Here is a 67,724-nt window from a genome sequence, read left to right on the forward strand (position 1 = left end):
ATTGCTGAACTACTACAAGATCGAGCTAGTACACTTGAACCCTGACTCCATTCTTGATATCTTGGTTTTTATCCATCTCTGTGAGGCATACTTGGGCATTCCCCCCATCTGTGGAAGTATTTGTATCAATTGAAGTCTGTGTTGACCAATGGGAAGCCATGAATGACTGGAGGATGTGGATTTTCACTGCGGCCGAAGAGGGTGCAGGTGTACTTCGATCTCGAGTTGAAGGAATCCAACAAGGGCTGGCACAAGGAGTGGTTTACGGTCGCCAATCAGAAGCCCGAGCTCCCACCGCGTACCAGACATGCCCTAGTTACTATACCTAAGTGGTCGAACCAGCCGACTACCACAGAGATGGTGCAGGTGAAGAAGCTGCTGGAGAAGATCGCCGACCTAAAGGCGCGTGGACTCACAGCCGGGGTTGTAAGTACCAATTTCTGTCGGAGATTGACGCAGCCGATCAAGAACAGGGTCCATCTGGTATATGAGTACATGGGACCACTAGATCCAACCTGAGAGGCGCAACGAAAGGTGACCAAAGAAGAAGTCACCAACCGAGTATGCGAGTTTTTTGGTGGTCTCATCAAGAACAAGACCTACCCCAAGGCATATTCCCTCAAGAGGCCGGCGGACCCGATATGATCTTAACCACATGGATTTGGCTTTCCCATTTTGCTTTTGTGTTGTCTTTGAGTAACCTTGTTGGTTGACCAGACCCAAGAGTTTGAATTATTTTGCCTGGCTCCATTTCCTGAATGAGCCGAGCAACAATGACCCAAGGTCCACCCGACCACCGAATCTGACCAGCCGCCTGCCGCCCATGATTGGGAGTCAGACTCCTACATTCGGTCAGACGAGGATCTACCAGATGAAGTCGGTTGGGCCAAGGACTCCACACTAGTTGGACGCCGAACACGGCAAGCCATGAAGAAACTTTCGACCTCCAAATCTTAGAAGCCGAGTAGCAAGCAGAAGAAGGCGGCTGGCAAAAAAGAGAAGGCTGCCCCCGAGCACAACCTCCGCGGGCAGGTCGGCTAGCAAAGCGGACGAGGAGTCAGACACGCCGAGCCTGGCTGCCAAGAAGAAGAAAGCAGAGCTCCTTGAGACGACCGTGGCCGACACGGAGCGGATCAAGGAGACGCTGCAGGTAGAAATCCATGGTGGGCCGAGCGGAGATGTGTTGTCACCATCACCGCCCTTGCGTTCCAAGTTCCTGGTGAAGCAGAGCACCATGTAAGTGCAATCTGGTTATATTATCTGTCTTGTGGTTCGTTTGCTGCTTATCTTGCTTAAGTTGCCTCTCGCACTTACGATAAAAGAAGGCCGTGCTAGATGATGAATCTGGTATGCAACTGATTGTTGGCTCTTTCCATGCCGAAAGGGCGAGCGGCCGCGTCCCTAAATAGTTGCCGCCTCCAAAGGTCGAGAGGGATCAAGATGGTCGCGCCGAAGCAGAAGCTGTGCCAAATCCGGTGCCGCAGCAAGGCGTAGCCGGGGATGTTGCTTCTTCTAGTGCGGTTGTTGCGGAAGCTGCTATGGTCAGCTCCGGGGCCGAGCAGGTATCTAGTGAAAGAGCTGGAGCCAAGTCTCACCTGGAAGAGATGCCCAGGGATGATCCATTGCCGGAGACGTCCACCAGAGATGCTGGCATGGACATGCGAGGAGGAGATAATCCCAATACTCTGGACTTTGCAAGAACTAGCCTTGCTAGGGATGTGGCCAAGGACAAGAAAGATCTTGCCGAGCTGCGCCAGTCATCCTCCAGGATTTCCAAGTTGTTATTTCTAAGTATGCCGACCAATCCGGAGAACCTATATCTTAAATTCCGTTTCTTTGCAATGCTCTGATTGTTAGAGTGTAAACAGAATCTCGCCGCGCGTGCTCAAGCGTGCTCATAAGAGGTCACACACAATTCAACAAGCCGAGGAGTATCGCGTTAAGGCACATCAACTTGAGGCCGACCTCAAGAAGGCCAAAGAGGATGCCACAGAGCAGCTTAAGCAGAAAGACTTGGAGCATGCTGAGTAAAAACAAACTTTCACTGCACAGTTGAAAGGTACATTGTGCCAGCCTGTCGACTCGGTATTGTCCTTGAAGTCCTGGTGCTAATTTGTGCTAGTTCGAATGGGTAGATGCCGAAGCGAGGGAGCAAAGGCTCAAGCGACACCTCAGAGAATGCAAGACCCCAAATGCTCATCTCCAGCGAGATCACGATGTGGCAGTTCACTCTGAGTACGCTGTGTCGCAGAAGTTGGCTTACGAGGCCAGCTTGCGTAAAGATACTGATTGCTGCTTAGAAGCTGCACTACAAAGTCTTCAGCGTGACTAATTGGTGATTGCAGGGCTGGAGGTGGAGCTTGAAGATCTGTGTAGGGCGGCCAGCTATGTGATGGACATGGTCCAACCAGAAACTGACCCGACCGCGCCAACGCCACTTCTCGATCATCTTAAGAGTGTGCCTGGTTGGCTAAAAGAGCTGCTGAAGGACACCGTGGTGGAATGCGTCAAGAATTTCTTGGTAGTGTTGAAGACACACTTCCCATGGATTCCTTTGGAGCATACTGGCGCATGGGTCGCGTCGGACTTTGATGTAGAGAAGCTTCCGGAACTGGCCGAGGAGTTTAATGGTGTAGCAGAAAATGTCGTTAGAGAGCTGGACCTATAAAATAGAACTTGTGATGTATCAAACTGTGTGATAAGACAAGTAATTGTTTTAATTGATTTAACATATGCAGGAAGAAAGGACTCCATCCCTCCCTTGGTGTATACGACGGGACAACTGTAGTTGAGGCGTGTAGCCGCTAAGCGCCTAGCCTTGCGTGACCAGCATTCTGCTGAGAGCGGATCTCGAGCTTGTAGAATGGGTGAACGCAAGGTTGTCTAGGTTTCATGAGCTAGAACGCTGACCACATGAGTTAGTCGTATTGCCTTGAGAAGGGGAGGAGGAGGATGCAAGACCCGAAGGTCAGCACCTAAGGGAAGCCCCCGAGCTTGAAAGCGAGTAGATTGTGGAACAAGTCGGATAACCCCTGAGTGTGAGGAACAACTCAGGCAAGGGAACAAGAAGGGACTAGGTATGCAAAGAACCTCGAAGGTTTTATTCATTCAATAAAAAGGAAAAAAGAATACATAGCTTTTAAGTCCTAAGGGCGGAAGCGCCGCAGGTGCTCGATGTTCCACAGATTGGGGACGCCTAAGCTGTCCAGCCATTGGAGTCAATAGGTGTCTGACTGGATGACTTCTTTGATGATGAAGGGGCCCTCCTAGGGAGCTGCCAACTTGTGCATGTCCTTGGTGGACTGGATCAGGCGAAGCACCAAATCGCCGACGTTGAAGGAGCGTTCTTTAACATTTTGATCGTGGTAGCATCGTATCTATTGCTTGTAGCGTGCATGCTGGATGAGAGTCGCCACTCGGTGCTCCTCAAGGCTGTAGATGTCGACCCCCTGGCTTTTTTTCGCTTCGCCTTCCTCGTAATACTGTATGTGTGGGGCGGCAAAGCCTACGTTGGATGGCAAGACGGCCTCCGAGCCGTACACCATGAAGAAAGGAGTGTAGTCGGTAGCCCAGCTTTTCTGGGTCTGTAGCCACTTGGTGTAGCTCACGTAGCCACTTGGTGGCGTACTTGGACGCATCATCGAAGATGCGAGACTTGAGGTACTGGAGGACCATCCCATTGGCACATTTGACCTGTCCGTTGCAACGCGAGTGCGCTACTGAGGAATAGTACACATCGATGAGGTTTTCCTGGTAAAAGTCCTAGAACTCGGAGCCTCTGAACTGCTTGCCAAGGTCGGTGATGATCCTGTTTAGAACTCCAAATCAGTGTGGGACCTCCTCCATGAACTACGCGGCTTTAGCCGACTCAATGCTATGACAGCCTTGACCTCAATCCATTTGGTGAATTTGTCAACAGCCATAATGATATGAGTGTAACTGCCCAGGGCGGTCTTGAAGGGTCCAACCATATCCAGCCCCCAGCATGCGAAGGGCTAGGATGGTAGGATGGTACTCAGGGTTTGGGCTGGTAGGTGTTATTACTAGGAGAAGAATTGACGCCCTTTGCACCTTTGGACGAGCTCTTTTGCGTCGGCTACTGCTGTTGGCCAATAGAAGCCAGGGCGAAATGACTTGCCGACCAAAGTTTTTGAAGCGGCGTGGTTCCCGCATGTGCCCGAGTAGATCTCATCAAGGAGGTCAATGCCCTCACTATGCGTAATGCACTTCATCAAGATGCATGTGGATGCGTCCTTTATGTAGAGCTCTTTCCCGATGACAACGTAGTTTGCACTGCGTCATGCTAGTTTCTCATATTCTATCTTGTCTTCTGGCGCCAGCTGATCAATGATCAAGGCTATGAATAGAGCGCACCAGTCTTCTTCTACCTCGATCATCATGATGTCAGTGGGAGTTGGGTCGGCTAGAGCCTCAGTACTGTTGTTGACCTGGTTTGGGTCTAGAATCTTGATGGAAGGTTTCTGGAGATCTGGTATGAAGACGTCAACCGGGACTTGTGCATTCTTGGAGCCAAGATTGGATAGGACGTTGGCAGCAATGTTGTGTTCCTTGGGGACATGGTGGAACTCAAGACCATTGAAGTGGACCTCAAGTTTGCAGATTTCTGCGTAGTAAGCATCCATGGTTTCCTTGGTGCAGTCCCAATTCTTGTTGACCTACTCGATGACAACCTTGGAGTCGTCGTACGCAAGGATGCACTTGATCCCAAGGGAGACGGCAATGTGGAGGCCGTGGATGAGAGCCTCGTACTCGGTGCCGTTGTTGGTGGCCTTGTAGTGGATTTGGAGAACGCACTTGACTTGCTCACCTTTCGGAGATATGAAGAGGACTCTCGCGCCAGCTCCTTCGAGGTTGAGGGCACCGTCAAAGTACATTGTCCAGTGTTCCGACCTCTCCGGGGAGGACGGCTTCTAGATCTCTGTCCACTCGGCTACGAAGTTGGTTAGGATCTACGACTTGATCACATGACGTGTGCAGAAGTCGAGGTCGAACTCACCGAGCTCTACAGACCACTTGACAACTCGACCGTTGACATCCCTATTGTGGAGGATTTCGTCAAGTGGGTATGAGGATACTACCTAGATCTTGTGCGCCTAGAAGTAGTGGTGCAGCTTGTGGGACGAGATCAGGATTGCGTAGAGCAATTTCTGAACCTGTGTGTAGCGAACTTTGGAGTCGCTTAAGACCTCGCTGATGTAATAGATCGGTCTCTGCACCATGTGTGCACGGCCAGGCTCTTCACGTTCCGCAACTAGCACAGTGCTGACAACGTGCATTGTTGCAAAGATATAGAGTTGAAGCATTTCTTAGTTGGCCGGGTCCGTCATGACGAGGGGAGTGGTAAGGAAGGCTTTTAGTTCTTCGAGTGCTTTGCTGGTTTCGTCATCCCACTCAAAGTTGTCTACCTTTTTGAGTAACTTGAAGAAGGGCAGTCCCTTTTCACCAAGTTTGCTGATGAAGCGATTGAGGGCCGCCATCATGCCGGTAAGCTTCATGACGTCTTTCTTGCTAGCTGGCTTCACCATGTTTCTGATTGCATCAACCTTGATGGGATTGGCTTCGATGCCGTGCTGGTTAACCATCAAGACCAAGAGATTTCCAGATGGGACACCGAAGACACATTTGCTTGGATTGAGTTTCCAGTGATAGGCTTGGAGGCTGTCGAAGGTTTCTGCGAGGTCAGCTATAAAGTTCTCCTTATCCTTAGTCTTGACAACCACATCGTCGACGTAGGCCTCGACGTTCTTGTGCATCTTCTTAGCGAGGCAACCTTGGATTGCCTTCTAGTAGGTGGCACCAGTGTTTTTTAACCCAAAGGTCATGGTGTTGTAGCAATAGATGCCAAAGGTCGTTATGAACACTGTTCTATCTTGGTCGGTAGGATTGAGGGCGATCTAGTGATATCCCAAGTAATAGTTGAGGAAGCACAGCAGGGTGCTTCCAGCGGTAGAGTCCATGACCTGGTCGATGCGTGGAAGAGGAAAGGGGTCCTTAGGGTAGTGCCTGTTGAGGTCAGTGTAATCGATACACATTCTCCATTCACCAACTTTATTTTTTACAAGGACTGGATTTGCTAACCAGTCGGGCTGCTTACATTCACAGATGAAACCGACAGCCAAGAGCTTATTGAGTTCTACCCTAATGGCCTCCTTGCGATCTTGCGTGAAACGGTGAAGCTTTTGCTTGACCGGTCTTGATGTCTTGCTCAAGTCCAAGGAGTGCTCAGCCAGCTCCCGCGGGACACCGGGCATGTCGGATGGCTTCCACTCGAATATGTCCAAGTTGTCCTAGAGGAAACTAGTCAGTGCGAGTTCCTATTTGGGGGAGAGGTTGGACCCAATGAGGGTTGTCTTAGAGGGGTCTTTCAGACCGAGGCAGATCTTCTTGACCTTTAGATCGGGTTGTAGCGCTGTGGGCATCGGCTCCGTCTCTAGGATCGTGAGTTGTTTCTGGTCCACCTTCTGGGACTCAGCGAGCACAACAGTGGCTTTGGCCAAGTACTCCAGGGCTTCCGCGAGCTGCACCACCTCCATGTTGCACTTGTATGACATCTCAGTGTCACCGTAGATGGAGAGGACACCGTTTGGAGCTAGCATCTTGAGGATGAGGAATAGGTGTGATACGAAATTGCCATGAACCTTGCAAGTATGGGTCTGCCAAAGATAATTGGCGAAACAACTCGGCCGATTGGATAGGATCCTTTGTCGGTCACGATGCTGTAGAAGGGGTCTTCACAAGGCTGGAAGGTGGTCGAAATTGAACTCCATGTGCTTCAGAGTTTTGGTGTAGATGATGTTGAGCCCGCTACCACTGTCAATTAGCACTTTGGTGAGAAGACCTCAATCTATGGTCAGGCAGACCACCAATGGGTAGGACTCGAGATCTAGAATGTGTACCTAGTGATCTTCCCTGGAGAAGGTTATGGGCATCTCTGACCAGCGCGGATACTGGACTAGCCATATGGAGACAAAATGCACATCTTGCTGGTGAAGCTTGTGTTTACGGTTGATGCAGAATGTGTTGGGGCCGTCCATGATGACGTTGACTTGACAGTTTGGTCATTGGAACTCCCTCTTCTAGTCGGCATCGGCCCGGTGGGCGTCTAGGTTTGGCTGGTCACGACGCTCCTCTCTGTGCTGATCATTGCGGTCGTCACATCAGCGGTTGTCACGATCATCACAGCGGCGGTCACGATCATCACTGCGGTGGTCGCGGTTGTCGCGGAGATGGTCAGCGGTCATCGTGGTGGTGGTTGTCGCAATGATTGTCGTCCCTACGGTAGTCGTTGTAGCAAGGTCACTTATACTCCACCGGGGCAGCCAGGTGACGTGCATCCTTATGGAAGGGGCAGGGAGCGTTCAGGGTGTCATCAAACTCATCTCGGAGGAAGGTGGTTGGTCTGGCAGGCTCAGCTTCGATAGTGAGGACCTTGGGGGCCCTTTTTCCAAGTCGGGAGGACTCCGATCGTGCTTGATATTACTCATGGGTCGGCGGATCGTGGTCGTCGTTCTGGCGATGCTTGCCGCCCTGGAACTGTACTTGCGCTACCTCCTCTTTGTCAACTTGAACATTGACGAGCTTCATCATCTGGCCGACCGTCTTAGGGGCAGCCTCATACAGCTTGCAGAACCTGTTGCGGTTCATCAAGCCGGAGCGGAAGTACCAGATGACGTCATGGTCCTCAACGCCGGCTAGCCTGTTGCGGTTCTTGAAGAACCGGTTTACGTACTCTCAGAGAGTTTCATTCTTCCGCTAGCGGACTTGCCCAAGATTCTTCGTGTTTCCAGGTCGGCTGTAGGTAGCTGGTAGTTCTGGGTGAAAGCCCTAGTGAGCTGACCCTAGTTGTTGCTCGGCGGGAGGTTCTCAAGCCACAAGAGAGGGGCGGGACCCATCACCACTGGGAAATAGGCGGCCATCTGGTCCTAGGTGCCGTTGGCGGCTTTCACTGTGGTGCTGTACATTTTGAGCCATATAGTATGGTCGGAGCGGCCGTCGTCCTTTTTATTGATAGCTGGCTTGAACAAGGCAGGCTACTCAACGGCCCTGAGGTGGGGAGTAAAGGCGGTGAAACCATCGATCGCCATGTGGTCATTGTCCTCAAGATTGTATTCAACGGGTGGTGCCCTGGGGCGTCCACCGTTGTTGCACCTAGGTGGGATGTAGGAGTCTTCAGGGGTGTCGTACATGCGGTCGTAGTCAGCACGGCGACGCAACACATCTTCTTAGCGTGGGTGGTCCTCCCATTCCGTGTCGCAGTCTAGCCTGCCAGGAGCATCGTAGTCGCGGTCGTACTCAGCACGGCGGTGGAGCTTGGCTTCTTCCCGCTCTTGGTGGGGGTTGTTGAGGTTGACGCAGGAGGTCGCGGCGGTCGCGTAACTGTTCGCGGAGGTCATGTTGGTGACCTTGTCTGCCGCGGTTCTCGCCATCGCCTCTCCTACCATCGTGGCAGTTGTCGTGGTTGTTGAGTTGATGGGCGTTGTTGGTGGGTGGGTTCGCAGATTGCTCTAGCTTCTCTTCACGGACGAGCTCCAGCCAACCTCCCACACGATTACCGTAGTCGCCTCAGTGGTGACCGAATCTGCTATGAGTGGATCAGCTTTGAGAGTGCCAGGTAGATGTGGATCAGGAGTATGCTGACCGGCTATGGACCCGCTCTTTGATCTAGGCGTTGGCGACGCGGATACGTGCCCGGATCCGTCGGAATGACTCCGAATCTGTAAGGTTTTCTAGGTCGGCGAAGGCAGCCCCCAGGTTAGCCTGGGGTGTGGTGAAGACGTTGTGGCCGGCCTCCTCAAGGTCAGCTTGTAGATTGCGGGTGTGCATAGGGCGCCTGCGTCTGCCCCGAGCACCGTCCTGGTCAACATTATCACCATCATTGGTGTGTGGTGGGTCGGCGTTGGCGGCAGGCGGTGGTCACCGCTGGTCACCGGCTACCTCGGCTCCCGCATTAGCAGCAGGTTGCTGGCATTGCTGGGCGTCAGCTTGCTCCAATTGGCGCCGTACTGCACGGTCCTGGTTCTTGCCGTTACGACTTTCTTCCTGAGAAGAGGTTTCGCCATCCCTATGTGGGTCATCGATGGAGACCACGAAGGCTTCACGATCTCGCGTGCTAGAGTTGCTCTTGATGTCATCTCCATAAGGGTTCGAAGTCAGGACGATACGGGGGATCTGGAACTCACCATAGTCCAAAAACTGGGTAGGTGGCTAGGTCTTCATATTGGATTTGAAAATACTGCACGAGTTTCGCAGAAAACATGGCAGCCTAGTTCCTCAGACCAAATGGGATGTGGAAAGGACCCTGTGCCGACCTTGTTGGGCGTGCCGCTATCTTGGAGAGGTTAATGCACTCAACAATGGTGTTGCTGATGCGATCAAGCCCCGCGATTAGATCAGAGGGTGTGGGTGGGTTGCCGCGAGGATGTGTGGGACCCTCTCAGAGAGAGAGAGAGAGAGAATTCGTCGACCTGCTGGGCAAGTGGTGTGATGATCCTCGAATGAAGACCATGCTCCATCAAAGTTGAGCCGACGGATGCTGAGCTAGCAGCGGATGCCGAGTCGGCGATGAAGGCGGTGGAGTTAGAGTCCATCGTCATGCTCCCAAAGCGGAGCTGGATCGGGTTGGTGAGGAAGTCCTTCATGTCTTAGGGAAGATGACACCAGGGCGAGATGCCACTGAGCTCGCCGGGGAGGATCTCACAATCACCCCTACCTAGCGCGCCAACTGTCGCATTTGGTAGCCCAGCAGTCCACCAGGGGGTTACCCAAGTAGTTGATTTGTAGGCAGGGAGGATTGCAAGATTAAGAGCTCGAAGGTAATCATGAGAACACGAAGGTTTAGACAGTTTTGGGTCTTCGAAGAGTAATACCCTACGTCCTATGTTTTGCTGGGTTGTATTGCTTTGCGTTGGTGCGAGGAATAATTCCTATGGGATGCCCTTGGGAGGCGCCCTTGACCGCCTTATATAGGCTGACGACCTAGGGTTACAAGTCGGTTTGAATCTAATCCTAGTCGGTTGTTGCATGGAAAGCAATCTAAGTCGGATTAGAACAAGTATCCTGCAATATTCGGGCTGATTTGAATCACCCGACCTCCTTAACTTGCGTTCCAAGTATCTTCCCATCCTTGACCCGCATGTTCTAGCCAGGCGGGCCCACCTATCATGACCGGCCAGTATCCTAGTCGGTGGGGACCTATGAGGTATCCATATCCCTCAAGTTTTATGGTAGCATGGTGAGGTTAAGAACATTGCTACTAACTATTTGCTAAGGAACTGTATGGTAAGTAAGTTTTGTATTATGATAGATCTAGTACTGCTATATGCCTATGATGCTTGTGATGTGATGCCATGTATGCATGTTTAGATGATATCCTATTTACTCTACCTAATTTGTTGCCATGTTGACATGTTTCTGCTCTGCTTTAACTTGCTATTTCATATGCTAGAATGTTCCTGTTTCTTTAAGATGTTGTTTAATTTGCTACCATGTGTAATTTTGTTGTTCTTTAATATGTTGTTTAATTTGCTACAATGTTTAATTTGTTGTTCTTTAACTTGCTGTTTATTTTGATGTTCTTTAAGATGTTGTTTAATTTGCTACCATGTTTAATTTATTGTTCTTTAACTTGCTATTTAATTTGTTGTTCTTTAAGATGTGTTTAATTTGCTACCATGTTTAATTTGTATGAAGTTGTTGACATGTTTCAGTTACTTTTTTCCCGTTATTGTTTTCCTATTCTTTAGCTTGTGATGATTAGTAATGGGTAGGACAATGATAAATTGACACTTCTATTTTGGTTGTTCTTCATGCTGTTCTTTATTTGATGTCTGTAAGTTTTATTGCCTCTGTTATACTCTTTCTTTCTGCTCTTTTTGTGCCACTTTTGAGTCCACCTGTTTGTATGACATTAGGTGGAGATTTAGTTTCTAATATGAGGCCAAACATACTTCTTTCCATGCCTGTGATGCACTTGAACTGAGGCAATCTCATGTTGGCTGCTTTTTTGTTATGTCTCCTTGTTTAGGGATGATGAGCCTAAATTATTTCTTTGACCTTGTCACTTTTTTTTGATCAAACTGCAGTTGTTTGAATGCAAGTGTTTGAGGCAGGATATCAAATTGGTGAAGCAAATACTTTCATTATGGTGAGGCTTCTATTTTTTTTTGTATTTGCTCTTAAGGTTCTACTGTAATGTCTGCGGATGATGACAGGCTTGCGAGTGCGCTTGGTATGCTGTATTCCCCAAGCTCAATGTGGACCTTGATCAAGTTGCCTTATGGTGACTTGAGCAACATCCACTCGAGTTTGGCAAGTAGTACCTCTCAATATGGCACAAGCAACCCTCTCTAACGCCTCCATGTAATTCTTGACAATGATGTAAAGGTGGTAGCATACATACCGCAAGATGCTGCATACATACTGAGGCAAACAAGGTATACCTTGCCTTGATTGCCTCACTATTAGGCATCTCCTTGGCACATGCATCTGCACTGAGATGAGCCTAAATAAGAACCCACTTGTCTCTTATGCTACCGCCTTGTTGATTTGATTTACAGTAGTGTTGTTTCTATGGATGGCGATGATGACGATGATGCTCACACCTACCAAACGCACCCCTTAGGACCCTAGCAGGTATTAGCTCCAAGTGATGCAGTTAGGAGTTTCTCTGACTGCCTCACTATCTGTCCTATTTGTTAGGCAAGTACTACACTTGATCTGAGCCATGTATCATTTTGTAGCCAATGATGACTGACCAAATGGGTTATGTCTAAGGATTTTGTTCACTCTTATCTAATTTCACTAACTTTGGTTATGTTGCCCATATTGATGCTTTTCGTTTGGCAATGAGGCTTGGAGATGTTGCCTGCTGCTGTCGTTGTCGAGATTAGCGGATCAAGACTACGGCTAGTAAATTTCTTTTATGTGCGTAAGGCTTCGGATGGTGGCGTGAGAGGACACGGGGTTAGACTGGTTCGGGCAAGGAAAGCCCTACGTCCAGTATGAGGAGCTGCTCGTGTTGCCCACGCGTGATCTGTAGTAGGGGTTACAAACTGGCAAGAGAGAGAGCTGGTCCCAAGTCTCTTGGGTGTGCACTGATGCTCGTGAGGTGAGTGTGTGGGTTCTATTCGCTTGAGAGTCCTCCTGGTCTCAGGCCCCTGATTCTCCTTTTATAGTGCAAGGAGGGTACCGGGGTCCCAGATGAGTCAGGCGTGTGGAGAAGTAAAAGAGATAAGCAAGGTAAAGTAAAATACAAGGAAAAGGACCGAGTCCCGGGGTCGCCGCCTTCCACTCCGGCCTTCGTCCCCTATCAGCGCGGCCACTGGAGGAGGGCGGCTATCTTCGGATCCTGTCGACGATCCTCCGAGCGACCATTGCCGGCAAGCATGATGATGATGCTCGGCCATGGCAACTGTGCTTGTCGTGGGGATGTGCGTCTTCTGTAGCCCTGCATGTTGACTGGGAGGCCCAGCCGATACATCTCTGTCGACAGACCGTCCGTGAAACTGGGCGGCCCTCCCTCCTGTGCTAGGGGCGCGGGGTATGAGTGACCCACGACGGACGAGAGAGACGGCGAACTGGGGCGATGCCGCAGTAGACTGTGCGGTTGTGGCTACAGTGTACCACACGGGTACTTGTGGCGGGTCGCGTCGAGGAGCGCGGGCGCCTTTCTGCGCACCAGAGCTGTGGGGCATTTATGGCAAGATCGGTGGGGGCCCACGAGATCCGCACCCTCGTCTGCTGGTCTGCACCCGAGGCGGATCCTTGTCTCGTGGGCCCGGATGAGTCCCCCCTACGCTAGGGGTCGGGCGAGGCGGAGCCTTGTGGCGAGGGGTCGGGCGCATCCGACCCTGGGACCATGGGTCGGGCGAGGCGGAACTCTGCCAGCAAGAGGTCGGGAGTGTCTGACCACGGGACCCTAGGTCGGGCAAGGCGGAGTGGAATGTTCCTTGCCCATGCCGGGTCGGCGGGGATCGCTATTACCGAATGTGGGCCCGGGCCTTTAAGATTGCTGTTTTAAGGAGCATAAGGAGGTCGTTAATATTTTCCCCCAACAGTAGCCCCCGAGCCTTTGGTGGAGCAAAGATGCTCCTCCGGAGGCTGCTTTCATCGTTCATCAGGGATCCCTGTGCGTCTTGCGAGCTGCAGTTGATCAGCGATAGGAAATGTCGTTTGTTCGGCTTGGCCTAGGAGTTTGGTCAGGCGAGGTGTCCTGTGGATGACTTGGCGCGTGAGGATTCCCTATTGTTTCATAGGGCAGGCCTGCCTTGAGACCCCAAATCGCAACCACACGGGTGTCATTGGTTACGATGCTAGCTCCCGAGCCCCCGCGCGTTGCAAGAGACCAGTCGGGAGGCTAGATCAGCTTTAGATCGTTACCCCTCAAGCGCCCGTTCGCTGGGACGGAGGGGGTAAGTCGTGCCACGTTATCCTCGTCGGACGAACCATGGTGCTCGTTGAGCTGCGAACGGGTCGATTCGAGTGGGGTCCCAGTCCCCGTTCGGCGGGGTCCGGCTCGGGCCAAGCTGGTGGCGTACCCCAGATTCTAGCCGGCCAGTTCATATAGTTCCCGAGTTCGTTTGATCGGATCCGGGGGCTCGTTGCCTTTCTTCGGGGAAAAACCATGAACTTTGATGCCGATTCGGACTCGAACGTGAGGTCGGGACACCCTAGGATGTTGTTTGCCCGGGTGATGGCCGCTAGCGGGCCCGTCCCTTCTCACCCCTCGCTCGGGGATGTCCTCGGGCGGCTGTCGAACCTATAGTGGGCCAGCCTTCGAACCCCTGGACCGTAATGGGTCGTAGGGGCATTTTCAGGCCTGTATCCCTTTTTTACCTGTTGGTGGGCCTTGGGCCGGACGTGGAGGAGGTTGCGCGCGTGCGTTCCCCAGGAGGCGAAATGACGGGAGACGCCGGCCCGCGAAACTAGGGAGGTGGAGATGTTTTCCTGCAGCAGATCGTGCGCACAGATTCCCAAAAAGGCGGGTATGACGGGGCGTACTTGGCGCTGCATTACTGCGACGAGACCGCCCCCTCCGCCTCCCACACGCCCTCCTATAAGATGGGGGGTCTGCCTCGCCGGTTCCGCCCGCACCTGCTCTTGAATCTTTTCGCCTTCCTGCGCGCCCTTTGCCTTCTTGCGCGCCGTCCGCCTTCCTCCGCCTAGCGCAGCAGCTTCCCTCGCCCTCCGCCATTGAGCCTTCCACCTCTTAGCAATGGATTCCTGGACGCGCTCGAGCTTCGGTACCTCCCGCGCCGACCACCTCATGAGGAAGGGCCTCCTCTGCAAGAGGACCGTGAGGGACGAGTGGCGGTTTCCCGGGAGGGAAGATGTGCTGAGTCCGGACGGCGGCTACGTCGTCTCGTTCGCGCACTTCCACGAGAGAGGGTTCGCGACCCCGCCGAGCCGCTTCTTCCGCGGGTTGCTGCACTACTACGGGCTCGACCTGCAGCATCTCAATCCCAACGGGATCCAACACATTGCGGCGTTCATCACGCTGTGCAAGGGATTCCTGGGAATCGAGCCCAACTTCTCGCTCTGGAAGTACTTCTTCTCGGTCAGCCTGTACCAGAGGACCATGTCGGCAATTGCAAGTGACTATTGTCCTCTGTTATGTTCCTGCTCCAATTTGCTTGCAACTGTCATACAAGAAAGGCCCTACTTATGTTATGTCGGATACTAATTACCTTCTGAGTTGATGTAAATACGTTCCTCTATAAATCTGTTTCACATTTGTACTGTTGACCTCTTGTGAATTAATTCAGTTTAAGTGTACATCATTTTTTAGTGTGTTTCTGGGTGCCTGAGGAGGTAACCTTCACCAATGCCTGCACATGGCAAGGGAACCTCTCCCCTGTGCAGGCTACCAAACACCATCTTTAGATGGTAGTTTGGGTTACTGACAGCCTTCCCTAACAAATACCCTCCCAGCCCAGCTAGCACCATGGGGTGCAGATTTGCCAATCAACATCTCTGCACCCCATGGACCTGGCCCGTCTGGCTGGAGCCTAGCTCATAGGCCCGGTTGAGGTAGCTCAGGCTACCAAACGCGCCCTATGGGCGTGTTTGGTTGGGTGTCTATCCCCCAACTAAGGCAGCCCAATGCAAGATGCATTAGTTTGGTTGCCTGGCTAAGCCAGCCAGCCAAAACCAACCACACATACATAGCCAGGCCCAGCTAGTACGCCCGAATCGGCCGTTTCCAGCCGGCCAGGCCATGGCTATGCAGGGTCCACGACAGCTGCTTCACGTCGCTGCCCCGAGTTGTGCAGCCATGACCTCCCCAACCCCCGCTAGGGTTACCGCTTGCCCTCATTTAAGCCGCAACCTCTCCTGCTCTCGTCCCCCTCATCTCACCGTCGCCTCTTCCTCCTCCCATAGCAAGATTGAAAGCTTCTTCAATCCGGTAAGCTCGCTTGCCTAGCAGCTCCTTGGATGAGTTTGCGAGCGAGTTCAGCTCGAGATTTCTCACATTCCCTCATGATTTCTCTTTTGCTTGTGATGCTTTCCTCTAAGATGCGTTTGATTTGCTTATTCTTATCGCCATGTTCTTGTTGTTTACTGGTGTGTCTTGATTTGTTAATTTGTGTGCTCATCTTCTTCAGTTATCTGTAAAAGTTGATTGCACCTTAGATCTACTTGATGAAATGGTAGAATACTAGACGGATGTTGTAGATCTGGCACTAATGCTTAAATTGTTAGCTTGTTACCTCACATATGAGTGGTGCAGCAAGGTCAATGATGAGAAATTTTTAATATTTTTCATGTCTAGCCGATTGTTTTAGTAAAACATGGAGTAGCAGTGCACGGTTCATGATGCTTGTCACTGGGAGGCACATTTTTCTAGGTGTCGCAATCGTGACTTGGATCCATTTCTTTTCAAATGTTATAACACAACTGATGAAATAGTAGTACATGATTCTAATATATCTTATGCTTTGTTCTAGAGGATGGATGCTGCTGATAGACGTCGATGGCTGATTCTGAGGGGTGCATCACTTGTTGTTGTAGTTGTAGCTTGGATGTTTGTTAGGTTTAGGCATCGTTGTCTCACCAGACCACCCATCACATATGCCCCCATGAGTGCTAGAGAGGAATAGAGGCAGAACAATCTCAGTTACATTTATCATGTTGATAACACTAGGTGTGTTGACCTCCTTAGAATGAAAAGAGCACCCTTTTTCCAATTGTGTGACCTTCTACGCACAAGAGAGTTGCTTAAGGACATAGTGCACTGTGATGTGGAAGAGCAGGTGGCAATGTTCTTGCATGTAGTTGGTCACAACCAAAGGTTTAGGGTAATCAATTTATCGATTAGAAGGTCCTTTGAAACCATTAGCAGGCACTCTTAGGAGGTCCTTTATGCAGTTGGTAAGCTTAGACAGGAGATGATCCAACCTCCCTCAACTGGTGTTCATCCCAATATTGGGGGTAGCCGTTGGTGGAACCCATATTTTAAGGTTAGCATATAGAAATTAGTGTATAGGTGCAATTGATGGAAAGTAGTAACCAGCTGTTTTCTTCACATTATAGGATTTCATAGGTGCAATTGATAGGACTCATGTTCTTGCAAGAGTTTCAAGGGAAATCGGAGCTGCCTTTCTAGGAAGGAAGCACACAACCGCCCAAAATGTGCTTGCTGCTGTAGACTTTGACCTAAGGTTCACATATGTTCTGGCTGGTTGGGAGGGCTCAGGTCATGATGCACTAATCTTGAATGATGCTCTTCAAAGGGAAGATGGTTTAAGGGTGCCACTAGGTAACTAAAATACAATAGGATGCTCCTATTTATACCACACACAATTAGAAACACCACCTCATTATCTTTGTTTGTCATATGGTAGGTAAATTTTACTTGGTACATGCTGGATATGCAGTGAGGCCAGGCTTCCTGCCTCCATACAGAGCCACAAAATATCACTTGAGAGAGTTTGGTGCAAGGGTACCATGGACTCCTAAAGAGCTCTTCAACCTCAGGCATTCCTCCCTTAGGATCACAGTGAAGAGGGCTTTCGGTGCTCTCAAGAATAGGTTCAGGATCTTGGACAACAAGCCTTTCCACCCATACAAGACACAATTCAAATTGGTACTAGCTTGTTGCATCTTGCACAATTGGATCCTTAGGTTTGGAGTAGATGAGCATGTCCCTAATGAGTCCACATGGAATGGGAATGTGAATGATGAGGCTGTCCACAATGATGTCATTATGGATAAGGGCACATGGGCCTCCATGAGAGACAACTGTGCTGAGCAAATGTGGAATAACTAGAGCAACCTTAGAAACTAGGATGTTGGTTTCAGTCTACTTTCAGTTAACTATTGTTAGTTCTACGTACTGGTTGTTATCAGTTGTTGTCGTAACAATTGTTAAGACCATGTATTGCTGCAATGATGCAGTTAATTTATTTTGAGACCTTTATTGCACTGCAATGATGAGACATTTGTTGCCAAATATGTTTTCTAGTTGTTGTTGTTACATTTGTTTTATCTTAATGTTACATTATATAGTTGTTCTGTCTACATTTGTCTTCCATAATTTCATTTGTGCAATTTGTTTAATGGTTAGTTAGGGATGGATGACATTGACCCGGTCTTTGAGGGTATCTTTGAGGGATTCGGGGGCAATGGTGAGCGGGTAAATGCAGGTTAGGGAAATGCACGCAATGGGAATGGTGGTCAGGGAAATGGTGGGCTGGGACCTGCAAGGCTGGTCTAGACAAAAGTAATGTCTGCATTTGTCCTCAGGAGGTTCACTAAGCTTGTTCGGAAGGGACTGAAAACTGACAAAGGTTTTAAAGAGGTATGTGGCTAGTGATCTACGTGAGTTCACAGGGTTGGAGGTCAGCGGAACTTAGGTGTACAATCACCTGCGCAAATGGTGGGCCAAATGGGTGAAAATCAGCAAACTGAAGGAGCTTAGTGGGTCAAATTGGGATGAAGAGAACTACATGATCACACTAGCACCAGAGCACTACAAAGGTCACATCAAGGTGAGTTGTGTTATCCGCTGTTGGATCTCATTCCATTACCTGTGCAAAATATCATTTGCTGAATATACCTTCTTCTATACATTTGCAGGACCACCCTAAGGATGCGGAGTACCTCAACGTTTCAATCAAGAACTTTGTTCAGATGCAGATGATCTTTGGAAATGGTTTTGCTACTGGAAGGTATGCAATGGGATCAAATGAAGCCCTTGGACAACCATTTGTTGAGCCTAAGACAATGGATGTAGAGGCAGATGCTCCAGCAATAGCGACAGCAACTGAAGCTACAAATGATGTTGAAAGTTCTAGAGCCAAGGTTGGCTTGGGGAAGAGGAAGAGGATGGTAAGCAAAGAAGATGCTTCACTGATGCATGGAATGACTTGACTGATGCTATCTAGGGGTTTGCAGCTGCTGTGCATGATGCTGCTCATGCTGAAGGGTACCCTGGGACATATGAAGCATGCGTGAACACTCCAGGATTCCCAAAACCTCTGCTGATGAAAGCTCTGAACCACATGACCACAAACAAGGCAAGTGCCATTCAGTTTGTCAAGATGTCACCAGAAGATAGAGACCTGTGGATGACAAGCTTCCTGCAAGACAACAACCTTCTATGAATTTCATATGGACATGAAAAAAAAGCTATTTTTTGCAATTGACCACTATCTAACACCATCCTTTTGCATGCTTAAGTAGGAATTACATAGACTATCCTAACTTAAGTAGGAAAATTGTAGGAGATAAACTCCTGTGACGATAGTGTAACTTAACATAGGTTATGCAGCATACAAACCTTCGAATCCCTGAGTGGTAGAACATCTGACATTGTTGATGCATGCAAACTTTGGTGTGTTGTTGATGTTGGCTGAATTAATTTCGAATGCTTTGAACATCTATTTGAATCTTGCTAGTTATCCTATGAGAATGTTACTTCTGTGAACGTTGTTTGTTTGCATTTGTTATACTTGTGATCGGAATCCTGCTGTGGAAATTGTATCACTGAAGTAGTTCAGCTTGTTAAAATATTGGATGAACTCTAACTTACGTTTGAACTCTAACTATTGTACGAATTGAACTATTGTTGTATGACCTTATCTTGGATGAAAGAGAGGGTGAACATGAGAGGTGAGCGAGAAAGCCGAGAGAAAGGTGATGAGGGGAGAGTGAGATGGACTACTTTAATACGGTAGCCACCGGTCACTTGACCAGGCATGGCCAGCCCAACCAAGAGCCCAAGATTACGCAGGCCAGATTGTTGGCCAATCAACCAAATACGAATTTATCTTGGCCTGACCCAAGTTACACGTGCAACCAAATAATGGGCTCTAGCTACACCAACACAAGTTACATTAGGCCATGCATAACTATTAGCCAGGCTACAACTAACCCAAGCAACCAAACAAACCATGTACGGCACCAGGCTGTGGAGGGGAGAAAACCAATCTCTCGCTCCATGTAGGATGATAGATGTGTCCACTTTAATATTTATAAATAAATGTTTTTATTAGCACTTTACCATTTTTGACAAAAACCTGATTATTTGTAAATTTTGTTATTTTAAAATTTTAAAATCTCGAAAAAGATTGCCGGAAACAATAATAACAAAAAAAAGAGGGATAAGAAATGATTTCCCAAAAAGATTGTCAGCCTATGGTCAAGCCTCGAGTGCCAGCCCGACTCCCGACGGCAATGCTTCTCCTGCGTAAATCCGTTCCCCTCCGCCTACTTTCACGCCGTGCTCTCAATCCTTTCTTCCTGCCGCCGCCATCTCGCCCCCGCCGCCTCTCGCTCCTCCCACGCGCCGCCATGGGCTCTGTAGCTGGCGACGCCGCCCGCCTAGCGTACCCGCCGGCCCGCCGCGACGATTCCGTCGTCGACGAGTACCACGGGGTTAAGATTCCCGATCCCTATCGCTGGTAAGCAACCGCGCACGTCCTTCGTAAAGTCAAGTTTCGCTCGCTTGTGGTTATGCCTTGCGCCGCGCAGGCTGGAGGACCCGGACTCCGAGGAGACGAAGGAGTTCGTGGCAAAGCAGGCAGAGCTGGCTGAGACGGTGCTTGCCGGGTGCCCCGACAGGGAGAACCTGCGCCGCGAGGTCACGCGGCTGTTCGACCACCCGCGCCACGCCGCGCCGTTCCGCCGCGGGAACAAGTACTTCCACTTCCACAACTCCGGCCTCCAGGCTCAGAGCGTACTCTACATGCAGGTATGCCACGAACTTTCCTTCACCTGAACTGAAGCACCTGCACGGTAGATCTGATGTTTAGAGCTATAGGGGACAAATAAGGTTGGAATAAGGGAAAACAATTTGTTACACGTTATTTACATGGATCTCATAAGAAAAATCACACCACATGTCTTAACGTCTCTTTGGGATTGACAATTTGATATATTGTGATGAGTTTGTTTGGTGGAAGAAATTTAACTGTTTGGTTTTCTGCTTTTCCTTTATTCTAGTTAAGCGCTCGTATGAGCAAACAAAAATTAAGAAGATGCTAATTATCAAGCGCATGATATTTTTCAGGTGATCAATCTTGTTTGCCCATTAGCCATCCCGTGATCAACATCTTAGCCACTTTTTATCATCTTCCTTCCGCTGTTTCACCTCTGTTACTCTCTTGCGTCTTCACCCCCACCTCCTAGCTGCTGCCGGACCAGCATCCACCACTCTCACAGTGCTAAACTCTCCGTTTTTTAAGAGCGTGCTATACTGAATATGCCAGTGAATCTGAATTTTGAAGAAAGTATTCATTCAGATTAGAAGCAATGCAAATAATCAGAGAAACACATGTATTCAACATTGGTTTGAATTAATAAATGTAAGGAACCGTACCATGAGAATAAAAATAAGTAGGGAAATATGTCAGATTCAATGACCCTTCCAGTGATGGCTTTCGCTACCTAATTTGCCATTTATAACTGAATAGTAAGTTTTGATTGTACTTTGAAGTCAATGGACAGATCAATGGGCTCCTTACCGTGGCAGATTACCACACCTGATCCTCTGCAATTCACAGATATGATAGCATACAATCTCTAAAACAGCAGTTGACCTGCTTTCTTAAGCCCTAAACCTGACCATCTACAGCCTGAAAAATAGCAGGAATTTTTTCTCCAAGTGTTCGTCTCTGTTCAGCTCCCCGAACTGCCATAAGCCCCTTGCCGCGTTGCTCAACACATCAGCCTTGTCGAACCAATATGAATGAAGCATTGTGAGGAAAACGAAATATGCTAGATGGTTTGGCATTTTGGCTGCACAAACCAGACATTATCTACACCGCTTAGGCACTTAGTTAGCTCCATGCGTGGATTCCACTTTTATGCAGTTTAGTAAGGAATGCGCACAGGAGGATTGTCTAATAACGAAACTTTGTATAGAAAAGTGACCGGATGATTTACTTGAAGATACATCACAAATATAGACACTAGCACTTTCGTAACATACCTTAACAATTTGATGCCAGTGCTGCCTGTCCCGTGGCTCTGAGGTGGGTGGGTGGGTTTTGGCAACAACATACCTCAACATTTAATGGAGTTTTAATGTGCCATATGCTATGTTGACATTGCAGGATGATTTGGATGGAAAGGCAGAGGTTCTTTTGGATCCAAATACTCTAAGCAATGATGGGACGGTTGCTCTTTCAACATATTCGATTAGTGAGGATGGAAACTACATTGCTTACGGATTAAGTGAAAGTGGTAGTGATTGGGTCTCTATTCATGTGATGAGTGTTTCTAACAAGCAGTCTATGCCTGACAAGTTGTCCTGGGTAAGCAGTTGCAACTTCCACTAGATTGCCAGAGGCTTAGTTTTCCTTTGGGTAAATAGCAGTACAATAGTGCCTACTTGTTGGTTCTTTTAATCAAGCCTTCACTATTCTGGATGCAGGTGAAGTTCTCTTCTATCAGCTGGACTCATGATGGGAAAGGGTTTTTCTATGGTCGGTATCCAGCACCTAGGTAGGCGTACCGATCCCCCCCCCCCTCCCCCTCCCTCTTAACTTAGCAACTGCCTTTTTCAGCACCTATTTGGTCCTACAGATTGTTATGGATTTTTCTTATAGACAAAGCCCAAATATCTTGGCACAAAAAGGCTTGTTAAACGTTGTAACAATATGAAAAAGATTGATAAAAGACAACTGCAAGTCAATTCAAGCACTAGAATTAATGTATACACTTAGATCTAGTCCTCTCTGTTATTCGTGATGTTTGCCTCACATTGATCTGAATACCGGTTTCTGCAATAACCAAAGTAAAGCACAAGAGTATTCTTGGAAGAGAGTTCTCTGTTACTTTATTGTCACTTGGTTCAGCAAACCTTACCAATTCAGGCCCTGTTTGCAAGCAAAACTGATATTCCCTGTTGCTTGGACATATGCTTGGCACGGGTGATTTCTGGTTCTGTCGCAACTCCCATGTGAATTTCTGGTTATGATATGCATCTGACGGGCTTACCAAGCTCTCAGATTGGTTGAAAAAACTCCAAATCATTTTAATATACTGTTCTGCATGAATTACTTGATTTCTTCAGTTCTATTGGCAATTCAACACCTCTTGATGTAGCCAGCAGCCAGCCCTTTTCACCTCTTGGCCCATGTGACAGCGGTACATAAAACAGTAACTCTGTGTGAATAAGTCTTGATCCTTTTATTAATCTTTTCTTGTCTAATTTATCACCTTGAGAATAGTCAAGCAAAGTCAAAAGAGCAACAAATAGACAATTAGGAGTATGAATGTTAAAATTAGCAAGAAGCAAGCTCGTCTGTGGTCAATGTCCCCATGACTTCTCACCATCATCTGTAAATAATACCTCTTATTCCTTTTTTGAATTGGTCTGATCTGTTTGCTTTGAAGCACTTGAGCAGAATCATATGTTGTGTTTGGAATGTCCCTCATCACTTGTCTTTTCCCATCGTTTGTTTCTGCAGAGAAGGAGGGGAACTGGATGCTGGAACTGAGACAAACATCAACCTTAATCATCAGATATATTACCATGTTTTGGGATCCAATCAGTCAGAGGATATATTGTGCTGGAAAGATCCTGAACACCCTAAGTATAGCTTTGGTGCCTCAGTCACTGAAGATGGAAAGGTAACTTGCTCTTACCCATGTCATCTGTACAAGGATGTTGTAACCAGTAAAATTAGATGGTGTATTTTGCATATTAATTTTTTAGAACAGAGGAACTATAAACTTATGTCTTCATCTTTAAGGATTGAACCTTTTCAAAGTCTTTTCTGTTCATTAAAAAAATTCTGAAGATTGTATTTTTGACAGTTCATCATATTGGGCACCTATGACGGTTGCGACCCTGTCAATAAGTTATATTATTGCAAAATTTCTTCTCTTCCTCGAGGAATTGAGGGCTTCAGAGAGAGTCAGGAAATGCTTCCGTTTGTCAAGCTTATTGACAACTTTGATGCTCAATATCAAGTTGTGGCCAACGATGGTGATGAATTTACATTTTTGACCAATAAAAATGCCCCTAAGAACAAGCTGGTCAGGGTAAATATCAACAACCCAGAATTGTGGACCGATGTTCTTCCTGAGCATGAAAAAGATGTGCTTGAGTCAGCCGATGCTGTTAACAATAACCAACTGTTGGTGTGCTATATGTCAGATGTTAAGCATATTCTGCAGATAAGAGATCTTAGTACTGGAAATTTAATTCATCAGTTGCCTCTAGAGATTGGTTCTGTCTCAGAGATCTCCTGCAGAAGGGAAGATAAGGAAGTATTTATTGGCTTCACAAGCTTTCTTTCTCCAGGTATCATTTACAGGTGTAACTTAGCACCTACAATCCCTGAAATGAAGATGTTTCGGGAAATTTCAGTTCCTGGATTTGATCGCACAAGTTTTCAGGTTAAGCAGGTAGATATCTTACCTGTACAAATTTGTTCTGCATTCTACTATGACAATATCTGTAACTTTCAGCCTTTGAATTTTCAGCTATGGTTCCAGACATTAATAACTTGAACTTTCATCAGAAGAATCATACGTAGTTTTGCTCTTAAGTTCATGTGCTCTTTCTTTTTGCTGGTCTGAATAATATTGTTTCTATATGTAATGTTTTTTATTTACCACAATATTCTTTTTGCCAATTACTCAGGTTTTTGTCTCTAGTAAGGATGGGACCAAAATTCCCATGTTCATAATGTCTAAGAAAGATGTCAATCTTGATGGATCATACCCAACTTTGCTATATGGCTATGGAGGATTCAACATAAGCATAACTCCTTCATTCAGTGTCAGTCGTGTTGTGCTATGCAAGAACATGGGTTTTGTTGTCTGTGTAGCAAACATTCGGGGCGGCGGAGAATATGGGGAGGAGTGGCACAAAGCTGGAGCACTTGCAATGAAACAAAATTGTTTTGATGACTTTGCTGCTTGTGCTGAATTCCTCATTTCTAGTGGTTACACCAGTTCCAGACGACTATGTATTGAAGGCGGAAGCAATGGTGGTCTTCTGGTTGCTGCTTCCATTAATCAAGTAATATAGTACACTCTCATTTTACATACAATGCTTCATGAACTTGTATTTTTTTGTCTCATCATAATGCAATATTTGTACTTTCATGCATAAATTTAACTCATACACTGTATTGCAGCGGCCTGATCTCTTTGGGTGTGCTCTTGCTCATGTTGGTGTCATGGACATGCTCCGTTTCCACAAGTTCACAATTGGTATGTGTCTAAATAAAGTCATATAACCCCTCTAAAATTCATCTCCCACCTACCCACCACACGCGCGTGTGCACAGATCTGGAGCCCTGACTGCCATTGGTCTTCAACCACTATGGACCACTGTGCACCAACAAGATAGTAATTAACTTTAGCTCTCAGTGATGCTGATGGCCATGGGGGAAGCCATCTTCACTGCAGCTGCTGTAGTGTTAACCTTCAGCTATTGCTCCCATCTTTATATTTCTATTGTTTCTATAACCTCACGGTACACATATCTCAAGCTTCTCATCCTGTGTTATTATTAAGTCTAGCTTTGGCTCCTGTGTTGGTTGAAGGAATTCACCAGTGCTCCTCTTGCACACTGCCCATTCCGAGTCCCAACATATCCAACAGTATACATGTGCTGTTAAGAAGTGACAGATATCATCCTAAGAACCGATGGTTGGGGCCTTTTGTGTTTCGACCTCACAAATTTCTTGGTGGTTGCTCAAAAATGAGAGATGGGGGAATGCGAACTCAGTCTATTTCCAGTTTTCCCTTACTTTCAGTTATGCTGTTGATTAGCTATCCCTTTACCTTTATATTGTTAAGAATTAACAGTTGATGCTTATTGTTTTGTATAGGTCATGCATGGACTACAGACTATGGTTGTTCAGATAAGGAAGAAGAGTTCCAATGGCTCATTAAGTATGTCTGTTTCTGACTTTCTGTAGTTTCCAGTATCATTGTATACTATAATTTCTGTTTGAGTCGCTTGCATTACTTTTCTGCTGACATTGGACTGATTACTGGGCTGTTCAGAGAATCATCAGGCCACATTATTGATTTTTTCTTCTTCAAAATTTACAATTTTAGACATCAGGGGTAGTTATGCAGGTCTGCACTCTCTGCAGGGATACTAGAAAATTGACCGTGTTTTGCGCGCCCCTACCTGGGGATGCCTGATTGTGGATGTTGGATTAGTTACTAATTATTAACCTGTAAACACCCTCCCAGCAGTACTAAAAGCATAAAACCAATAATCATGGGAAGAGCAGCAGAGAAAAAGAGGAACTGAGACTTTATTTTAAGAAAGCAAAACTGAGATTAAAACAAGGGAGTAAAATATTTATTCATCACCAGCTCAAATAGTAGCACTGAATTAATTAAAAATAAGTATCAATCAATTGTACTGAGTCTTCTGCCCATGAGCGTTTAGCAAGAGTTGCACAGCCACATCTGCTGGGCTACAGAAATGCTCTAGCCTCTGCCTCATCTAGGACCACACCTATATAATCTCTCACCTGAAGAAAATAATTACCTTATTTGTACATATTAGTAATTGAAATAAATCCCCCATGCACCTCTACAGGACGTATGTATGTAATAAGACTGATGTGCGGCATTATATTCTTGGTGAAACTATTTTTCTCTGACAGGGGACATGCCACAGTCCAAAACATGTATAAGATGGACAACCTGCTATTGTTTTTCGTGCTTCACCTGACTGTTCTTTTCTTTTTTCTTTACTAAGGAATAATTATGTTTGACTTTTGTTCTTAGATTTAGTCTACTGAGTTTATCCTGATCTTTTTGCTGTTTTGCTGCCCTGATGAACATAAACAAGATATTCTCCCCTTCATAATGTGCGGAGACCTTGGGAACAAAGCTCTGGTGACCATTGCGAGTATCCAGCAACCATGTTGTTGACAGCGGATCATGATGATCGTGTTGTGCCATTGCATTCACTGAAGTTATTAGCAGTAAGTTCATTTTTGTATTCTGTCTCTCTGAATTCTCATTTGAAGCAAAAAAGGTCACTATATTCATAGCCGTAGATTGAAGAAATAATTATCTTATATATGCTAGTGATGCAGCAAAGTATTAATTTTTTTCTTGTGGAAAATCTTCTACTAATCTTTCCAATATTGTCAGAATTTAGGAGTGCTTCTATGCTTATTGGTACTCCCTCTATACCAAAATGCAGACCGATTTAGTTTTTTTCCTTAAGCCAAACTTCTCTAACTTTGACCAAGTTTATAGGAAAAATATATTGACATCTAAAATACCAAATAAATGCACTAGGGAACCCACTTGTCACAGCGGCATGATATCAATCTCAGAGACAAGCTAATTGCCCTTAGTTTTTTCCATGTTACGGCAGGGTAGATGGTGAGATTGTTTATATGATAGATAGCCACAGATAAGATTTATTTGCAGTTAGATTCAATGGTGAACTAAAACGCTTTGTAAATCTCATAAAAGAGATGTGCCAAATTGTTGGGTTTACTATCAAATATAGGCAGTCCAGGGCAGCAAGTGTTGTGCACAGGCTGCAGCAGGCTTGGCTGCCATGCTTACAGCTGAACCATCCCTCAGTTTGGGCTTTTTGACGTTCCTCCTCTGTTCGAGCATAGTTTTTGGCATTGCCTGCTGTTGGCTTTCTTTTCATGATTTTATCAGCAACAGCTAATATTCAATGAAAATTTAACGTTATATGAATCTTCTTATGTTGTGTCTGAATCACTTTTATTTTATTACAGTTGCATTGGTCATAAATTTTGTTCCAAGTGCTATCTTATACAAGAGCTGTTAGATATTCTGTAATTTGTTCATCTATTTGTTTTTATGTTCTAAGCTTCCATTGCTATTCATAGACGTTGCAGCATGTCCTGTGTACCGACGCAGAGGACTCCCCACAGACAAATCCAATAATTGGTCGCATTGACCGCAAGTCAGGGCATGGAGCTGGCAGGCCAACTCAAAAACTGGTTTGTGCAACTGCTGCTCTGAATACTGCTTTGGCTTCAAGTTCAATTATTTATGTGATACCATGTCTTTAATTTCAGATTGACGAAGCTGCAGATAGATATAGCTTTATGGCGAAGATGCTAGGCGCTCAGTGGACCGAATAATTTTTTTATTGAGCTTAATTAATGTGGAGATGGTGAGCAAAAATCACCCCATGCACTAGACAATCCCCTCGAGCAAAGTGGCAGGAAATGTTACATTGTTTATGTTTTGCTGTTGGCTTGGATGATCATCTGCCCAATAGTTGCAGAGTTTGGTTGGGCGAATTTGGCCCATAATCGGTTCATAGCGCGATTTGTTACCTACTCTATTAGTGTGCCATTTTTTAATATATCTTTTAGCAGTTGATGGTAGTGTTAGAATGTTTCTTTCCTTGGGCCTTGTTTGGCAGACGGAGTGTGCAACACGTGAGCTAATCCACCCGTGGATTGGGTTAATCCCTCTCTTATCGTCTTATCGACACTAACCAAGACAATTCGAAGGTCTGCTTGCCACCGTCGCTCACACGGGACAGGGCTCCTCTGCGGTAGCGGGCTCTGGGACTCTGGGTCCTGATACGTGGACCTGGACCTCTGGCACTCTGATACGTGGACCTCGACCTATGTGTTAGTGGTCCAACTGCTCGGCTTTGAGACTGGACCCATGGTTTAGTGGTCCAACTGCAGAGAGCAGAGCCTCCTCCACCCAACTCAAGATAATTCATAACGCTTATTTTCTTTTTAGATATAGGATTAGGGCACGCTTGGTTCATCTGCCTGCTTGCCTCGCCTCTCCTTACCAAAGCAAGGTTAGCCTTGCCAGAACAGGACTGGGGATTTGGCTTGGTGAGGAAAAAGCTTGAAAGCATGAGCACCATGGCTTGGTGAAGAAAAAGCTTAGAAGCACAAGCACCGCGACATACAGTAAGAAAACCAAGCACATAGAACCTTGCCCAGCCAGACAAAGCAAAGACTAGAAAAGGATCCAAGCGCACCCTATACTTGCCCAAGCCTAGAAAAGGATCCAAGCGCACCCGCGCACCCTTACTTGCCATTATGGTAACTAGTTTTGGCTGGTAGATTAAACGTAGGCGGGGACGTCAAGTTTATTACCTTGCGCACTAGTGTGCTGCTGGTTGAGTGATTTGGGTTTTAATTCGCACTCCTTTCATAATTTAACACCCCTATTATAATGGCATGTGGCGTCACTCTGAGTCATTGACATGTGTCAGGGTGTCAAATTCTGAATGACTTGTGAATTGGGACCCGAATCTTGAAATTTATCATCCAAATAAGATTTTTCGCAGCAGCTTATGTGAAACAGCCCACGTGGTGCGAACTAAAATATGTTCTTCATGTGGATTTGGCCAAATAATATTAGTTTAATCCATGTAAATGAATAAGAATATTATCAAATTTATTATTTTGTGTCACGCTAAATTAAGAACACAAAATAATTCGGATTACATACTAGGGAAAAGAATTATAGTCTGGTTGCAAAATCTAAATCTTCGTGAGCAAACCTAGTAGAAAGTTGGCATTCAGGTCTTCTAGAAAATCAACTGCACGACTGGAAGTTTCTGCCCAAAAAAAGAAAACATACTCGGGTCAACTATCGGGTCAACTCTAAAGTCTGCTGAGTTCAGCGGAACAATAAACAAATAATTTATCAAAAAGGAAAAAAAAACTTGAGTTGAAAACAAAAAAATGATGGGGTGTTGCGAGAATCGAACTCACGACCTCTCGCACCCGAAGCGAGAATCATACCACTAGACCAAACACCCAGTTCTTGAGATGCGTGAGCGTGGTCGCATTATTAATTTATTTAGATTAAAAAGGGAGAAAAACCAAATAGAGCTTCAGTTGAGGAATAAAAAAAATTAATACGGGGTGTTGCGAGAATCGAACTCGCGACCTCTCGCACCCGAAGCGAGAATCATACCACTAGACCAAACACCCACTTCTTGGGATGCGTGCGCGCTGCCGGATTATTAATTTAAAATTTTTCCATTATGAGTAGTAGTTTTGGCAGACAGAGCGGTTAAAGTCGCTGGCATGCCTACGTGTTCACACGACTGCGCTGCACCCCCATGCAGGCGCACACGTCTCCTCTCCTCCATCGCGATCGACCCTGCCGTGTCAACCCCATGCGGCCCAAGCCGACCGTCTATATCGGTCTCACAAGCTCAAGCAGAGCTAGCCGGGCCAGGACCGTGGCGAAGGGGACCACCCGCGCCGCCGTGCACGGCTCGCGCTCGCCGACGAACACGACCGTCGAGGTGTGCGTACGTACGGTACCATCATGCTCCTAATCTATAGCCGCCGGCGCCGAGCGGTCGTGGCCTGACCGCCTGACGTCGAGCGGTCGTGCAGGGCAGGGAGGAAGCGGAGGAGGCGAAGAAAAGGAAGGAGGAGAAGCGGAAGGTGAGGGAGCAGGTGGAGGCCAAGGTCGACGACGCGCAGATCGGCTCTTCCTCCCCTGCTCCTCCTCGCCGCAAGTGACCGGCCAGGCGGGCGGCAGAGGCCTTGTGCTGTGCCTGTTGCCACATCCCACATGTTTCTTTCATCCCTTCTGTTTGTGTTCGCTTAGTTTTTGTTCGGGTGTAGTACAGTACTGATACAGTCGCTCTGAGTAATCGACAGTTCGACACCTCGATTACGGAATAAATCTTCCTCGTGTAACTGACTCAAATCCATGCATGGTCTTGTGGACACGCATCGGCTTGCCGACGCGCAAAACCAAAGCGCGTTATAACCAGAAGAAATGGATCAGCTGCAAGCAGTCAGAATGATGGGCTTGCTAGCAGCTCTATTGTGTCATTTTGTGTGCTTGACTCTTATCATTTGTTGGCTACAGCCATCACCACACATGAAGCTTTTTGCACCCTAGAATGATGGCTATATCGATTCCAGGGTACCGTACAACGAAAGGCCGGCTTCCTTTCAAAAAATAAGAAGAAAAGGAAAGAGCATCCATTTGTTGGTGATGAGTTCTTAATGTCTAGACATTTGCCCCCACTCGTGTTTTGAGTAGTAGACTGGTGAGGGGCCATCCTATCTAGCTTTGAACATAAACGGCCTGTTCTGCTCGAGGAGCGAAATGGGTTGGTTTTAGAATCACCTCCCTAGCGAACATGGTTTAATAATAAGGAATGGTCTCATCCTCCCAAAAACTCGTATGACCCCATGGACTGTAGATGAATTCATGGTTTAGCGTTCATAAACCAAACACCTCCATACAAAAACGACCGTCGCAGCAAACATCGCTATCATTTAGCTTCGGGATGCTTCAGATTGAACCTGGGACTCCACACACTCGCTTGAGGTTGACACCCCTAATATAGATGCCGGCATCAGCATGCCCTGATGCTTCAGATTGGACCTGGGACTCGTTTGAGGCTGAGATCCCCAAATTCCGGCGTCAGCATGGCCCAGCAAGGCTTCAAATGAAACCACACACCGTACCCTGAAAGAAGGCATGAACTGAACTAACATGGAGCGAGCTGGCTATCTGAAATGCTCACTTATAGTCAGCACTTGCCCTTCTTCAATTATTATCAACATAGCACATGTTTGGGCAATCCCTCCTCCAGTTCACATACAATTCATAGTACCAGAGAATCTGGCCTAGCCAGTTCTCTCATTTGCAAAGGCCAAACAGGGACGGAGTGATTACCTCGGATGACTTGGAGCAACCAAATTGGGGTTCCACCCTCAGTTTGGGATAAGACGTCCACGCACCACTTAAACCATGTAAAACGATATCAGGTGAACATAACCGTTTCCGAACGTCACACCAACATCATGGCATCAGTAGACATTGCTCCAAGGAAATCATAAAACGTCAATTGATCCAAAGTATAACTTGTCAGATACACTCAAGCAGATCATCTATTAGTATTGCATATTTAGAATACACCATATCTACCATAATAGCACACCCATTAGAGGCTCCACAACCGTAGGAAGTTATCTCATATTTTGCAGTAGAAATAGAACCTTCTTTGAACTAGACTTGGAGCCAATAACCAGAGTCAAGAACTCTGCGGTCCCAGTGGTTCTTAGCAGGGTACAGTTATGTACAACCAAAACCTGATCTCTTGAAGAGTTATTACAATGGTTCCACAAAACAAATATGTTGGTGACTAGAACTGTTCCTGGATCATTTTGCCTGATTGTTCTTCCCGAAGACATTACCTCATAACAATTACAGCTACAAAAGTCACAATTATACATAATTTTTGACAGTAATAGAGACCTGGCCTGAGTGGTGTAAAATCTAAGGCAAAGAGCGACCAATCACAACACAGCAAAACCAAAAGGCTTTCTAGCAAAGTTATGAAGGGAAACAAAAAGTGTGTAACATGAAACATTAATGTTCAAGGTTTACCTGCCATAGGCTGTAAATATCAGCATCCATACATGAAGTCCAGTACTGGTCTCATTGTACTATTTTTCAGCTTTTAGAATTTCGATTCCAATATCGAAACAAAGCTTCAGCATACATATAGAATATCAAAGTCACAAAAATTGTGGGAAGGACAATCAATACCTACCTGAGATTTTTTTCCCATGTAAAAAGGAAGACTGTAGGGTTCCAACAGAGCTGTTACAGCAGAGCAGAGACTTAAAACAAGTGCGACACTTCAATAAAACCCATTGTACAGTAATAAATAGCAAAAGGGAACGGTCTACCTCATGAGTCCCAACTGTGAATAAAACTATCTAAATGTTCAGCTAATGATCTGGACTTCTAGATCTTCCATAGCCATGCCTGCTTGGAGAACGTGACCTGCTCCTCATTCTCCCTCGGTCATTTGTCATATCACCACTCCTGTATCTGTGGCCTCCTCTTTCAGAATCCCTCCCATTTCTGTAGGAATTGCTCCGATACTCTGATCCTCTATCTCTGTAATCATAGGACCTATCTCTTCCACGGCTTCGCTCATACTGACGATCACGATCATAGTCACGCTCCCCAGACCTCTCCCTTCTGGTACCACTGTCCCTGCCCCCACTGTCGTACTCTTTACCCCTCTGTTTCCGACGTTCCTCTGCTTTCTGCTCCCTTGCAAGCCTCTCTTCCTCTTTAGCCTTCTCTTTTGCAGCCTGGACAGTTAGAAACAACCATAAGTACTTGATAAATTAAATCTGTACTCATACTTCTAATGCAGTGATACTTCACCTTGTACTCTGCTAGAAAATCTCTAACCATGCCATAACCTATGTGCTGTTTCCCAGTCACATGGGACTGCGTCCTCTCAAGAGCATCATCAGCAACTAAGAATGATCCGCATGTTTCGCAAAGTTCCATCTTCTTCTCAAGCATGGCCACTTTGTTGTCCGCTTGGTTAGCTAAAGCTGTCTTCTCAGCATTTAGAATGTCAACCTGCAAACCAGAAATTAAACGACAATTACACAAACTGATGAAGTAGTGTTCAAACATAATAAAGAACCCAGATAGATCTTCCGTGTCAGTACCCTCCTCATAAGTGCCTCAGCCTCATCCACTTTACCAGCCTCACCAAGCTCCTCGATTTGCTCCAGCAGCTTCTTGACCTGTTCTTCTCGTGCTGAGAGCTGCTCAGCTATTTTTCCAGGGATTGGCATTGGCACAGCAGAATCATGAGCCAATCTTTCTCGACCACGCCTTATTTTTCTATCCAAATCCACTACCTGCAACAGAATAAACAAAGGTAAATGTACTGGCCAAAAAGCTTTGAGAGAGCAAGCGATAAACTCACCAATTTCTCACATTGTTGTGCAAGCTCTGCCTCAAACCTTCGCATATAACTATCATGCCGAGGAGACTTCTCAAAGCTGCACTTACCAAAACACCCATGTGAGATATACACGACACTCTATATAGCCAATCATATAATCATACAAGGGTGAATTATTGATTAAACACAATCTCTACAAATGAAACTGAAGTGGCAATAGTGTCTTTATTAACTTCTTGTACCAAGAATCTAACTGAACCAATAACGATTACATTTGTGTCTTTGTTGTGAGCTATCATTGATTCAAATTATTTAACATTAGTAACTTGGTTTACTTGTTCTATGGCAAAATTGCTCAATGCTGGCAACTTGGCTTACTTGTTTAGAACTGCTTGCTTGATAGAACAGTTAAAACTTTGTATAAGCATAACTCACATAACTTGTAAGAAAATCTACATCCACAAACTTAGTACTATGAGCATTATACCCGAATATACTTGTCAGAACTCCTAAAAACATCTCAAACTGTCAAACAATAGCACGGAATTCAGCATAGCAAAACTAACTGCACATATGAAATGTCCATTTATATTCATCTGGATGATAGAGAAATCCTACTCCCTCAAGCCAAAAGTCAGTATCGTTTCGCAAGATGGGCTAGGTGTCAACTATGAATGAGGGTGCCAATTAGATCCTATTTGCCACCTGTAAAGGCTAAGCAGGCCTTCTTAAATACCAGCCTGATGCAACTTTCACTTATTTCATCCACAACTTTAATTTGCACACAGTAATCTTTAGAACACGTGTATGTTTTGCAAGCCTTTGACAATACACATTCAACCTTGGTTTTTCACCAAATACGCTCAAATTTCTCTCCAGTTTGTGGAGAGCAATTTTTTAATGTCTTCTATAAAAATGTTATCATATAAAAGGAATATGAAAGAATGTTGCTGCTGTAACATGTGCATTCATCCTAGAGCAGCTATTTCTTTTTGGGACTGAGTAGGATGTCATGGCATGATCATTTCACATAATGGATCTGGTGTGTCATCTAATTTTGCACAAAAGATGCACAAGTCGAACTAAAATTTATAGCCTGACGGTGAAGACAGCTTAATCCTCAGTCCTCACAACTAAAAACTAGTTCAACTATAAAGATCTAGAAATTCGTATAACGCAAACATCAATTACATTCTGGTATCGTGTCCTATGATTCCCAATAACAAAGCCTCTCTTTTCCCACTTGCAACCAACCCAAATACCTTTATTCAAAAAAAAAACAACCCAAATACCCTACTTTGTCCCTAAAAATAACGCATTACTAAGATAGTACCTCACCACAAATCCTTCTGGGTTTTTCTTAGAAGAAGCCTGTTGATTTTTTTTCTTAAAAGAAATGCCTACTAAATTTCAATCAAATCAGCATCACAATCAGTCTTACCTCTCCTTGAGCTTCGGATCATGGATCCTCGAGCACGTCCCTGCAAACACGCCAGCCGAACTTATCATCAGTAAAACAAAATCCACCGCAAAACGCAAGGAAAAAAAACGGGGAGCGGCCGTACCGAGGTTGCTCTTGGTGTTGACGAAGAGGTCGTGAGGGCAGAACCGGACCATGTAGGGACCGCACACGTCGGGATCGTCCCACTTCAGCTCCTTGTGCCCCTTCTTCTCCTCCTCCGTCAAGTTGCGAGCTGCAAACGACGGCACCCACGGCGAGGTTAGGGGTAGGGTTAGGGCGTGGGGCGGCGGCTTTCGCGAGACGGGGAATCTGGTGGCACTCACCTGTGCCCATGAGCTCGTCGAGGAGGGCTCGCTGCGCGTCCATGGCGGCGAGGGCGGTGAAGCCGTCGAGAAACCCTAGCCTGCGGCTCCGACTTTGCTTTCCCCTTTCTGGGTGGGTTTGGGATTTGGGGTTGTCTTCCAAATAGGAACAGACAGGGAAACAGAACCCTAGCGCTTCTCCTATTTTTCGAATCCAAACAGGCAAATACAAATGTCAATGTGAGAGTGAAATCCTATTACCGGATGGGAATTTACGAAATGCACCTTATAATTGGGATAAAACATATTCACCTTACGCACACAAACTCAACGAAGCTATGAGCTGCTCTCTACAAAAACAATAATAAATAAGAAAAATCACACTATTGTACGATGTTTGCTACCTATGTTTAAGCAAAACACTAATTTCCAGGCATCGGTGGAAAAATATTTATATTTAGGTGTAGCAAAAAAATTTTATGTTTATTACTTGAAGATCATTGGGCAACTCAATGTCCTTAGTAGATAATGTCTCTTAGGGTATGTTTTGTTTTTGTTTTTTATTTTATAGTTTCACAATATATATATATATATATATATATATATATATATAAAACTAGACTACTTAGTGCTAACGAATAAAGAAAGGGGCTGATGAAGTCCTTCTAGTGATAAGTCTCGCTAAAACCAGACACCATAATACCACGAAAAGAGACACCATATAGCTATCAAATTTGAAGGGACTAAGAATACATCTTATCGGGAGAGGGAAAGACTACATTACAGAAGGGAGGCAGCTCACCGGTAAGGAAAACGATAAGGAAAAAACTAGTGACTTGTTATATTTTGTATAATGGCATGGTTGCATGCCACAATCTAATAGAACGAGTTTAAGGCTACTTTTCTGCATTGTGAATCGTGGTTGCTTAATTGGAAATTATATTATGGCCATCCGAGAGAGTCGAGCTCTATAGATTATGACCTATATTTTGGAAGGCTAGGTGAAAACAAAACATGATCTTAGTGTATTGATGAAGATACAAGACTACAAGAGTACGACTCTATCAGAATGCGGAGTCTTCTGTGCTTTATTTAAACATGTGATTGTCACAAGTCTTAGCAGGGTAATAATAAAATAAGATGATGTCTCCTCGAATAAAAGTAAATGCGCACATATTTCTTTGCTTTTTATATTTACAAATGTAATTCTCAAAATATTCATGCATTACATCATGATAAAAAAAATTAAGCAAATATATTCAAATATTTATAGTAGAAGTATGCTCATATGTGCAATGTAGAAAACGAACACAAGTTGAGGTTTTACCTTCTTGTTCATTTTTACATTGAACATTTAACATAATTTGCAAAAAAATATTTACCCCGTATGTATAATATACCTATATTTATATTTGTGGGTCTTGTAATTTTTTTCTTTTGAAAGTGTGTAAGCACAAGAATCATCTTCACACATGTGTTATGGCGGTAGAAGGAAGAACACGAGTTAAAAATTGAAGGTGGTTTTTGATAAATATATTTTTATATTTTGAGAATTGGAAAAATTGCAAATGAAGCATCAAAGTGGCTTGGGTGATTTGAAGATCTTTGTGGTAAGAACCTACTTGGTTGGGCTCCAAAATTTGCCTAGTCAAAATGAATGGCACTTATTTGCTTGGCACCCGATCAAGTAATATCCTAAAGATCTTGCCCAAGTTTTGGCAGAAAAATTGTGTCATGACCACGTTTTGGCATAGATCTGGCATGGCATAGAGACAAACCAATCAACTCTAAATCCAGTTTAGTCCAGTTTAGTCTTCGGTCCACGATTGGTGGACAAAACTCGGCCATAACATGATGTGCCAATACAGACCCTTCGATCGCCATCCTTATAGTGGTTTGGGAGATTGGGAAAGAAAGAATAAAGCCAAAACCGGTTGGTTAAAAGAATAAAGACAGTTTTACTCATAAAATGTGGTACAACACTTATGAGAGGATGCAGTACAGCCATAGTCCACAGACAGCATTGTCAAGACTCAAGATCATCATGTATGGAACTCACAACTTAAGGGTTAAAAGTCATCACTGAAAAATATCTAAGGTGCCTATTTCTTCTCTATAATGATACAACGATGGCTTCTTCTTTTTCTTTTGCCCTTTTTGCTTTTCTCCTCCTTTGGAAAGTACTAATTTCATTTCTTATCTGCCATCCCTGTATTGGAAAAGAATGAAAAATAGATGAACAATCAGAGATACTAACTCCTTAGTTTAGTCGGAGAGACTGTATGCTCATGCTATGCAAGACTGCAACTCAAGGAATTAAGGAATTAGGTGGAGCGGCAATTCTCACCGAAGGATTTTCCTCAGCTGTTCGATGTGGCTCGTGAGTTCTTGCTGCTTACATATTAGTGTCTGCAGGGTCTGAACGTATAAGAAAATTATCATTCAGTTGCTAGATGTCTCGGGCTGCAATTTCCTAATCGGGGCGGGTTCTGTTGCTCACCTCCTTAGTCTGAGCAGCGCAGTCTTCAAGTTCTTGGATCTTCACTGAGATCTGTTCACCGACTTGTTTCTGTAGAATATTTCCGCTTGTATCAGTGCCATCCTGTCCCATAGAGAAATCAATATTGATGTGATATTTTGTGCACAGAGAGTTGGACTATCTGGTTGAACCAACATAGATATATTTTCTTTACTTGCTGCCTTAAAACTTAATATTATCTAATGTTATATGCTTTTTTTCCTGTTATGAATTGAAAGTCCATGGGTATAGAAACGAAATTTTAGAAATAAAAAAATGACACGAACAAAGACCTGGTCATCCTTTAACAACATGCCAAGAGTTCTTTTCCTACGAGAAGTGGAATCTACTTGTTTCGCAGAAGGCTCCTGCAATTAAAAATACGAAGAATGAAGAGTCCATGATGGTTTTTTTTTTTATCTTTTGCAAGGGATGAGAGATAACAAGATGGAAGACAGGAGAGCCAAATTCATTTTGGCATAGCACTAAGTAATGGCAAGGAAGAGCATGGACCAAAAAACAACAAGATGAAACAGGTAGGTGCAAGAAACATGCAACACTTATATTCTCTCAGACTATTCTGGACTATTCTGTTCTGAAGGGGCAAGGTGTGCATGCACGAGTTGCGTGATGATTATCTCTCTCTCTCGAAAAGAAAACCAACTGGCTGAAAGGATAAGGGGGCTAAAAAGAGGTAAGCTTTGAGCAAGGGCAGTAGGAAAACTAGGATCAGTTCTATGAAACATAGATTGAAGATCTTCATTTCTCCAGTCGGCAGCTGCAGTCAGTAATAGCAAAAGCTACAGGATGTCCCATACTACTTTTCCTTTGAATGTTCATTCTGGAATTGAATGTCACAAATAAGACTCATACTTCAGAGTTCAGACTTTGAACTGCTTGAATCAGGAGCTGTAATCCGCAGTGTCAGTCAAAGCATTGGCAGCAGTGAGCAGAGGTCAAGAACAAGCGGTAAGAGCACTCAGAGAGCAAACAGCAGCTCATCAAACCTTTCAGTTTCGTTTACAGCTCAAGTGGTTTGTTTTAAGTAACGTAGTCAAGCAAGGTTTTCATCCTGAAGACAGGATTTGGGTGAGCCAGCAAAGAAAGTCAGAAATGAACTGGAAATTAGAGGAAACGAAGGTCATAGATGTGACAGTGAAGCCTTGAAGGCACAACTATCTAGGTCAATGGATACACAATCAACATTATAAACTGAAAAATCATGATTGACAAGTTACTGAGTCTGTAACACTTCAAAACTCTTAATACCGTCATATCAATTGTTGATGACCATACAACAATACTACAGGCACCCTAGAGGTCAGTGCTGATAAGGGCTTAACTGTTGAAGCTAAAGTGCAAAGAACAATAAGAGTACATATATAAATTACCTGACAACCTGTGAAGCTTTCACAGGCAATTGTAGCAGTCAGTTCATTGAAAGACTTCTGACCTTTACCAAATGCTGCCTAAAAATCACAAATAGACTCCATCACTCCAACATTTTTTTTTCAAATTTTATTTCAGCTTCCCAGAAAATTTCCAAATGAATTCTAAAAGAAACATCATACCTTACCTTAGAAGCACGAACCATTTGTGGGTCAGTCCAGGGTCCTTTATCTTGGAGCAAGCATCCTCCTGTTGCAGGACAAGTGCATGTTCCACCTAAAAAGTCTGGTAAATTGCTGCAGAAAGGAGCAATCATTCAAGCCGCTAAAGATGCAAAAGTTGCACATGACTTGATGCACTTTTACCTTGGGTCAACAGCTTCTAATAATGTGTTAAGGTAATTGGTCCCCAGAACCTTACAAGCAACATAGGCATAAGCATTCATATATTTTGTCAAACAATAATTAGTACAAAAGAAAAGATGTGGTACCTGAATCTTTGCTAAAGTTCTTGCTTCCATGAATGCTTTCAATACTTTCCACAGTGCTCTAAATCCAGTTCCAGCATTAATTATATAAAGTTGATTTAATGTCTGTAGCAGGAAGCAAGATGTGTATGAGCAGATTGTGGTTAGTGTAAGAGCCACAATAGATGTTCCAGCATAGACATAACCAAGACAAACCTCTGGATAGTAATTGCTATCAATCTTTTGGATCTCTACAAACATCTCTCTTGCAGATTTTGAAAAATTATTCATCCCCTGAACAACATCAGCCAAGGGAAAACATATGATTGTGCACAGATTGTCAATAACTTCATTATATGCCCGACAGAGCATTAAAAACTAACAAATAAAACGTCTGACAATACCCTGTAAACAGTTTTTTTTTTGTTTCATATCTGTGGAATGTCTGTCTAGCCATAAAATGAAATGTAAATAACTCTTAATATTTTACAGAAAGGCCTTGTTGGGAAACCAAATTACAATACAATAATAATTCAAAGCATCCTTAATACTACCTGCTCTTTTTAACATGATACTTGGGTCTTAAGTATTAAACAATGAAGAATGGCTGAACATTTAGGCAACTATTTTCTTATAAACTGGAGTATATAAAACATTAAAGGGAAGTGCTTCATTTAGCTGTCACGCACCAATCCTTTCACATCCAATATGGCTGTTGTAGAGGCTATGTGCTTTTTAGCCGCAAGTGAGCAAGAAGGATATCTCAAAGACATAGTTTTCTCTTGTTCTGATATATGATATTTTACATATCGATCAATACTAGTCACTTGCATGAGCTTGCTGAGATCCACCAACCCAATCCGCTCGATATATAGAGGCCTGCCAAATTTATCAACTCCATGAAATCCATGAGGATAGCATCTTTTCACAGCATCATACTCCTCAAATTTAAAATCCTGTAGCATATAAACAACCATTTAAGCTTGATATTTCAACAAGACTATTATTTTGACACTGAATGAGTACTTTTCAACGCTTAAAGGAAGGATTCAGCAAAATTCCAAGATAATTCTGAGCATAAAGTCGTGTAACAAACCAGAGATAAAAGAAATATAACACAGAATAACCACACCACATACATTTGCAATGGCATCAACAGAACAATCTTCACGCCATTTTAGCATATTTAAGAACATTTCTTTTGCCTTTAAGATATTGAAGCCTCTCATTCTCAGAAAGCTGCATGATGAAAGAGAGTAATGAGGTCAAGACCATCTTCAGTGCCAAATTGAAAGGAAACAGGCATCCTACAACTATGGAAGAATAAAACACCTCCTATCCGCTCCAACAACAATAAAATAGTTTTCCACAAAATAAACAAAATGGGCTTACCGTAGAAGGAGGTAGTAGTCATCAAACTTCTCCGGGAGCTGGTTGCTTGCAAGAAGTAACTCTCTTAAGGATTGCACACACTGCTCTTCTTTCTGGTCATGGACACCGTCAACAATATTGCGAGAAATTTTGGTCTTGCTGTTCCTCCTAAGTAGCTGTTCGATAGATCTGAAGCTCATCTTTGATATGGAGGAGGTTTTGCTCTGTACTTGAAACAGGTGTCAATACTCTTCAAATAGGAACTCAATAAATTAGTTCTGAAGCTATGATATTTAATAATAACTATCAGAGCCCTAAATAAAGGAATGGAACACATTGTCCGTATTGCCAGAAGCAGATCTAGAGTTTATTATGGCCTTTTAGCATTCCAGTTTCTATTATTTGGTTTAGATATGTACAAATAGTTAGGATGGAAATCTCAATACAGAATACAGAAGTAGGATAAAGAAGCACCCTTAGGTACCCAAATTAAATTTCAAGCTGAAATTTTTAAAGTTAAAAAAATCTCTATTTCAGATCATTTATTATATAGCTCAATATTGGGCCACACATTTCTGGCAGCAATGATAAAATACATACCAACAGAATAAGGTATTCAGTTAGACTATAGCATATAGCTACTATAAACTAGAAAGTAACGGTCCAAATGGTTGTTCTACCTTGCATCAACATAAAAGATCAGGCTCCTACATGAAGGAGGAAGTAGGAAACCAACAGTTATCACTCAATGATTTATAATCTATTAGACCATCAAGGACACGTATTCTATTGGTAAAGAGAAGGTTGTAACAGTTCATGATAGCAGATCAACCAATAGACAAGTAGCATTATAATTAACATAGTTAGTAGCGAAAAATGTGTGTCGAAACAACAAAGGCAACAAAAGGAAAAAAGCTAGCAACTGATGCCCTCATTTTTATTCTTACAATGATTCTTCTGATTTTTTAACTTCCTCTCTGGGTCACAGATAAAATGAGAAAACCTCAGGTGACTAAGTTAGTACACAATTCCACTCCTGAACGTCTTGCAGAGGCACATCCTTACCGCTACAGCTTAAGGCGGCACTGCAATAGAGCAAAGGAAGAAAAAATGTAGTAGCCACCAATCCTAAGAAGCACGCACAGTTCCCCCATCATAAAGAAATTGTATATCGAGTATCGACTCTCAAGGCCACAAGGCTTATAGACACGATGCGATTTTGAGAACCAGCAGTGGCGCCTGGAACGCGATGCTGTGCTCCCAGGTGATTTCAGCTGGACGAACAGAGCAAGAACAGAACAAAAGAGCGGCTCAGGGGGGCAGGACCTCTACCTCGGGATGGAACTCGGATGGGATGGGTGTACGGTTCTCCTTTACTATAAACTAAGCTCCGTCGCTGATTGGGAGGATATAAAACTGGATGCCGTATGGGCGCGGCGGCATTACGTCGAGCACCTGGTGGGCGCTCGGGGGTGGGGGGAGGTTTCTTCGGCCGGGCGGCGATAAGGTGCGCGAATCTGCCGTCTCCCCCACCTGCACGGCGCGCGGGCGAAGCAACCTGGCGCGGCGGCATCCGGCGTCGCCCTCCGCCTCCAGAACCAGAACGACAGGCCATCACGTGCGCCTGACCCGGCGTGGCCGCCAGCCTCTCTGTACAAGTAGCAGCTGGAGGATTTCCAGCTGGAGCCTAGAGAAGGGCGCGAGGGACGGTGGAGGCGGCGAGGTGGATGCGTTCGCGCCATTGGGAAGCAAAGCTGAAGTCGCGGCTGCTGCTGACGAGATCATCTGTGCGGTGTGGCAATGCCACCGGTGTTGTGCTTTGGCGTTATCCAAAAGGTTGATGCAGTGGTAAGGCGGGAAGTCTCTAGTTTAACACTGGATAAATTTTCAAAAAAAAAACGTGCTCATCTTTCGAAATTTTTTTCACAAAGAGTGTTATCTCAACTTTCAAGTGCATTGAGCAAGACCTGCTCGGTATAGGTCCAACCAACCTAGTGTACTGATATCAACTCAAAAAACATATCATACAGACATACATACACAATACAAATCCAAAGGGAATTGCCGAGTCAACTTGTACATCTTGAAAAGAAAGAGAAGGTACGTGAGAAAAATTATAAACCTTGTGGTGATAAACCGCCACAAACATGAATCATTCATCAAACTTGGACGAATTGTTTATAACATATATTTTTAAGGAATTAGTTCTTTTTAATCTATTGAATTTTTTGTTTCTTTAATTTTGACAGCAAAATCTAATACCATTCGCATATAATACATCAACTCAAGTTTGATCCAAGCATGTTTTTTTTGGTGGTTTCCAAATTCCAATTGATACTGTTCTTTTTTTTTTACCGAAGTCGGTAGGAAAACTCCGACCTATTTTTATTTTTTTTATTTCTAACCTATTTAATTTGTTCCCAGATAAAGTTGAACTCAAGCCCGTTGGATGCTACTCAGGTGCTGCTTATCACTAGTCCAATAACCACCAACAAATTTACCTCTAATGTTACGTCCAACCATTGGCGGAGCTAAAACACAAGTCAAGAGGTTGCCATTAGTACTGATATGTTGGTTAATGCACTAATTTTTTAATTTCTAAGCATCAATTTATAGCGGGTTGATGGTTTTTACAACTAGCAAGGAGGGTCAGGGCCCTCTTTAACCTACATGTAGCTGTGCAACCATCCAAAGCCTCTTGGATCCTAAAACTCAAAGCCTCTTGGATCCTAAACCTATTCTATTCATGACGGAACCTATTTAGACTCCTTTGATAAGGCTTCTCAAAAAGCTTCTCCACTGGTTTTTGGTGAAGTCCTACCAAATGGACAATTTCAAAACGGCTATATCGCCAAAGCCAGAAAGAAGCCACAAAACGGTTTACATTAAAGAGAAGAAAAAAAAGTCACTTCACCGGCTTCTCCTCCCTCTCCAAGCATTAAATGACCATAAAATTAACCATATTGCCATTGAGAAGCTATTTTACCAAACGTTTTTCCAAAACGGCTTCAACTCTACTAGAGAAGCTACTTCACCAGAGGAGCCGGAGCTCTACCAAATGGGTCTTAGATCTCATATACTCATGGAGGTGGATAAGAGCTACCTCATGCACGTGATGTTTACTCAAACAGATGGAGGGACAAAAATCGACCTTTTGTCTAATTTGAAGCTCTAAAGTCTATGATACCATGTAGGCAAAAAGTTGATGTGGTAAGAGAGTTAACAAGGAGAGATGTAAAAATATGAAAAATCGGGTCTCATGCAAGACATGGTGCTGACACGATCTCCAATGAAAATTAAGAGAGGGGAGAGAGGAGAGAAAGTTTATTACGAAGAAATTATAAGTTGGGATGTAATTTTTAGAGCTAATATCTTAATAATTTGACAAGATTGATACTGTAGGTTGGTACTGAGCTAAACAAGTACTCGCAGGAGCCCCTTTTCCGGCAACCCTCTCGTTCGGACACCGAGAGAGGACACGTCACCACTCACCAGTTTATGACGTTGACTTGCTCAAGATTTCAATTGCGCTTTGCGCTGATGCAGCTTGGCAGCTTGCACAGCAACTTCCCCTCCGACCCTCCCTCTCCTCCCAGCGGACTCTTCCCATTCCCGATCGACGGTGCAAACCGCGGTGCTCCTCGACTGGCCCGCCGCCGCCCTCCTATTCACCCGCCTTTCTCTACAGACCACTCCCAGGTCGCCGAACACGGGCACGGCCTTCATCTCCGGGGTCCTTCGAACCTTCCAGAGAGGTACTGCTCACTTTCCTCCTGTGTGCATCTGGCGTTGCAGTCTTCGATGACTTTCCGGTGCGTGCCCGGGAGGTGTTCGTCTTTATGCCTCCAAGACCCAGGAGACGAGCGGTAGAATAACCAGAGGCTCCTCCCACCTCCCTGCCTTGGATCGCCTCCTTATCCTCCTCGCGCGGCATTCTTGGCATCCGATTCCATTTCCATCGCCCCGGACGCACGCACGCGCCGCCGGCATTCCCCGTGGAAGACGCTTCGGCGTCGCTGTCGCATACACGGGCGCATCTCTCTGTCCGTGCCGTCCCGAAACATTCTTGCCTTCCGTCCCAAGCTGTCGTGTCGGCGGTGCCGGCGTGCCGCCATCTCGTCACCTCGGTAGCTAGTTTGGTAGGTGAGGGGAGGGAAGGTAACCACCGCTTACCTTACAGAGAGCGCCTTCCCTTCCGCTCCCCTGTTTTGACTTCTTGCCAGCCGCCGGCCAGCTGCTGCACGGGACGAGATTTCTGGGTCGGATGAGATGAGGAGGCGCTGCGCCTGGCTCTCGTCCCTCTGCCGCCCTCGCCGTGGCGGCCGCGCGCTCCCGCAACCAGATCAACGGCGTCCTGATTCCGAGCCCGAGGTATACTAACGGCCGCTGCATCCCTTTCTTGCTGTGGTTGCTTCAGTAGGTGTTCAACTGTCTAGGATTGTTTGGTGGTTTCATGAGCATAGTCAATCTGCTCTTGATTTGATTACCCACTGGCCGGACGAAGGTGCATGCACTGGGAAGGGTAGGAACTAGGAAATGCAGTAGAGAAGTGCGGCTTGTATAATTCTACCTTTGCTTGCTGGTTGTACCTTTGGAGTAGATCTAGCTATGGTGATCTTGTCCCTATCAATACTAATGAAATGTCTTAAGTTCCAAATGTGCAACCCATTGGGACTTGGGAGATTCTTTGAGACATGTACTGAACAGTCCCAAGTATACACAGATGTCATTTCAGAAGATTCAGGAAAGTGAAGTGGTTCAGTAATTACTTCGTTGCAAATCTATCCTTAACATATCCACAAACCAATACCCATGTTCATATGTTTTAACTGAATCATATGCTGGCTGTGCCAGGCTGTCAACTGTTGCTTCAAATATCTTAAGCGTCCTTCCTGACCAGAAAGGCCTGCTACATCTTTGATGTTAGAACAAATGCAAATATGGATCAAACCAGTGTCGCCAATTACAGGCATGCCTGCAACCATGTTGCATCGTAATTATGCCTTTTCCCTTTATCTGCATTATCATGAGATAGAAAAACCATTAGTTTTCAATAAAGTGAATAACAAGGAGTCATGCTAAAATAAAAAATGACTTTCAAGTGCAAATCAAACAGAATAATGACCACTTGGCCAGTTAGGAGATATTGTCACCCTTTTCCTGTTTTTTGCTAGAAACTTTGGGACTTTATGAGCAAATGTGGTTTCTCTAGCTCAAATTTTCTGTGCTATTAGATTATTTGCCAACCATGGCATCTCAGGTTACACCCATTATCATGATGCTAGACGCATTATAATTTTGTTTTCTGTGCAATGTTGAACAGGTAGTAGATAAGCCTGGTGCTTCTGACGAAGTTGTCATGGAGAACATTCTGTCAAACAATGATTTTTCTGAAGGTCTACATTTGTGGCAACCGAATAGTTGCCATGCATTTGTAGCTGTTGAAGGATCAGGTTACCATTATGGAGTAAGGCCACATTCAGGGTCAAGCTATGCTGTTCTTACACATCGCACACAGAGTTGGCAAGGGCTTGAGCAGGATATAACAGAAAAGGTCACCCTTGGTACTGCGTACTTTGTTGCTGCATATGTCAGAGTTTGTGGGGAAGTTCATGAGCCTGTTCCAGTTCAGGCCACTCTCAAATTTGAGGATGAGAGCTCTTCTACCAACTATGTTTCTATTGCAAGGTATTTCTACCAGAAGGTACCGTTTGTTGTGTTGTATAATATTTTATCATCATCATTGTTTTATCATTAAGCCTTTTTTTTTACTAGGATTTTGGCCTCACAAGAACGCTGGGAGAAGATGGAAGGTTCATTTAATCTAACAACTCTACCAAGGCGTTTAGTGTTCTACCTTGAAGGGACCCCTCCTGGTGTGGACTTGCTCATAGATTCAATCACTGTCTCCTATAAGGTATTGCTGTGGATATCTTGCTTGCTTACTTATGAATTGGACTATTAAGTAACTGGACTCATGCTTTGGACTATGATTTAACAACATGCTAGTGTCTACAATTGCTCAATGGCCCTGGAAAAGGAAGAATTATCATCTCCTAAATCTATTTGCTGAAACTACTGACCTACTGTTGACATTGTTGAGAAGATTGCTTGCATTTAAATCTTTTGTTAAATGTATCCCTGAACTAATGGCAACTAGTTGTATGATACCGATTCGATTCATTAGATTCTCTTCCTTATAGTTTATTAACTACTCTAGATTTTCATCAGAAAACAGAGAGGTCTGTTTCTTCATCGATTGGCGGAACAGAGAACGTCATTTCAAATTATGATTTTTCGAAAGGCCTTCATCCTTGGAATCCCATCTGCTGCCATGCTTATGTGGCATCACAATGGTCTGGTTTCCTTGATGGTATTAGAGGGAACTCAGGAGAGAACTATGCTGTTGTTTCGAAGAGGACAGAACACTGGCAGGGTCTTGAACAAGATATTACAAATAGAGTGTCTACAGGCACTGCTTATGTAGTTTCTGCCGTCGTTAGAGTTGATGGGAATGTCCAAGGCCAAGTTGAAGTCAAAGGAACCCTTAGGTTGCAAAATACAGATGGATCGACACATTATAATCCTGTTGGAAGGTACCATGCTTAAATTGTTCAACAGTCATATTCTTTTGACGCTACCCTTAACTGATGATAGAATTTGATGTAGCAGTGTGTTAGCCTCAAAAGAAAAGTGGAACAAATTGGAAGGCTCCTTCTCTTTGACGAGCATGCCAAAACATGTTGTATTTTATCTGGAAGGACCTCCTGCTGGTGTTGATCTTATCATTGATTCTGTTACTATTACTTGCTCTGGACATAAACAATCAAAAGTGAGTTATCATGTGTTTCTTGTAACCTCTTCTTGAACAAAATGTTTTATCTTTTGAATTAGTGTCTTGTTATGCACTTGTGTATTTCTCAGAAATCTGATAAAAAATATAATCAGGACTTACTGACTGTTATGGTGGAGCTACCATGGAGTGACTAATACTCTCTGTTTTCAAATATATGACGTTTAGGAAAAGGATGAACTAATTAGCTTGTCCTAAACATCATATATTTGAAAATGGAGGGAGTAGATTATAATCTCTGTTTTTCATATAGTTGTAAACTGTATTGTAATCGACAATGAGGAATGTAGTAACTGAGGTTTTACTGTCTACTTTCTGTTCTGTTGATCTCTGTATGCGTTTATACTTGTGTATAACATATATACCCTTGGTTCTGATGTCTTCATTCATTGCCCTCATGTCATAAAAAATATTGCATGTACAGCCTTGCTTTGCTGATTAATGATTCCTTTTGATTGAAGGAAGTAAAAGTACCAAGTGGAGTCGAGACTATAATTAAAAATCCTCACTTCGAAGATGGGTTAAGAAGTTGGTCAGGAAGAGGATGCAATATCTGCAGACATGAGCTGACTGCATATGGGAACGTCCGGCCCTTAAATGGCAGCTATTTCGCTTCAGCAACTGGAAGGGTCCACAATTGGAATGGTATCCAGCAAGAAATCACTGGCAGGGTTCAGCGGAAAGTTCTTTATGAGATTAGTTCTGCTGTTCGAATATTTGGGAGTGCAAATGATACTGAAGTTCGTGCTACTTTGTGGGTACAGGAATATGGTCGTGACAGATATGTAGGCCTTGCAAAGTAAGTTGATTTAATTTCTTGTTCTCTGTTGACAATATTGTTTTATAGGAGCCAGCGTTACCTTACCTTTCTTTTTCTTTAACCAAAGGAACCAAGCTTCTGATAAGCAATGGACACATTTGAAAGGAAGGTTCCTCCTTCATGCTCCCTTTACCAAAGCTGTTATTTTTATAGAAGGGCCTCCTGCAGGAATTGACATTCTTGTAGATGGTCTTGTCTTATCTCCAGCAAGAAAGCTTGAGGCTGCACCATGCCCAAAAGTTGAGGTTTGTAGGCTAATTGCTTCTAACAATCCGAGAGTATGTGCTCGTTTGAATGATCTTGACTCTTGAGGCGTGTGAACCTTTATTTTTCTTGTAATTTTTGTCTATCATGATACTCTAAAAATGTCCTCTCTGATTTAATGATACTTACTTCATATTGCAGAATGTTGTTTATGGAGCTAATCTACTACATAATAGTGCTTTCACTCGTGGGCTTGCTGGGTGGAGTCCCATGGGTTCATGTCGATTGAGTATCCAGACTGAAGCACCCCATATGCTATCTTCTATCTTGAAGGACCGTGCAAGTCAGAAACATATCAGTGGTCGTTATATCCTTGCTACAAACCGTACAGAAGTTTGGATGGGTCCTTCTCAGGTAATAACTGACAAGCTAAGGTTGCATGTCACTTACAGAGTATCTGCTTGGGTACGAGCTGGTTCTGGAGGACATGGACGTCACCATGTAAATGTTTGTCTTGCCGTGGATAACCAATGGGTTAATGGCGGGCAAGTGGAAGCTGATGGGGATCAATGGTATGAAATTAAAGGAGCATTCAAGCTTGAAAAGCAGCCATCCAAAGTTACTGCATATGTTCAGGGCCCTCCTCCAGGTGTTGATCTCAGAGTCATGGACCTTCAAATATATCCGGTTGACAGAAAAGCACGGTTTGAGTATCTGAAGGAGAAAACAGACAAGGTAAGCTTTAAAGGATTTCATGTTTTAGATGGGAGTTCTTTTCAAGAAATCATAATTAAACTTCAACATTTCATCTATGGCCGTGCATGATGATTTTAACAAAAATAGAGTGTAAATTTCACATAATTGCAGAAAGGCACACATTTTTTTGGTGTAGTTGCAATTAATGACAATTTATTATTCTTGAAGTTTCACATACCCGGATATAACCAACTAATGGCTCAGCAGTCCTTTATCTGCTCAACCTTTTTTTTATATCAGAATTAATCTGCCCAACTTGTTGTTACAGTCTATCCCTGAAGGTGGGTTTTGTTAGTCTAATGTGAAAGTGCCAGTAGCTAAGAAATTTGGAGTTTTATGAAGGCTACATCATGACTAGCACATAAACCTGGGGTCTTCTTGAACAGAACCTTCAATTTTGTGAAATTTACACTAGATGAATTTTGTCCATTTTGCTGACAGGTAAGAAAGCGCGACGTTGTTCTTAAGTTCCAAGGATCAAATGCAGTGAATCTTTTAGGTTCAATTGTGAGGATACAACAGACCGAGAATAGCTTTCCATTTGGATCATGCATAGCGAGACACAACATTGAGAATGAGGATCTTGCTGAGTTTTTTGTGAAGAACTTCAATTGGGCTGTATTTGAGAATGAGTTGAAATGGTACCATACAGAAGCAGAACAAGGGCGACTTAATTATAAAGATTCTGATGAGTTGCTTGAATTTTGCGAGAAACATAAGATACAGGTTCGTGGTCACTGCTTATTCTGGGAAGTGGAAGATGCCGTCCAACCTTGGGTCCGGTCATTGCAGGGCCACCACTTGATGGCTGCCATCCAAAACCGTCTGCAGAGCCTACTGTCAAGGTACAAAGGTCGCTTTAGACATCACGATGTAAACAACGAGATGCTTCATGGGTCTTTCTATGAAGATAGATTGGGAAGGGACATTAGAGCTTACATGTTCAGAGAAGCACATAAGCTGGATCCTTCTGCTGTCCTGTTTGTCAATGATTATAATGTTGAAGATGGATGTGACACAAAATCTACCCCTGAGAAATTCGTTGAACAGGTCGTCGATCTCCAAGAACGGGGTGCCCCAGTTGGTGGGATCGGGGTGCAAGGTCATATCAGCCATCCAGTGGGAGAGGTCATATGCGATAACCTGGACAAGCTCGCCATACTGGGTCTCCCTATCTGGATTACTGAGTTGGATGTGACAGCAGAGAACGAACACCTAAGAGCTGATGACCTAGAGGTGTTCCTCCGCGAAGCATTTGCGCATCCTGCTGTGGGGGGAATCATCCTCTGGGGATTCTGGGAGATGTTTATGTTTCGTGAGCACGCTCACCTAGTCGATGCCGATGGTACAATCAATGAGGCTGGCAGAAGGTACCTTGCCCTGAAACAGGAGTGGCTGACCCGTGTGAACGGCAATGTCAGTCACCAGGGAGAGTTCAAGTTCAGAGGATACCATGGTTCCTACACGGTGGAAGTGGACACGCCTTCAGGAAAGGTTGCTAGATCATTTGTTGTCGACAAGGATAGCCCGGTTCAGGTGGTCAACCTGAACATTTAGACTTTAGAAGTGAAGTTTGCCCTGTATATTAGCTGAGGCAGTGAGATGTACTATCTTTGAACAGCGAGAGTTTCCCATGATCCCATCTGATGCGACCTTCAGAGCCTATAGAACGTGGTTTAAAGTATCTCTCCATTTTTACTCCCCGTAATATACTTTTGATGTGATTATACATGCGTTACGTACTTACGTTCTTTGTGTACTGGACAGGATTTGTACAAAACCTTGTAATGTACTGGAACACTGGACATTTGAACGCCTGCAGGTCCAACTCATTTCAGAAAAATAAATGGTTCATGGTCCATTGGAAAAGAGTAACAAGCGTTCACTGATGTTTCATGTTTAAGTGAGAGTGCAAATGCAAGGCAAACTCCTTTCTGCTCCCAAACCGCAGGGCAAACCAGCGGCCTGCAGCCGAGATGTGAGCGAGCCCATCTGGAAGGGATGGGAGGTGCTGTTTCACTGACAAGCGGGACCCGTAGGACGGTGGCCAACGGAGGCTGTCATCGTATCCATCCCTATCCCTCCAACTCCAACCAAACGCACAAGTCTTATCTCGCTCTCCATCGGTGATTCCTCTCAACTGCTTCCTGTCTCGTCGCTTCTGACATTTGGGTCCCACGACGGAGCTACGTGGCAACCCGAGCGAGCAAACAGACTCGAGCACTGGACGTCTGGACGCCTCCCTCCCTCCTCGCCTCCTCGGGCGCGCCCGAGGCTCCCGTGCACCTCCGCCGCCCCTAAAAACAGCAGTCTGCCGGCCGGGGACCTCTTCGTGGTGACGGCTACCTTCCTAAGGGGTACGTGAGACACACCATCCCGCGAGCCCATTCGATTGAGGCGCCCCCGCACTTCCCCTCGTCGCCGGAATTGCGACCCGCGAGCTCTTCGGCATCTCGTTGCTCACGCGTCCACCCCTCCCGGAACTGCTATCCGCCTGCTCTGTTTACTTCATCCATGGCTGTAGCATTGTAGGTAGTCGGTGGGATGGTGGGGAATAATTGGACTAATCACACTGCCTTTTTCCCCCCACTAAGAGATGAAATATTTCAGTAGGCTAAAGGTTCTCAGCTTTTCGTCGCAATTTTTGAAGGGAAACCTTATCTATTTCATTCCTTATGTTTCCAATATGTCCGGTTCATTGTCTCTGCCGTGCAACTGGTTTGAATGGAAGCTATCAGCTGAACCTTGTGAGATTATATCTGTGTAGATGAATCCTCTAATGTTGTGATTTCAAACATCTAGAATCAGTGCAGAGCTGCTGGTGCCCAAATGATACCTGCTTCTATCCATGAAAGCCAAATAATTTGAGCGAAGCTGTAACAATGGAACAGGTTCAAAACTGTGTTGTGAAGCTGGTTAGTACTTTCTTTTCTGGAACTCAATAATTTTCATACGACTTGGTGAAACAAGCGCTTCCGTCTGATTGCCGCTACTTTCACTCGACAGCGGAGCAATCCCAGGCGGCACAGGGATAAAGTGTATGTCGGCTGTGGTGCTGGATTTGGGGGAGACAGGCCAATGGCTGCTTTAAAATTACTGCAGAGGGTCAAGGAGCTTAACTACCTAGTGCTCGAGTGTTTGGCAGAGCGGACTCTTGCAGATCGGTACCGGATTATGGTGTCAGGAGGCAAAGGATATGATCCTCGAGGTACGCTTTTGACAAGTATTTCCGGTACCTGTTATATTCCTTAGTGCATATGTTATTATTTCAAATTTACGAAATCACACACCTTTTTTACTTGTCACGGTGATTCCGCCCCTTAAAATTTGTCCACTTTTCTTATGCTGTCCTGTATCTACTGTAATAAATAATGTTCTTTGATCTGTAGTTTCATTTTATGGCATTATGCAGTCAAAGAGTGGATGTCTGTGCTACTACCATTGGCTCTCGAACGGAAAGTTTGCATAATAACTAACATGGGTGCAAGTAAGACGTTGCTGACTGTAGTGTAACTTTACAAGTAACCTGAGTTTTTGGTTTCACTTCTTTTATCTGTTCCTTCCTGTTATGTTAGTGGATCCTCTTGGAGCACAGAAAGAAGTACTGAACCTGGCATCTATTTTGGGACTGGAGATAACAGTAGCTGTAGCTTATGAATCATCCTTTGAAACTCAAGGTTCTACATCTCTGTGCTGATTGAAAACATGATGGGTTTATCTTCTATGTAGAAATTGACAATCAAGATCAGACTGGTATTTCAAAAATACAATCAATATTGGATGTATTCTTACTGCTATTATTTAATTTTGCCTGGTTTTGTAGGAAGCCCTCTATCGTCCTTTCAATCAATAGGAGCGGGACAGGTAATTTATTGATCAGTTGAGACCCTTCCAACATTGTGATTTTTATCTGTTCGAACACATAGGTGCAGATCAAATGAAAACTATCATTAAAAAGGAAGTTCTAATTACAGTTCAGGGCTCAGGACAAGCTATTGTACCTCAGTCATGGATATTTTGAGATTTTTATTAATACCTTTTGGTTGCTTATTTTGATGCTTGCATTTTTCCAGACATTTTACTAAGTGAATAAATTTCGGGATTTGCAACCTATGTTATTTTTTCTTACTGTTTCCTTTTGTATGTGAAGTAGGGAAGAAGCACATACCTTGGGGCAGCATCCATTGTAAATTGCTTGGAAAACTATAAGCCAAACGTTGTCATTACTTCTCGGGTTGCTGATGCTGCACTTTTCCTAGCACCTATGGTACAGTATTCATGCTTTATAGCTTTTATGTCATATAAATTTGTGTGATGAGATATAATGCATGATCAACCAGGATAAATTTGTGTGATGAGATATAAGGCTGCCTTTTCCTTTCTTGGTTTGTGTGTTATAAGTTACTTTTTCCCCTAACCTTTTGATTTATTGACTTCATCACAATGTTCTGAGCACTGTACTGTTTTAAGGATCATATGCATATTTGTACTGGTAAAGCTCGATGAGATGATATAAAACTACAGGATACACCCAAATGTCTGTTTTATGTCTAAATTATAAGTTAGTGACTAGGTAATCTTGGAGCCACAGTTATTAGCATGCTTAATTTGCTCTGAGTCTCTGTCTGGTTCTTTGCAAAACAATAATTTGCTTGCTAAGAATAACCAGAGCAAGTTATGTCACATTTGATTGTCAGAAGTACATTTGTTTAGGTTGGAACATGTACTCAAATTTTTACTAATCGTATTACTCACAGCTTTGGGATATTATTTTTGTTTCTATATATTGCACACTATAATAAAGTTAACCCGGAACACCCAGACACTTCTTTCCTATGACAGTTAATGATTCATATTGTCTAATTTGCATTCAAAACTAGATCTATGAATTAGGCTGGAACTGGAATGACACGGAGGAGTTGGCACAAGGGACATTAGCTAGCCATCTTCTGGAATGTGGCTGCCAACTCACTGGAGGATATTTCATGCACCCTGGTTCATTTCTTTCCCTTTCAAATTAATTAGGGCTTTTTTTAAATGTAGGAATAAATTTTTATTCTTCGTGTGGTCTATTTGTGGCATCATAATGAGCAGGAGATGCATATAGGGATTTTTCTTTTGAGCAACTTGTGGATTTGTCTCTTCCATACGCCGAAGTTAGTTATGGAGGAGAAGTTATTGTCGGTAAGGCAGATGGCAGTGGAGGTCTTTTGAGCCATAGTACTTGCGCAGAACAACTTCTTTATGAAGTTGGAGATCCAGCAAACTACATTACTCCTGATCTGGTGAAATCAAAAGCCAAATCTAGTTAAACTATAGCTTGCTTATCCAAACAGTGATTATATTTTGGTGGACCAGGTTGTAGATTTCTGTCATGTGCAGTTTCACCAAATATCAAAAGACAAGGTCCACTGTGAAGGAGCAAAACCATCTGATGCTTGTCGCCCTGAGAAACTCCTCCAGTTATCTCCTACTGTATGTAAATTAATGCACTAAGTTTCATTGCCATCTTTTAGTTCTTCTGACTTGGAACTTTATTGTGATGAATGATCAGAAAGATTTGCATCAATAAGTAGCATATTTTTAGTTACAGCCTTACAGATATAAAATCTCTTTTTTGCAAAATAACAAGCTGTTGGCAGCTGGGAATTGACTGGTTTTTTGTTGGTTTTCCTGGTTGAACCTATCGCTATTCAAAAGTATTTTCTTTAAAATATTGTCCTTTCATTCGTTTATAATATTTGATGCATTTCCATTGAGAGAGTTTTTTGAGGCAGCCAATGGTGTCGTGTTTCAAAACAACTATATGAGTATGACTTGATTACTATTGTTGATAATCCTCAAGTTTCTTCAGACAGGCACAATGTCTTATGTGTTGAACAAGGTCCATTTGGGAATACTTTATCAACTTATTTATTAAGGTGGGCATAATTAAGTTCTGATCAGTGTGAAGTTTACATGTTTCTTCAGGAAGGTGGATGGAAGGGCTGGGGAGAAATATCCTATGGGGGCCATCAGTGCTTAAAGCGAGCTCAAGCAGCAGAATACCTTGTAAGTTAAGGAAGTACCGTTGGCCTGCTATTCGCTTTCATCTCAAGTCCTTTTAAACAAAGTGATGAAAACATCGTCTCTATTTAAACCTTTTCATCTGTCATTAGGTTAGGTCGTGGATCGGTGAAAGATATCCTGACATCGATGAAAAAATTGTTTCATACATCATGGGCTATGATAGTTTGAAAGCTGTTGGAGGTGACAAGGATAGTTACTCATCCAAGCAAGTAATGGATGCTAGACTTAGGATGGATGGCCTTTTCGAGCTTGAAGAGCATGCTGTTCAATTTGTTGAAGAATTTATTGCTCTGTATACAAATGGTCCAGCTGGTGGTGGTGGCATCAGGTATTGACAAGTAATTTCGTTGCTCTGTTTGTTTTAGCAATCCAAAATGTTGGTGCTGAGGCATTATAGTTGAATATAGGATACGAATGCATCTACAGTGTATCATAAATTACACAGATGATAACCTCTATCGATTTTTTTTTTCATTTATAGTATGGGAATCAGGAATACTGGTACTAGTTCCAATGAACCAATGAACTATGTCACATGGTGTGTTTTATTATTTCGTCCTATGAAAGATGTCTGTAGCATTCTTCTGGGGCTGCTCTATCCATTTGATGGATTTGTTTGACACTTGCAGCACTGGACAGAGGAAGGAAATAATTCTACAAAAGATGCTGGTATGGATAATCATTACGAATCATCCCATGAGTGATTGAAACATACATGTCTTTCTATGACATGGTGGTTTGCACAGGTTGACCGGGAAAACATCTTCTGGCGAGCGCATGCAAAGAAGGCAAGCATTCCTTGCCTACAGGATCAGGCCACAGATTCTGAAACGGTTCAGATGCATATTTCACAATCACAGAAGAACCCAACAAGTCGTGCAATGGGCATTCAACACGTTGACACAAGCATGGGGACAGCACCCCCTGTTCGTGCTTCACCTGGGAAAAAGATTGCCCTTTACCATATAGCCCACAGCAGGGTCGGTGATAAAGGGAATGATATGAACTTCTCTGTCATTCCTCACTTCCCTGGTGACATTGGCCGGCTTATGGCAGTGATCACTCCAGATTGGGTGAAGAATGTTGTTTCGCCCCTGCTTGATTTGTCATCATTTCCTGATGAGCAAGCGATCCAGCGTCGAATCAATCTGCTTGAGCTTGTGAGTGTTGAGATTTACGAAGTCCCAGGCATATGCTCTCTGAATGTTGTGGTGAGGAACATTCTGGATGGTGGTGTGAACTGTTCGAGAAGGATAGATAGGCATGGAAAGACTCTGTCAGATCTCATATTGTGCCAAGAAGTTGTCTTACCCCCATGATCGACTGCCCCACCCGGCCACCCGATGTAGACTGATGTGTACCATGAGCAATTTTTAGACCTTGTGTGAACTCTGAAATAAACTTGGAATGCTAGTGGCACAGGTGAGCCGATCAACGTTGTTATACTTATTCATGTATGCATGTACTGTACGTCTGTGCCATATATGGATTGTGTTAACGTTTTAGCTATTGTTCATAATTGTTTTGTGTTTATCTCAGAGGGAATGCTAACGACGAGGCCACCTTATTATTTATTCAAGGAAAAAGTCTTCAGTACCCTCTGGAGGGTAATTTAGACTTCAAAACCGTCTAAACCATCCCGTGAACTTTTTAATACTGGTTAAATAACCCTCTGTAGTGCATTCTTTTTTTAAAAAAGCAATGCATTTTGCATTTTTTTACATGCGCCGGAATATTGGCATCGGAATTAGTTTACTGAATTACTCACAAAAGGGGTATGTTATTAGACCGTTCACAACAAAACTTTCAATTGTTTGGTGCTACTCTACGGTTGAGCTTTTTGTGTGTATCTGAATTTGACGGAGTAGAGCAGCCTCAGACAGACCCGCAACTTCACCCTCGGCTTGCACGACCGCCATCACTATAGGCTATAGCGGCCAAGAATGTTTTATCTATTTTATTATTTTTTTGTTGCAGTACACCACGAATACAATCTAAAACCTATAAATAATTACCCTAAGTTTTGGAGCATATTTCTTTTTGGCTTTCATCAACCTATTATTTGACCTGAACATTTAATTTTTTTACGAGATACTTTTTTAATATCTTTGTAATATTCCTCAATTTTGAGGAATATTATTTGTGCCAGTTTTTAGAAAAACTTAGAACTTTTCGTGTGTATGTGTGATTCATGTCAAACTTAGGTCAACCCATTATTCCTTACTCTAAATCCCAAATTAGTGAATTAAATTGTGCATAAAAATTTGAAAGCATCTATGCATGTCTAATTTGGATCTTATTTGGATCTCAAATGTGTGGTTTGGATTTTGAATCTAATTCAACATTCAAATCAAAAGTAACTTAAATAAAAACTAAACCTAACTAACACTTCACTCGGGCCCACCCCACAAGCCAAGCTGGCCCAGCCCGCTAACACTCTCCCTCTCTTAGGTCTTGTTTAGTTGCCAAAGTTTGGAGGTGCCAAATTACTGTTACAGCACTGTAGCACACTGTAGCATTTCGTTTGTATTTGTGAATTATTGTCCAAACATTGACTAATTAGGCTTAAAAGATTCGTCTCGCAAAGTACAACAAAACTGTGCAATTAATTTTTAATTTCGTCTACATTTAGTACTCGTACCGTAAGTTTGATGTGATGGAAAATCTTCTTTTTACATAGTGTCAAAGTTGGGAGTTGGGGGTGAAGTAAACAAGGCCTTAACTTCTCTCTCCCGGTCAACCAACCGAGCTGACCAGGCCGGCTCCATCTGTTTCAACGCCCCCATCCCAGATTCCCAACACACTCCCTCTCTTTCCTTTCTCATTGAGTGTGGGGCCTACATACCAGCTTCTGATTTGCGTGAGTTCGAGCAACTCTGTTCGTGTCCTGTTTGGATGTCATGTTTGATACTAATTAAGATATTAAATATAAGTTAATTACAAAACTAATTACACAGATGGAGGCAAATTCGTGGGACGAATCTAATAAGCCTAATTAGTCCATGATTTGACAATGTGGTGCTACATTAATCATTTGCTAATGATGGATTAATTAGGCTTAATAGATTCGTCTCGCGAATTAGCACAAGGCTTCTGCAATTAGTTTTATAATTAACTCATATTTAGTCTTTCTAATTAGCATCCGAATATTCGATGTGACAAGAGCTAAATTTTCACCCGAGGATACAAACACGGCCTTAGGCTAGCTCCAGTCGGCGTCGACTATTGTTGTCCACCGAAGCCAAATGGAACTTTGGTTCGGTCCTCAGAGTGTAGACGTCTCGTGGGATTTTCATTGTAGTAAAAGAAATCCTTTGCTTGCACAAACTGAAGGAAAAGTCCGTAACACTGATCAGTTGTAGCTCTTTCCTTAGAGTAATCTTCCAAGGTTTATTAATCCATGGAAGAAGTGGATTTGCATGCTTAACTAAGAACTAATCTATGTAACCAAAGGTTCTTTGTATAATATAAGATTAAACTAACAAAAGAACTAAACAATCTAGATTAAGAAGATAGAGAGTATGGATATAAATAAAATAGATAAAACGCTTGTTCTAGGGATCTAGGATCACTTGTAGATGCAATCGCCAAGCATGAAAGGACTCGATCTAAGTGTTATTGTGAGTGGATGTGAACCATGCCCAACACTTTCCCTCTCGCACGTTGTCACTACACGAGGGTACTCAACTATTGGACGATAAGAACACGACATGATGATCGTTCTAGGTAAGAAAATAAGCAACCCAAAGTAGCGTTGGCTAGCCATTACATGAAAGAGCATCATCAAGATATGATTGATAACAAAAAGATCTTAAATAAGAGGTTCAGTGATTACAAATCAAGATCTCCATACAACCCTAAGGACAAACAGAGACTTTACCTCATAATTTTACACATGTTCTCAGAATTCTGGGTAAAGATTGCCTTGTAGATCAACTAGATCGAAAACAACGATGAACGGGGGTAGAAAAGCCCTAAGCCGATCGACCTCGGCACCTTCAAGCCGATCGGCTTGGGAGGTTTTCCCCTCCTCTAGTGCTCCGCTTCGTATGGCTTCTTGTAGATCCAATCTTCTCTCCGTTTTTCCTCCTTGTGGCGGCGGTGGATGGTGTTTGCGTGGTGTTTTCTCCTCTCTCCAACTCTCCTTCAAGTAATTCATGGGGGGTATTTATTGTCTCCAATAGGCGGCGGCTCTGGGTCAATGGTCGATGGAAAAATCCTAGAGATGTCATGGACGTCATGCTAAAGAAACAGGAGGTTGACCGGCCCAGGGGGTCCCATGCCGATCGGCTTGGGCCCTTTCTGGCCCTCTACTTTTTCGTGCTGACTTCCCTCGATGACCTATGTCCAAATATCCATTAAGCTATTTATGTAAACCTCCTTGATCATGTCGTATTTCCTATCATAATGCAATACACTCCAAAATACAACACATATGCAATAATAGGGTTATTTCCGGTGCCAAGTGGCGGATTAGTATAAGATTAAGTACGGAAACACTAGTTAAATAGCACTAAAAGTGTGTTAATAATGAGCGTCAATACTGCCCATGAGCTAGATATTCTAATTTATTCGCTGAGTTCAAACTGCTCTGACAAATACGATTCGGCCTTCACTGTTTGTTGTATTCGGTCTTTTGCTGTTACAGTTCGATTATTTTGCACACCGGAGTTGGTCTTACAACAGTGGACTCTGAAATGGAAGCTTTCGCATTTTCTCTAACGGAAAGAGCAAAGTAATGGTATTCTCTCACCGTAAGAAGAGTGGAAGGGAGGTGGGAAACGTTATGAGATAAATTTTATTTAACCTTCTTCACTGTCCGTAGAGTCGTTAGTTTCCAAATCGAAATCCTTTCTTTCAAGCAGCTTGAAAGGGAATCGTTAGGAGTTGCCTGGGCTCGTTTCACTAAAATTGTGGCTTCTGGACCAGACCTTAGGATCTCAGAACCTATCCTTTTGCAACACTTTAGCCAAGGTCTAAACATTGAATCCGCCGCATTCTTGGATTCTTCATTTGAGGGCTCTTTTGACCATTTGACCCATGAAGGAATGTTAGTACTAGATAAACTCTTGGAAAACAACCCCTACACTGGGATCTATGATGAATTTCCTGAAGAATTATCCAACGAGCCCACAAAGGAGACAATCACAATGGAGCAGATGATATTTTTGCAATTAAAATCTATCGATTATTTTTCATCACCTATCTCCAACACGCTCTCTCAACCTATTCCCGAACTTATACCTCAGATACTATGGAAATGCCTCTAACATTCCAATTGAGTACAAATGGGAGCATAAATCATCTGAGCTATGAACCCTCGACTCGAAGAAGGACAAAGTGCAAAACAAGAACTTGACATTCATTCCACAATTATGAGCCATGAATGGTTGGAAGATGCAGAAAGCAATGGTTATGTTGTACAGCTATATCTTGAGGTACAACTATTTCAATGCCAAGTAGGAGGGATCGCCATCAGGATGTGCTCTATGATCCATGGGTTAGAATTAATATCATTCCAATGTCCTTGGTATTAGAATCTTTCCCCAAAGAGCCCCACTCAGTATCTCAAAAATGTATCAAATGGATGTCGGGCCAAGTTATGGAGACCAAGGAATCCTTGGGGTCATCGATATTAATATTGGAGAGTGTAAGATCTTCTTAGATTTCCATATCTTTTATATCCCTAAAGCCGATCCACCCTTCATTCTCATCAGGAGACCTATTGAAGGAGCCATCAATAGTGTGCTCACTCAAGATGAGGGTCGCCTATATCATGTTGAGGTCCGACATACAACCCTTGAATGTCATAGACAAATAATGATAGATGTACATGTGTGATCTACTGACATTCCTGAGGCATTGACTCAGGAGCCCGAGAAAGGAGGTTTAGTCAATGAGCATAAAAGTTTCATATGAGAAGAAACACAAAACACATGCTCGTCTGAGAAGCCTCCATAGTCAATTCACTGTGCTAAGGGCACATAGGAGAACTACAACCACACTATGCCCATTGATCACAATAACTTTGAAAGGATGGTTGTTTTTTTTTACCATAAGTATTGCAAATCTCGTAGACATTTTATGGACAAGCTTTTGACCATAAACAAGTACTGTCGGGAGGTAACTAGAATTTTATTTTTTTTCTCCCAATGAAGTTTCTTTCTAAAAAACAATGAAAAAAAATCTTCTATTCATTTTCTCAAATAAAATGAGCTAGCAGGTATGTGCAAGGACACGTTTCCAGGATAAGGTTCTTTCCTTCGGGTATTTTTGGTCACTAACAATTACAAGTCGAGATTGAAAAGCACGAATGGACAAATAATGTCTGAAATGTCTGGCTCAGCATTAACAATAATATCTTGACATAATTTGTGATGGAACAACATGGAAGGAGATTGCAACCCTGCATGCTTGATTTTGGCACCAAGTGCGCATAGATCTAAGTGTGGGGAAGGAAAGGTCTATTAGTATCTTATGCCATGTTTCATTTGTCCAAAGTTTTGTTTTGGGTTGGATAAAATGCTAGTCCTCATTTCTTGTTCGCTCCGCTAGTTCTCTATAGAAATAAAAAGATAAAAAATATATTCATATCTCTCTTTTGTTTTCAACAAATAAAAGAGTACCCCGAGCTGGATGTTTCTCTAAGGTAAAAGTCCAGTTCATTCGGTGGAAATGTTACACCAACCTATTTATTCAACATTTAGTCTATCTTCAGAAAGTAGCAATAACTAATGGATGCAAAACAATGTGAAATGCTCTCTTGATTTACTAATAGGTTAAGTGGTGTCTAGATTCTAGGAAAAAGTGAGGATTACAGTTTCTGCCCCATAGACCATTCGGAAAGGAATCTGTCCCTTCGATCTTATATGTTAGTCTAGGTTGGTTCTTCCAAATGCACATAAGATTACTGGTCACCCTCAATCCTTATCATTGACCTTTATTGTTTTGGCTTAGATATGCGGAACTAGAGCAGTTTAGAGAGAACTACACAAGGCATGAAAGGCAATAAATTCCGATCTCATGTTCCCCACACGTATATAGACACAATGACATAGGAATGGAAACTATATGACCAGCTGTAGGAGATAGGTTGGACTACTCCACCCATGGTGCCCCACATGTTGTTGGCAGTAGTTAGCGCACCAGTTTGTGAACCGTAAGCGCACGGATCAACGTAGCTTTTCCTTAGAGTATTTGTCCAAGGTTTATCAATCCGTGAATTGGCAATGAACTTACTAGGGTTTTCCATCTAATCTAATAGAGAAATCCTAACATGAAGCGTTGATTACATATAAAACCAAACCTGTTGTAAAGATCAATGGCATGAATAAGAGTAGATCACACACACATATATACATGTGTGTGTGTGTGTTTGTGTGTGTTGACGCTAGATTTTGACACGTATGGGATCGACGTCAAGGGAGGAAAGGATTGGCCGATGCTGCGGATTAAAAGGTTACGACTGGGAACCGACCGATTGGTGCTACAGTTGGGAATCGGCTGATTGGCGCTATAGTGTTTTGGCAGACGGAGTTGGTGGAGATCGGCCGATTGGAAGGCTGGAGCGGTTGGGCCAATATGGGCTTAAAGTGGATCAGACAAAGAATATAGAGAAAGTTTGGCCCGTGGGAGTATAATAACTAACTCCGATACGAGTTGCGTTTGTAAATATTCATTTTTGTTTAAAATTAGAGATAGATCCTAGTTGGTTAGGAAATCAGTTGTAACAGGCTATAAATAACCATCTTTAGAGATTTGTAAACACACATCAATCAATACAAATAATCTACTTTTTCATCGTACTTTACTTTCAAGTCGGTGACTTCGCCAATACATCTTTTTCTTTCACAAGTTTGTACGGGTTGGCAGGACTGCATCGACACGATCTCCGGCCGATTCTGTAAGTTCCATCTATCGAGTAATATCTAAGCTTTAACTTCGGGCGTATCGCTGTCGTTTCGTTTACATTTATTCACTAGTTATTGATATTTACTAGAATTATAGGTTTTATCTATTATTCTAGTTTTACCACTAGTTATCCAGCTTGAGATTTGAACTATCGGTTTTATTATCAATATTCTTGTTTATCATTATACAACTGATTAGATCTATTTCAGGTGTTGCTTTGTAGCGTTGTTTAGTCTACTCTAGTAGTTTCTTTACGATCGTTGCATGATTATCGGCTGTTCTATAGCCGTTCATCTTCATAGCAAATCGATCGATTTGCTGATACGCTTTTCGAGACAGATCGGAATATCAGCCGATCGAAACCCCTGGAATTTGACACGTTTATTTCCTTGTCAATCAACAGGTTAGATTGACTAGCACGCCGCGCGAACTGCACCAGGGCGATCACCCAAACAGGAGCTAAGCAGATTCTCCCGGGTCGTGTGTCCGACGCTGAAGGCTATCGGCTGATTTCTAGCGCCAACAATATTATATAGCACCACCAAGGCAACAAGAGCCTATCATCTTCTAGTTGTAGTTCTAGCCAACGAGCAAGCACATCATGCATCTCATCCAAAGCAATCTTTAAACTACTACCTCTGGTCAACCTCCCGAAAACCCCCACCCTACATGGAAGCAGACCCCGTCACGATCCCCCATATCGGCACAAGCAGTTTAAGGGCATGAACACAGATGAACATGTCTAGCTATCAACAAGGGTCAACATACCAGATCTAATCACCATGATTACATAAGGCATGCTAGGTAGTCTAATCTAGAATTAGTCTAAGGAACAAGCAAATTCATGATAGAGAGAAAGCATAAAAGGAGGCATTGAGTCGCTAACAGATCGGATGGCATGAAGAACATTGCTGACATAATAGATGTACTTAGATCATCACCTCCGAGTAAATACCATCGATGATCCACTACTAGCTCCTGAACTCCACCATGGCACAACCGCATAAGGAGGCCATGGCGGCTAGGGTTTGGCCTAAGCCATCTCCTAGACATCTCTGAAGATTGTGGTGGCCATTAGCTCCCTCTGGTGAATGCCCTAGGTTTTGTTGAGTTCTGGTGGATGGAGAATGGGGATATTTATAGTCCAGAGGTGTTGTGGAGCGAAGAGCACGTCGATTAGGGCCAAAAACGGGCCAGGCCGATCGGTCTGGACCCCATAGGCCAATCGGCCTGCCATATGTAGGCTTCCAATGCCCGAGCGCTTCATACAAAAGTTGTAGATCTTTTCAAGGCACACAATTTTCTCTGTAAATTCGCCCCAATCAAAGTTTGGATGAGGAGGATATGGCCCATGCAAGTTTAGCTACTCCTGCGGGCCTGCAGTCCAATGTTCCTAATTTGGTCTTCCAATATCCAAACCTTGTACAAAAATCCTTCATTTATGTCGTATTGCATGTGATTTTGCAATATGGTCTAAAACACAACACATATGTGAATATAGGGTTATTTTAGGTGCCAAGTGGAGGGTTAGTATAAGATTTAGTCCAGAAACTCCACTTAAATAGCACTAAAAAGGTGGCAATAACGAGCGCTAACACATGTCCACCCACACCTAGTGTACTTTTGTTTGCACCTTCTCATCTTCTCCCTTATCTTATAAAGTATTCATTTCTTCTTGTGTTGGTAGCAGTTATTAGCATGCTAGTTTGTGGACCGCAAGCGCATGGATCAGTTGTAGCCTTTTTCCTTAGAGTATTCCTCCAAGATTTATCAATCCATGAAAATAAGATCACAAGATCTAAACTAACTAAGCATCAAAAAACATGATTCAAGTTGCAAGACATGTGAATAGGCATGAACAAATATGAGTATATATGAACAAGAGGTAACTCATCTAGAGCAAAGCCTAGACTATGCATATGTTATAGTTCTAGATAGATAGCAAGAAAAACCTGGTTCTCATTCAAAGCATCTCTAAATCTCTACCTCCAGTATGACTCCCAAAAACTTGTACCTTACTAGGCATCAGACCTTGTCATGATCCTACCGTTTGGCATAAGAAGTTTAAGGGCGTGAACACAAGGCATGCGTCTAGCTTTTATGATAGATCGGGTATGCAATTCTAGTCACCACGACTACAAAAATACCCTATGCAATCTACATCAAGCATAGATTGCAATAAGCAAACTCATATCAGTAGAAATCATAAAAGAAGGCATAAGGATCGCTATTGTATCGAAACAAATCTATTACTTTACCATGAATGATTGTTCATCACAAGATCTCCACTGAGGCCATATACCTATGACTTGTGACTTAGCTCTAGAACTCCGATGTTGATCTTCCTCGTAGAGTGATCATGCCGGTGTTGGTATTTCTTAACATTCACGAATAAATCCGCAAGCGCATGGATATACTGTTGTAGCACTTCACCCAGAGAGTATTCAGGGTATCGTATATTTCTTAGGAAACGGAGGTGCAAAGGTCTTCTAACTAGTTTACCTAAGGATAAGAGATAGAATGGCCTGGGTAGTATGGTTCGTCTAAGGATAGAGACTCTCAGTAGGATAAACTCGGCTACTAAACGTCTACTTCGGGGCTCCGGTTCACACCTGGTCTGCCAAGTGCCTCCGACCTTTAGCTCTACTCCGTACCCGAATGGGGAGGACTACAACGGACAGACATGGCTGTCACCACCTGCCTCCTACCTTATTCCATACCGTGGAGCACGGAGCAAACAAAGGTAACCTCTAGCCTAGACACCATGTCTATGCTATCAATTACTACTCTAGCATTGAGCAGGATTATCCGTCTTTATCAGAAGTCCTCTACTAGAGCAATCACTACAAGAGCGAACAATGAACCCGTAAATGAATAACAACGAAAGCTTAGCTTTACCGAATAACTCACCAACGTAGACAAACTTGAATACTTACTCAAAAGGACGTTCGTATCCAACGAGGTACAAGGTAGAGAGAGGTCAACAAGTCCAGCTCTTCTTTTCTCCTTCTCCTCACATACTCCCTATCCTATACTACAAAAGTAGGCTAAGTGGTAGAGTCCGTCTTCTCTTCTCCTTCTTCTTATGGTTGTGTGTTATGAATGGAGGAGGGGGTCCTTTATATAGTGGACAGGGAGTCTTGGAATAGTGAAAATCCTCATGGAATATTCCTTTATTCCCTCCACTTGTGAAGGAACCGACGTCCAGGTACATTGCTTTGTGCCAAACCACCGCAACCGCCTTCACGAAGGCGGTGGGAGAGTCTACGTGGAAGATGGGTGATGGGGGTTCGGACGAACCTAGGTCACGCCTGCCCGCAACCACCTTTGGTTGGTGGGCCTCCAGGTGAGTGTAGGTGCTGGGCCTTTGGGCCTGCCTTCAGTTTTGCTGGTTTGCCCTATCATGTGGACCCTTCTTTCCCTTGGGCTTGTGTAGATTGCCGTGTTGTATGTTTCTTCTTCTTTCCCTTGGGCTTGTGTAGATTGCCGTGTTGTATGTTTCTTCTTCATTTAAGCCCATTTTCTCCCTCTATAAACCTATGGGTTTCTATATACAACATGTCACCAAAGCTTGTGGAAATAGTTAGAATAAAGCTCCTATCTCTAATTTGGTGATTGCTATAGAGTTATTTGATACAGGAGTTGACGGTTGAATTTGGTTATAAGGACCGTCAACAACACCCTCACACTTAGCCCTTTTCTTGTCCTCGAGTAAAGATTGGAGGAATAAGGTGGATGCAACTCCTTGAAAGTAAACCTGCATACAAGTTATTGCAAGCTTCTCCCAATCCTGTGAACTTTTTGAGTGGCTACCATGCTTATCTCTGGTAATTGAAGAATGGAACAATTTGGACTGCATGTTCCTAACTCTTTTTGCTTAGAAACTTGGGTTTTTATTTTCAAAACAAGAATAGACTTGCTCCTCAAATTATTCTCTCGGATCTCTCTTTGTGTTTTGAATCGTCACCAAGGAAAAGTTGATGCCATCTTTTCTCCTATCATCTAAACAAGCTTATGTGGAGCTTAGGGTAGAAATAAAGAGGCATACTTGCTTTGCATATATTGCTAAGTCAAAGATTGGATCCTAGAAGAAACAAGTCATGCAATCTGATCAAGATGTGTAAGTGTGTGGAAATTTTGTGGACTTTTTGTATGAACTCCTCTTTTGTACGACTCTCTCTTTGCTTTTGATATTTTGGATATGGGCTATCTTTTCTCCCTTTTTTCTTTTCTTTTCCTTGGACTTGCTTATGTCCAGACCATGCTTTTGAGCATGCTTTTATTTCTTTATTTTTTCCTTTTTTTCTTCTTTTTTTTCATAGCCCATATATTTTTGCAAAGGTAGTTTGAGAGAGTCATAAAGTGTATGGAGTATTTATTTGATGAATGGATGGATGGCATGTTTTTTCGCAACTTCTAGTA

At 43.8% G+C, this 67,724-nt stretch overlaps 7 protein-coding genes and 2 non-coding genes across 29 annotated transcripts; 4 read left to right on the plus strand and 5 right to left on the minus strand.

Moving 5' to 3' along the window:
- Positions 1–4,298: 4,298 nt before the first annotated feature.
- LOC101756164 lies at positions 4,299–4,643 on the minus strand. Its single transcript, XM_004959164.1, has one exon. The coding sequence runs from the start codon at positions 4,641–4,643 to the stop codon at positions 4,299–4,301; it is 345 nt and encodes a 114-aa protein (XP_004959221.1).
- Positions 4,644–14,233: 9,590 nt separating this feature from the next.
- Positions 14,234–18,623, plus strand: LOC101756570. Its single transcript, XM_004959165.1, has 8 exons — positions 14,234–14,439; positions 16,575–16,777; positions 16,863–17,104; positions 17,585–17,653; positions 17,735–17,818; positions 17,931–18,008; positions 18,097–18,348; positions 18,405–18,623. The coding sequence occupies exons 1-8, from the start codon at positions 14,234–14,236 to the stop codon at positions 18,621–18,623; spliced, it is 1,353 nt and encodes a 450-aa protein (XP_004959222.1).
- A 1,041-nt stretch (positions 18,624–19,664) lies between these two features.
- LOC101761417 (prolyl endopeptidase) lies at positions 19,665–27,839 on the plus strand. The gene is made up of 12 exons (XM_004956069.4): positions 19,665–19,922; positions 19,993–20,212; positions 21,576–21,776; positions 21,896–21,966; positions 22,935–23,097; positions 23,284–23,877; positions 24,116–24,496; positions 24,615–24,690; positions 25,314–25,377; positions 26,297–26,432; positions 27,327–27,440; positions 27,519–27,839. Exons 1-12 carry the CDS (start codon positions 19,696–19,698, stop codon positions 27,582–27,584), a joined length of 2,313 nt encoding a protein of 770 aa, XP_004956126.2. The 5' UTR covers positions 19,665–19,695; the 3' UTR covers positions 27,585–27,839.
- A 1,331-nt stretch (positions 27,840–29,170) lies between these two features.
- TRNAP-CGG lies at positions 29,171–29,242 on the minus strand. Its single transcript has one exon. It is a non-coding gene; the product is annotated as a tRNA-Pro (tRNA).
- A 103-nt stretch (positions 29,243–29,345) lies between these two features.
- On the minus strand, positions 29,346–29,417 carry TRNAP-CGG. The gene has a single exon. It is a non-coding gene; the product is annotated as a tRNA-Pro (tRNA).
- Positions 29,418–31,288: 1,871 nt separating this feature from the next.
- On the minus strand, positions 31,289–35,117 carry LOC101761814 (luc7-like protein 3). Of its 10 annotated transcripts, none has more exons than XR_002676538.1 (10): positions 34,967–35,117; positions 34,747–34,875; positions 34,623–34,662; positions 33,203–33,278; positions 32,940–33,134; positions 32,644–32,847; positions 32,154–32,567; positions 32,015–32,064; positions 31,849–31,918; positions 31,289–31,671 (listed from the first exon to the last, which is right to left on the minus strand). XR_002676538.1 is itself a non-coding variant. In XM_004956071.2 (8 exons), exons 1-7 carry the CDS (start codon positions 35,007–35,009, stop codon positions 32,196–32,198), a joined length of 1,059 nt encoding a protein of 352 aa, XP_004956128.1. In that variant the 5' UTR covers positions 35,010–35,117; the 3' UTR covers positions 31,289–32,064; positions 32,154–32,195. The 10 variants fall into 10 exon arrangements, 2 of the variants coding, with proteins under 2 accessions (XP_004956128.1, XP_004956127.1); XR_002676537.1 differs by having other exon boundaries at positions 31,289–31,737; XR_001163454.2 differs by having other exon boundaries at positions 31,289–31,918.
- Positions 35,118–36,879: 1,762 nt separating this feature from the next.
- Positions 36,880–42,516, minus strand: LOC101763316 (phosphatidylinositol/phosphatidylcholine transfer protein SFH11). 9 transcript variants are annotated; one of them, XM_004956073.3, is made up of 13 exons: positions 42,022–42,510; positions 40,711–40,913; positions 40,458–40,557; positions 40,008–40,274; positions 39,535–39,612; positions 39,343–39,444; positions 39,218–39,267; positions 39,040–39,148; positions 38,855–38,932; positions 37,757–37,831; positions 37,446–37,547; positions 37,293–37,363; positions 36,880–37,154 (listed from the first exon to the last, which is right to left on the minus strand). In XM_004956073.3, the coding sequence occupies exons 2-13, from the start codon at positions 40,887–40,889 to the stop codon at positions 37,142–37,144; spliced, it is 1,224 nt and encodes a 407-aa protein (XP_004956130.1). In that variant the 5' UTR covers positions 40,890–40,913; positions 42,022–42,510; the 3' UTR covers positions 36,880–37,141. The 9 variants fall into 9 exon arrangements, with proteins under 9 accessions (XP_004956130.1, XP_022679595.1, XP_004956131.1 ...); XM_022823860.1 differs by having other exon boundaries at positions 40,711–41,774; XM_004956074.3 differs by having other exon boundaries at positions 41,755–42,510.
- A 1,704-nt stretch (positions 42,517–44,220) lies between these two features.
- Positions 44,221–51,191, plus strand: LOC101763983. 2 transcript variants are annotated; one of them, XM_004956076.4, is made up of 9 exons: positions 44,221–44,444; positions 46,013–46,377; positions 46,465–46,606; positions 46,921–47,285; positions 47,362–47,521; positions 48,004–48,341; positions 48,430–48,607; positions 48,768–49,301; positions 49,764–51,191. In XM_004956076.4, exons 2-9 carry the CDS (start codon positions 46,049–46,051, stop codon positions 50,877–50,879), a joined length of 3,162 nt encoding a protein of 1,053 aa, XP_004956133.1. In that variant the 5' UTR covers positions 44,221–44,444; positions 46,013–46,048; the 3' UTR covers positions 50,880–51,191. The 2 variants fall into 2 exon arrangements, with proteins under 2 accessions (XP_004956133.1, XP_004956132.1); XM_004956075.3 differs by lacking the exon at positions 44,221–44,444 and adding an exon at positions 44,466–45,060.
- Positions 51,192–51,437: 246 nt separating this feature from the next.
- On the plus strand, positions 51,438–56,901 carry LOC101764660. 3 transcript variants are annotated; one of them, XM_012844121.2, is made up of 15 exons: positions 51,442–51,679; positions 52,125–52,237; positions 52,329–52,530; positions 52,735–52,809; positions 52,898–52,999; positions 53,146–53,186; positions 53,476–53,589; positions 54,203–54,317; positions 54,417–54,607; positions 54,681–54,797; positions 55,293–55,373; positions 55,481–55,719; positions 55,873–55,929; positions 56,021–56,060; positions 56,138–56,901. In XM_012844121.2, the coding sequence occupies exons 2-15, from the start codon at positions 52,205–52,207 to the stop codon at positions 56,708–56,710; spliced, it is 1,980 nt and encodes a 659-aa protein (XP_012699575.1). In that variant the 5' UTR covers positions 51,442–51,679; positions 52,125–52,204; the 3' UTR covers positions 56,711–56,901. The 3 variants fall into 3 exon arrangements, with proteins under 3 accessions (XP_022680303.1, XP_012699575.1, XP_004956134.1); XM_004956077.3 differs by lacking the exon at positions 55,873–55,929 and having other exon boundaries at positions 51,461–51,679; XM_022824568.1 differs by lacking the exons at positions 54,203–54,317; positions 54,417–54,607; positions 54,681–54,797 and having other exon boundaries at positions 51,438–51,679.
- The last annotated feature ends 10,823 nt before the right edge of the window (positions 56,902–67,724 follow it).

This window comes from Setaria italica, chromosome II (assembly GCF_000263155.2).
Source record: "Setaria italica strain Yugu1 chromosome II, Setaria_italica_v2.0, whole genome shotgun sequence".
NCBI lineage: Eukaryota > Viridiplantae > Streptophyta > Magnoliopsida > Poales > Poaceae > Setaria > Setaria italica.

Excerpts from the sequence above, each read along its gene's own strand:
- LOC101761814 (XM_004956071.2), bottom strand. The coding sequence starts at position 35,009 with ATGGACGCGCAGCGAGCCCTCCTCGACGAGCTCATGGGCACAG. Across the intron at positions 33,279-34,622 it reads GATCCGAAGCTCAAGGAGAG|CTTTGAGAAGTCTCCTCGGC; the intron begins GTAAGACTGATT and ends TGGTAAGTGCAG. Across the intron at positions 32,568-32,643 it reads ATTTTCTAGCAGAGTACAAG|GCTGCAAAAGAGAAGGCTAA; the intron begins GTGAAGTATCAC and ends CTAACTGTCCAG.
- LOC101764660 (XM_012844121.2), top strand. The coding sequence starts at position 52,205 with ATGGAACAGGTTCAAAACTGTGTTGTGAAGCTG. Across the intron at positions 54,318-54,416 it reads AGGATATTTCATGCACCCTG|GAGATGCATATAGGGATTTT; the intron begins GTTCATTTCTTT and ends CATAATGAGCAG. Across the intron at positions 54,798-55,292 it reads TCCTCCAGTTATCTCCTACT|GAAGGTGGATGGAAGGGCTG; the intron begins GTATGTAAATTA and ends ATGTTTCTTCAG.
- LOC101763983 (XM_004956075.3), top strand. The coding sequence starts at position 44,959 with ATGAGGAGGCGCTGCGCCTGGCTCTCGTCCCTCTGCCGCCCTCGCCGT. Across the intron at positions 48,342-48,429 it reads AGATATGTAGGCCTTGCAAA|GAACCAAGCTTCTGATAAGC; the intron begins GTAAGTTGATTT and ends CTTTAACCAAAG. Across the intron at positions 48,608-48,767 it reads CACCATGCCCAAAAGTTGAG|AATGTTGTTTATGGAGCTAA; the intron begins GTTTGTAGGCTA and ends TTCATATTGCAG.
- LOC101763316 (XM_004956073.3), bottom strand. The coding sequence starts at position 40,889 with ATGAGCTTCAGATCTATCGAACAGCTACTTAGGAGGAACAGCAAGACC. Across the intron at positions 39,613-40,007 it reads TATTGGATGTGAAAGGATTG|GGGATGAATAATTTTTCAAA; the intron begins GTGCGTGACAGC and ends GATGTTGTTCAG. Across the intron at positions 37,364-37,445 it reads GCGCTGCTCAGACTAAGGAG|ACCCTGCAGACACTAATATG; the intron begins GTGAGCAACAGA and ends TTATACGTTCAG.
- LOC101761417 (XM_004956069.4), top strand. The coding sequence starts at position 19,696 with ATGCTTCTCCTGCGTAAATCCGTTCCCCTCCGCCTACTTTCACGCCGT. Across the intron at positions 23,098-23,283 it reads CAGTCACTGAAGATGGAAAG|TTCATCATATTGGGCACCTA; the intron begins GTAACTTGCTCT and ends TATTTTTGACAG. Across the intron at positions 24,691-25,313 it reads TTTCCACAAGTTCACAATTG|GTCATGCATGGACTACAGAC; the intron begins GTATGTGTCTAA and ends TGTTTTGTATAG.
- LOC101756570 (XM_004959165.1), top strand. The coding sequence starts at position 14,234 with ATGGATTCCTGGACGCGCTCGAGCTTCGGTACCTCCCGCGCCGACCAC. Across the intron at positions 16,778-16,862 it reads TGGTTTAAGGGTGCCACTAG|GTAAATTTTACTTGGTACAT; the intron begins GTAACTAAAATA and ends GTCATATGGTAG. Across the intron at positions 17,654-17,734 it reads TCGGGGGCAATGGTGAGCGG|ACAAAAGTAATGTCTGCATT; the intron begins GTAAATGCAGGT and ends AGGCTGGTCTAG.
- LOC101756164 (XM_004959164.1), bottom strand. The coding sequence starts at position 4,643 with ATGGATGCTTACTACGCAGAAATCTGCAAACTTGAGGTCCACTTCAAT.